General features: G+C 39.8%; 6 protein-coding genes across 10 annotated transcripts; 4 read left to right on the plus strand and 2 right to left on the minus strand.

Moving 5' to 3' along the window:
* The first annotated feature begins 3,114 nt into the window (after positions 1-3,114).
* Positions 3,115-10,875, plus strand: LOC122645385 (delta(7)-sterol-C5(6)-desaturase-like). Its single transcript, XM_043838694.1, has 4 exons — positions 3,115-3,196; positions 3,800-4,063; positions 7,788-8,093; positions 10,533-10,875. Exons 1-4 carry the CDS (start codon positions 3,115-3,117, stop codon positions 10,826-10,828), a joined length of 948 nt encoding a protein of 315 aa, XP_043694629.1. The 3' UTR covers positions 10,829-10,875.
* A 4,271-nt stretch (positions 10,876-15,146) lies between these two features.
* Positions 15,147-18,962, plus strand: LOC122645386 (protein SAR DEFICIENT 1-like). Its single transcript, XM_043838695.1, has 8 exons — positions 15,147-15,238; positions 15,592-15,667; positions 15,826-15,878; positions 16,001-16,503; positions 17,763-17,923; positions 18,058-18,255; positions 18,408-18,510; positions 18,724-18,962. Exons 1-8 carry the CDS (start codon positions 15,150-15,152, stop codon positions 18,960-18,962), a joined length of 1,422 nt encoding a protein of 473 aa, XP_043694630.1. The 5' UTR covers positions 15,147-15,149.
* Positions 18,963-20,900: 1,938 nt separating this feature from the next.
* Positions 20,901-31,117, plus strand: LOC122645970 (chloroplastic group IIA intron splicing facilitator CRS1, chloroplastic). Of its 5 annotated transcripts, none has more exons than XM_043839401.1 (9): positions 20,901-21,825; positions 22,544-23,069; positions 23,604-23,734; positions 26,156-26,506; positions 26,615-26,771; positions 29,559-29,851; positions 30,009-30,068; positions 30,783-30,857; positions 30,949-31,117. In XM_043839401.1, exons 1-9 carry the CDS (start codon positions 20,938-20,940, stop codon positions 30,949-30,951), a joined length of 2,484 nt encoding a protein of 827 aa, XP_043695336.1. In that variant the 5' UTR covers positions 20,901-20,937; the 3' UTR covers positions 30,952-31,117. The 5 variants fall into 5 exon arrangements, with proteins under 5 accessions (XP_043695336.1, XP_043695339.1, XP_043695334.1 ...); XM_043839404.1 differs by having other exon boundaries at positions 22,544-22,617; positions 22,672-23,069; positions 30,783-31,117; XM_043839399.1 differs by having other exon boundaries at positions 30,783-31,117.
* Positions 31,118-45,325: 14,208 nt separating this feature from the next.
* LOC122645387 (uncharacterized mitochondrial protein AtMg00810-like) lies at positions 45,326-46,151 on the plus strand. The gene is made up of 2 exons (XM_043838696.1): positions 45,326-45,940; positions 45,984-46,151. Exons 1-2 carry the CDS (start codon positions 45,326-45,328, stop codon positions 46,149-46,151), a joined length of 783 nt encoding a protein of 260 aa, XP_043694631.1.
* An 874-nt stretch (positions 46,152-47,025) lies between these two features.
* On the minus strand, positions 47,026-48,186 carry LOC122645388 (PR5-like receptor kinase). Its single transcript, XM_043838697.1, has one exon. It carries the CDS (start codon positions 48,184-48,186, stop codon positions 47,041-47,043), a length of 1,146 nt encoding a protein of 381 aa, XP_043694632.1. The 3' UTR covers positions 47,026-47,040.
* Positions 48,187-52,770: 4,584 nt separating this feature from the next.
* Positions 52,771-53,823, minus strand: LOC122645461 (rust resistance kinase Lr10-like). The gene is made up of 2 exons (XM_043838766.1): positions 53,602-53,823; positions 52,771-53,498 (listed from the first exon to the last, which is right to left on the minus strand). Exon 2 carries the CDS (start codon positions 53,477-53,479, stop codon positions 52,781-52,783), a length of 699 nt encoding a protein of 232 aa, XP_043694701.1. The 5' UTR covers positions 53,480-53,498; positions 53,602-53,823; the 3' UTR covers positions 52,771-52,780.
* Between the last annotated feature and the right edge of the window lie 17,062 nt (positions 53,824-70,885).

The raw sequence follows: 70,885 nt of genomic DNA on the forward strand, positions 1-70,885 counted from the left end.
CGTCTTACAACTAAGCTATTGGATCTCGTCTTTACCCGAGCTCACTAGGCTCGTCTTGAGGTCTGAGTGTGAAGGGCTCAGTCTGGTCCGCGAGTGTACATGGCTCGACCTGGTACCCGAGCGTACAGGGCTTGGCCTAGTGCTCGAACGTACAAGGTTCGGCCTGGTACCCGAGTGTACAAGACTCGGCTTGGCGATGCTTTGCGTCATTCGACTCTGGTGGGTCGGTCCTATCACTTAGATGTGGGTGCTCCTTTGTGGACTTACCGACCTTATCTGCTCAACGCCTGTTGACCCTATGTGATTGACGCATGATTCTTTCATGGATCGGGTTCTTCCACCCGACTCCGAACCAGCCACTTGTCACTCTCGGATTGGTGGTCATTTTTACGACTCATCAAAACTAAAAAGAAAGTATCTTCTCCATTTTCTTTTATGTTTTTTTTTTTAATGAAAATCATACAAATAGAATTTTTTAATTAAAATAATATTATATTAGTGAAGGCAAAAAACCAGAAATAGTCCAACCGTACTCCAAATACAAGAAGGGGAACCAAAAAAGAGGAGATACATAACAAAGATCTAGTATTGGAACCAACAGATGTTAAAGCATCAGCCACGCACCATATTCCCCTATCTATAAATATGGCAAAATCTCTTTACCAAAAAAAAAGATGGCAAAATCTAATAAATTGAAAATGAGAAGCTAAAGATCGGCAGTTAGAGATAATAGCAGTGGATGTTACTTGGCATAGTGGCAGATTTTACTCGTAAACATTTTCTCTTTGGGGCCTAACTATCAAAAAAAAAAAAACTCATAAGCATTGGCCAGCTGAAAGAAGGATCGTAAGAGTTCCAGATTTCAGCGTTTAAGAGTAGGGAGAACAGAGATAGATTAGTGAAATAAAAGTTTTTTTTGGGTAATGATTAGTGAAATAATAAAGGTACAAATATTGTCCGTTACCATACATACCAGCCCTTTCGATCAAGTGTTCATTGCCCACCCATGAGAAACCTATGAGAAAATAAAAATCATATCCTAATTTGCTTAAGAATATTTATACAATGGTCCAGCAACAAAGATAACTTTTATAAAATCACAAGATAGAAAAAAATGTCACCGGTCTCAATTTTATTATTTATTTATAAAAACAACAATAAGGGTTGACAGATAAAAGAAGATTGGGAGAATATTTTCTGTCGCAGTGCAGCCTACTCCCAGACACATGGAGGTGAGCACAATGACCACACTGCCCTCCTGCACAGGCTGCGCTGCAGTACAGAGAATAGCGCCCCAAAAAGATTAATACCCACAAGGTCACAACACAAACAAGAACTTTCCAGAAAAAACCTGTTAAAACTGTGGTTGAATATTTAGATGCCAAACAAAATTTCACACCTTCCTTGACCTACTACTCACTATATTACCTACCTAGTTGATTTTGAAGAAACCAACTGCCCACAAATTTGGTACTTATGAGGGTTAAGAGGGACTCGACAAATGGCCATATATAGCAGCAATATCACTTGTGAATAAAGACTGAACAGCATCAATGTTCCAAGCACCGTAAAACATAATGCCATTTACATGAGAATATGAAGGATTAGCTTGATGGGAAACTGAAATCTTAAAATTATGTATAAAAGGTATATCCAGGGATCATGTCATATAGACATATTATACCCATTGCAAACTCTCTAGCATATATACCATTTGTTGAATAATGGTAGAACCTTATCAACAGTATTATTCCAGATAATGGATCTTTTCATTGAAACAAACTATTGTTTGGAAAATATTTCCCTCTTACCCAGTCTTACTCATAGTATACATGGTTTTAGTGCACGGTCTCAGAACGGATATCGATAACACGCAAAATCGATATGATATCAATACGGTATTAGTCTGGATCGGACAAAATTATCCCTGAATTTCCTTAAAAAATGAGTTTTTTTTGACCATTCTACCCCTTCTTCGTACCGTGCTACCGAGACAGTAGCGATACAATATCGATATCAATGACTAGCAAAATCGATACATATCCCCCGATACGATACCAATACTTAGAACCATGTTAGTATATCATGTTGAGTCAAAATATGCAAAGCCAATTCGAGAAGTAGAGCTTTGTTATGAGTAGATAGAAGCCTAAAGCCAAATCTTCCCAAGGATAGAACCTGCCAACTATCAGTACTCCATTTTCTCTTTTTTTCTCCCTTCTCTCTCCAAACTTAGGATTGATGGATCTCGTATACTGTCAGTTCATTTGTTTTAAAAATCAAATCATAATTGATAAACATATTGATAGATTCGGATCAATATCTACTGACCCTAATTCGGATTAATGTCAATTCCTAGAATTTATTTTGGAATTAGAAATGAATAATGCTCTTTGATCTACACTTTTGGTTATTTTTAAAAAAAAAAAAAAAATTCTGTTAGTAAATAACAGAAAATTAATTAAACTTATTTCTTGTAGTAAGAATTACAAGTCTTTTGAATAAAAAACTCTTTAATGTATATTACAAATGTGTGGAACTCTTTGCATCTTCCCTCATCAGCAATGGGATATACGGCATCAGGAAGCTAATAAGGTGGCGTATTGTGTCTTGTAGTATGGAGCAGTTACTTTTTCACTGTCCCTTATTATCCTTTCTCATCCATTGCAAGAACTGCCTTCTTTGGTCCTTGATGATAAATGGCAACTTCCAATTTTTCCGCTTTTGAGAGATACTTTCTCACTTTAAAATGTGTTCTACACTTAGAATTCATTATGAGAATACATATCAAACTTTTGCTTTTAGGCTTTGATCTTGTGTTACTTTTCATCCTTTTGGGTTTCACCGTTCCTGTTTGAGTCGGTCTTTCATTTCGGGTTCTTTCTGTTGTGTCTTTGTGGGTTGTAATCCTTAGGTATATAGGCTTCGGGTTCTTCCCTTTTGTATTTGGGATTTTGGCTAATTTCTGACATTGGGTTGCCATTGGGCTCTTTGTATTTTCGTACCTTTTGCATTGTACCCTTTACCCCGTCAGATATCCAAGAAGGATGTATTAAAATCCTCTGCAGTACTGGTGGGGTGGCGGTGCACACATAGCCTCTGCTGTGTCGTCGGATGCGCACCGACACCCCGTCGGTACTGCAGAGGATGGTCTGGACACCAGTATCAATTGCCGATGATATTGATATCGATATTGGTACGTGTCAACCATATCAATAATAATATTTTTTAATAAAAATGTGGATGTTTGTACCACATCGGTCATGTATGGTACGAACACAATCAATACCGTTGTGAATCGGCCAAAACGGCATATCTGAATCTGATACCATTGCTTAAAATTTTAGACACAGTTTCTGAATCTCTTCAACTATGAGATCTGACCCTTCGATTGGATTTGTAAAATTGTATCATGGTTTTATGTATTCTTTTTAGTTCGGTATCAGAATTGATACCATGATCAATACCGGTCTGTATCTTCATATCAGATGATTTTGCCCTCAAAGATATGATACCATATCCTTTAGGCTTAGGGTATTTCTGAGATTTCTGCAGATGCAGCCGATGCCTTTTGCCTAACCGATACCTTAAAAAAAAACGCAAAAAAAAGGGGGGTCAGTGAGTCAGTCTAACATCACCAATGGTTAAGAGAAGAGAGAGAAGACGGTTCCACCGTTTACGCTGTTTCCCACGTTGCCAGTTGCCTTCCTAGCTTTACTCTTCCCTCGCATTGGAATCTCTTCTCTACTCTGTTAGTATTCTCTCTTATACAGTTCCATTGTCGTTTTCTCCCATAAAGGACTTTTGAATCTCCGGCGACATTTGCCGGAGATTTCTCTTGTGGAAATGGAAGACTACTTGCAGATTTTCGTAGACGAAACCAACTTCTTAAACCGCATTGTACTTGGAAGCTTTCTGCCTGATAATCTTTGGAAGCCTCTTCCTCACTTTGTCCAGACTTGGATTCGGAATTACATTGGCGGAACCTTAGTTTACTTTGTCTCTGGGTTTCTCTGGTGTTTCTACATTTACTACTGGAAGCGAAACGTATATATCCCAAAAGGTACAGAATTGTTCTTCTTTTCCTTTTCCAATTTAGGTTCTCTGTTCTATCCAATCTTTCTAGGTGTTATCAGTCCTCTCTGTGTTTTTTTTTTTACATGGAAGTCGTTGAAGTTTTATTTAGAAAGATTGGTTTCATCAAAGCTGTTTGAATTGAATTGTTGGATATGTATTTCGTGTTATGCTGAATCTGATGATCTTAACATTTCTGTTTTGTTTCCAATTTCTTCGATGAATCTGACATTGATTCACCCCCCCTCTTCTGATTCCTACTTTATCTTTTCCTTCAACTTTTTACTTGTCTTTCTTTCTTTGGGGTGGAAAATTACGCATCGGAAACTCGTTGATCGATAAAAAGATGCAGAAACTCGGGGAAGTTTTTGATTACCTAGAATCTTGTTATCACATTCCCGTTCTTGTATTGCTAGTCTTCTTATTCAGGAGATGGTCATCGACAGCCTACATGTGGCTTTTTGGGAAATCTCAGTATTGTTCTTCCCATTGATTTAAGAGCTTATTTGCTTTCTTCGAATCCCGACATATCATAGAGCATAGATGCCCGAATGAACTTTTGGGCATTCTCAAAGTTAGTTTGCATTTTGCTTTCTTCTAATCCCAACATATCATATAGTATAGATGCCCGAATGAGCTTTCAAACATTCTCAAAAGTAGTTTGCTTTTTTTGCTTTCCACTCAATGCAATGTCATTTGCAGATTTTCTAGTCTTGCCTCAACTTAACTCAGCTCAATTCAATTCAGAATTGTCCCAACTAAATGGGGTCGATTATATGGACCCTTTTTATTTTTCCCCCAATCTGCTCCATTCAAAGCCATACTTGTTTTTAGCCCTAAGCTATGCATGCCTTTCTTCACTTCTCCTATAGTAATTTTGGTCTGCCCTTGTCTCTTTTAGCTCCTTCAATCCGAATTAAATCACTCCTCCGTACTAGAGCATTCAAAGACCTACTTAGCACACGACCATGCCACCTCAAACAACTTTCTCGCAACTTGTCATATATTGGAGCTACTCCTAAATTAGTCTTAATATGTTAATTTCATATTGGAAAAAAGAACTCTGTCCGAGAGTGTGGGCGCTGCTCCCATACACAAAGGTGGGGCGAAATGACCACCCTGCCCCATGAAATATGAAAATGTCACCCCTGTTGATCCCTCCACACACGCTCCCATTGGCCCCCATGTTGGCGTAGGGGCTACGCTCCCAAATAGAGAACGCATTCCCTTATTTTATCTTTTCTAGTTTTACCAATTAACAATCTCAACATCCTCATTTGGGCTACACTAAGTTTGTTTATATGTTGTTTCTTTACTTCCTACCATTTAGCTCCAAACATCATTGTTGGTTGTATAATTGTCCTAAAGAATTTTCCTTTTGATTTTTAAAGGAATATCTATCACACAACACTCCGAATGCACCCCTCCACCTCATACACCCTATTATAATTCTTTGTGCAGCATCATCCTCTATTTCTCCTTCTTTATTTATGATTGAACCTAGGTATCGGAAAGTTTCACCACCCCACTTTCGGTCCTATTGTTACTAAAGTTACACACCATATACTCTGTTTTTGTTCTACTTGTCTTATTTTTTGTTCCGAGATTGATCTCTATATCTTCCAACTTCGCATTAATCCTTGCTTTTGTTTCATCTACCAAAACTATATCATTAGCAAAAAGCATACACCCAGGGATCTGATCTTGAATCTTTCTAGTAAGCTCATCTAAGATTAGTGCAAACAAATACGGGCTTAGAGTTGATCCTTGATGTAATCCAATTGTGATTCGAAATTCACTACCCTATCCGACAGTTCTTATACTAGTCACTACACCATTATACATATCTTTAACTATATCCACATACTTACTCGAAACACTTTTCTTCTCTACTACTGGCCAAACTAACTCTCTAGGAACTTTATCATAAGCTTTTTCTAAGTCAATAAAGACCATATGGAGATCCTTCTTATATTAACTAAATCTTTCCATTAGTCTTCTTAGAAAATAAATAGCTTCCGTGGTTGATCTTCCCACCATAAAACCCAATTGGTTGTCTAAAATATTGTTTTCTTGTCTTAGGTGGGCTTCAATTACTCTCTCACATAATTTTATGATATGGTTTATAAATGTTATTCCTCTATAGTTATTATAACTTTGAATGTCATCTTTATTTTTTATAAATCGGACATAATGCTTTTCCTCTATTCATTTGGTATTTTTGTGCTTATAAATTGTAATCTTCTTAAACAACTTACTTAGCCAATTTATTCCACTAATTCATAAGTTCTTCCTCACCTCAGTGGGAATACCATATGGACCTGTTTATTTATTTTCATCTTTCTTAAAGCTTCCTTTACTTCAAACACCCTGATCTTCTGTATAAATCTAAGATTTGTGGTTTCTTGCTAGTTACTAACCACCTTCTAAAACACTATTACTCATATTGTTTTCATTCAGTAAGTTATAGAAATGGGTTTTCCATTGCTCTTTAATCTCATCATAATTAATACACTATCATAAAAGGTCGTACCCAGTGCACAGGGCTCCCGCGTTTACCAGGGTCTGGGGAGTCATAATTAATACACTATCGTCTTCACTGCTAATGCATTTAGTATAGTTGAAATCTCTATTCTTCTTTTCCCTCATTTTAGTTAGTATATGGATATCTTTTTCCCCTCCTTTGTGCCTGAATTTTTATAGAGATCCTCATATTTCTTAGTCTGTGCTTTCCCTAGTTATCTTTTTAGCTACAGTTTTAGCAGATTTATACCTTTTCAATTCCTCCTCATCCTTAGTCATTGGCCAAGTTTTAAAACTAGATTTATTAGTCTTAGTGGTTGTGTGAACTTCATCATTCGACCACCAAGTTTTCCTAGATGAATGTTGCTTTTCTTTAGATTTGCCTAGAATTTCTTTAGCTACATTTTTAATATAAGTAGCCTTCTCGTTCCACATCATATTAGTGTTTTCATCGAAGTCCCACATTCCTTATGTTACGTATTCATGAGTAAATATCTCCAAGTTTCTCCTTTTAAGTTCCATCATCTTATTCTAGGGCAAATAATCTCACATTTTAGTGAACATCACAGAGTAGTTGTATTTGTTTTCTTTTCTCTCCTTTCAAACTGTATGATCGAAAAAATTAGGCATATGTCATGAATATTTAAGATGTGGAATTTCAATGAACATCGGAGAATAGTTGTGAGAAGTGATGGATGATAACATCTAATGATATTGTCATCTTTCCTTGCCTAAATGATGCACTTCTAATTGCAGACTTACCGAGGTTGTGTTGGATCGATACAAATGGACTATCTAGCTACCATAGGCTTTGGCTGGTACTTTTGTATGTGCAAGTATTTCAGGTTTCTTGATGCAGGCAGTTTTTATTTTAGTGCAAAGTTACAGTAAATTAAGAGGGTTGAACACCTCCGTAATTTGAATATATCAGTTTATTTTGTAACTCTTGCTCAGAATCTAGCATACCATAATTTGCTTATTTTTGCAGCTATAGCGACATTTTACAAGTAATAGCAGATGGTCAAATCACTCTTTGTTTGCTTATCAATTCAAATAACAAGTTTCCTCTTATTCTTCTTATTTGTCTTTTATAAACATTGCTACTGTTTTCGGAGAGTTTAAGAAACAAGGGCTTTAACTTATTACTTAAAAGTTGACATTTTCTTGGTGCTTGAGTACTCTTGTTACAGATGCCATACCTTCAAGAAATGCCATGCTACTGCAAATAATTGTTGCAATGAAGGCCATGCCATGGTATTCTGCTCTTCCAACAGTTTCTGAGTACATGGTTGAAAATGGCTGGACAAGGTGTTTTCCTAGAATAAGTGACATAGGTTGGCTGGCCTACCTTGTCTACTTGGTGGTTTATTTTGCATTTGTTGAGTTTGGGATCTATTGGATGCACAGAGAGTTGCATGATATTAAACCTTTGTACAAATATCTTCATGCAACACATCACATCTACAACAAGCAGAACACGCTTTCTCCTTTTGCTGGTAAGTTCAATTTCCCATTTAATTCATATGTTCTATTATTCTTGCCTGGTTAAAACGAGAAAACCTGAATCTGCTGGTTTATGTTTGCAAATCTCCATTCTAGGTTTTCATGCCCTAATGTGATTGGCTTGACATGAATATACTTAAGAATCAAACTTCTTTACCAAGTGTCAACCTGGAAGGCTAATATTGCAAAAAATCGCATTAAAATTGTTTCTTTTGGGTTTTGTGCCATGATTTCAATAACTATTGAAGGAAATCTAAGTCAACGCACAAATGTAGATTTGCAGATAGGATTTCAGTTGGAGCAAGCCTTAAGCTGTGCTTAGTGTTTGGAATTTTGTTGTTGGTACATGAGCTGTTTCTGATACTCTTGTTTTAATATGTGCTCCTTTGCTCTTCCATAGTTTCATTGGATTTCTGAATAAGTTCAACCCCATGATAATTGATTGAACTTATGTGGTCTTTTTACTCTTGTTTATAGCAATGATGGTACGTTTTCTCCAAACCAGTCTCAAATTTTTTTTTTGTCTTTGTGATCTTGTTGAGCAGCTTACTCAACGAGGGAAGCTCATCTCCATGCATATCCTAAACTTACATGGGATACTTTCTCGTCCTAAAGCTTTTCTTATCTTCATTTTTCTTTTGGATTTTTTTTTTAATTTTAGATACCCTAATTTGATTTTCATGTTTTTCGTAATGGTTTCAAGGCAACCCCCATCCCATACCCTCCCACCCTGGCCACTGCTACAACTGGCAAGTGATCTTACCAGCTGACCTTATCAACTGTAGTTTCTTTTACTTTAAATGACCTATTTTAATGAAAGAATTATAGTCTCCATTGTCACCAGGTTTTTCAATGGTTCTTAACTAATGCTCCTATGGTGGTCTTCATTTAATAGTTTGGAAATAGTTTGTCTGTTTTCCATTATTTCATACATCACCATTTCCTTTTGAGGGAGTTTTTGGTGGGTGAGGGGAGAAAAGACCATATTAGTTCTAATATGTGCTCACTTGGATTGAACACTTTGACTCTGATTCTGGCATCTTGCCCAATAAATATGACGGTTTTGAGTGGTTTTGTTTTGTTTTGTTTTTTTTTTAATAGTAATTTGGATCGGTGACCAGACTGACTTGAAAGCATGTCCTAGGATAGTCCAAATGTCCACTCTGCTACCAATTTAAAAATGCTGGCCTCATTAATGATCCATCTTAGACACAATGAAAGAAAATCAGACATCTTCTAGTGGCTAAAACAGGCTTTAAATCTTTCTGTGGTATAGTTTGCCATCTTTGCAGAAGATGGGCTTCTTAAAATTAGATGTGATCTTGATAACAAGTTAAAGATTGAAATAACATTGTGTATAGGAAGTAACTCACAAAAGCCAATGGTAATTTAGATACCTTGGGTTAATGCATCGTTGTTCTGTATATTTCTTCAACCATAGATATGGATGTAGTAGCTGTGATGCCCATCCATGTTATTTTGCGGGCGTGGCTGCATCACCCTGCACAAGATTGCGGACATGGCTGCATGGTGTTGCAGGTGTGGGTGCATCACCCCGCAAATGGTTGCCGTTGTGGCTGCACTGCCTCGCATATGGTCCCAAGCTTAGTCACATGACATGATTTGAGGCGTGGCTGCATGGTGCTGCGGGCATGCGTGCACTGCCTTGCACATGGTTGCAAACATGGCTGCACTGCCCCGCATATTTTGCAATGCCTCATACAAAAGAGGTAATTTATTCCATATCATTTTTGCTTAATAAAATCATTTTTATTTGAATTAATATCTTGAGCAAAACAATTGATCAAGCCTATTCGAAATTGGTCCTCAATAGCCACATAAACCATTAGGGGATGTTCTCTTGAGGTTATTTATTCCATCACAGTTTTACTTTAAAGAACCTCATGAGCCTTTGGGCCCCACCCTTTACCACTCTTAGTTTGTATTATCCTGTAAGAATACCTACTGGGATAATTTGAAATATTCTTTATTTTAACTCTTTTTTTTGGTAGCCTTCCACAAACCCCCCCCCCCCAAAAAAAATCCCAACCCAGCCTCCCCAACGAGAGCGGGAATCGATCTTGATATGGTCCTCATCATTGCACTAGGTAGGCACCTTTAGGAGTGTGTCTATTGCTGACTATCTGGTGACATTTAAAACATCGCCAAATCATAATTTCTTGCCAGGTGGCAAATATGGGTGGTTCACTGTGATAAAAGACATCACCCCATCTAATTAGTTGAATTTCAGCCTCACTTGAGAATTGGAAGTGCCTCAAACGTGAGTCAAAAGTAACATAAATTAACAAGGATGGCACTAGTTTACATTAATATGAAATGATATTGTTAATTTTAATAAACTTTAAACTGACCTTTTTTAAGTGCTTCACATTCTTGGTTAGAACTAAAATTTGTTGATTGTTTTATTTCAGGTTTGGCATTTCATCCACTGGACGGGATATTACAGGCAGTACCACATGTGATAGCACTCTTCTTGATTCCAACCCATTTCATTACTCACATTGTTCTCTTATTTCTTGAAGCTATATGGACAACAAACATTCATGACTGCATCCATGGCAAAGCATGGTCTGTCATGGGGGCTGGTTACCACACAATTCACCATACTACTTACCGACATAACTATGGCCACTACACAATATGGATGGATTGGATGTTCGGTACTCTTCGTGACCCAATACCAGACTCATCAAAGAAGGTCATGTAATAAACTATACTACCATGGAGTTCTCTTTTTGCCTCTCTTTCTCTCTCATGTAATAGACTTGTCTACCATGGAGCTCTCTTTTAGCCTATCTGTTGTTGTTTAGCATGCTTAGATTGAGGCTCAGCTCTACAGGGTCAGTTACTTTGACCTTTCTTTCTCTTTATTTGGTTGGAATACTTCTGATATCGAATGAGGAATATTCCTTGGATGTAGGTGATACAGGTTGATTTCTGGCAACAGCGTTCCCTTTGGTTTTCATCTCAAGAATTTATAATTGGAGACAGAAGCATCTATCTGTTTGGATGTGTCTTCACTCCTCACTCCCCCCCCCCCTCCCCCCCAACAACAAAAAACAAAAAAAGAAGAAAAATCAATGTTTCAAATGTCAGACTAAGACTATAGATGACTAATGGTTGAGCCGGAATCTTGCTAGTATATTTGATCATGTTTGGGTTGGTCAGATAAGCAATGAAAAACAATGAAGCTGAAGATATTGTACAGCAGGCTTAGTTTGTTGCTTTCTGTGGAAAGAAAACCTGCATTAGTTATTGGACTGAGTTTACCTTCACTTCGTCGTGGGCATGGTACCGTGATGCCCAAGGGGAGGGGTAGTTTCGACCCCAAACAATGGAAGGTGTGAGGGTATCACCAATGGGGAGGGAATTCTTCCTCTCCCACAAGTGAAGGAAAATTTTCGTCCCCTGATGCCGGGCAGTGTTCTTTCCCTTGAATGCTAAGAAAAATTTTAACCGGAATAAATGTTATGAAATCTTTTTTGTTTTTTATGGTATAAATGCAATGAAATTGATGGGCTGGCAGAACGAAAATTGGTTTAACATTAGAAATGGGCTTTAAGAGAACGGAATAGGTATTCGGTATTCCCAGATCAGAATCGAATCGACTATCACTAGGATTGGTCACTTTTTGATTGATTTGAAAAAGAAAAAAAAAGTTCCGAAAGTCTTTTCGAATCCCAAACCCACCCTCCTCCGGTATGAATCATTTTGCGCCCCTTTATTTCTGGGGACAGGACCAAGCTGCCCTTAAGATTTCCCAAAAAAAAACTTTGCAAAAAAGGTGGATGTATTTTTCCTCGCACATGATGGAGAAAAACTTTCTCCTACAAATTTAGTCACAAACAGTCTATTATTGTTTGCGTACTTATGCTTACAGCTGCACCATTGGATTGAGGCGTGTTTGCATCCATATATGGTTGAACTCCTGAAAACATTACAATTCTCTCCATATCTAATCATTTTCGTCGGTAAGCGAGTGATGATTAAAATTGATACATTTTTTATAATAATGGGTGTACCCAATGCACCAGGCTCCTGCCACTACAAAGTATGGGGAAGGTCATAATGACTAAAATTGAGGCATTGTTTGCTATGTCTTTTTGAAATAGATTTTGAATCTAGAAAGTTTTTTTAAATGAGAAAATGGAGAAGAAATGGATTTCAGAATACATTCTAGACCTAGAATTATTTGAAAAGTGCGTACAACAAAACCTTAGACTTGAATTGGTGGTGCATCTATGGGATCATCTACGTGACTAAAAATTATACTTTCATGTTAACTGAATTATTAAGATTTAAAAAACATAATGAATGACATGTTTTTGTAGTTTCAACTATGGGAAAGAAAACACTACCTAGTCGCGGTGCGTGACCTCTGTACTTAGACATCGGGCCGTGCAAAATGATCGCTATATCCTCTTAGAGTTTTGCTTTTCCACGGAAACACAATGGTCATTTCACGTAATCCTGTGTCTAGTTGCACGTGATCAGGTGGTGTTCTTTCTCCCTTCAACAATATATGTTTTTTTTTTTTAATAAATTTTTTTATTGCAAAAGAATATATTAAAGACAATCAACCACATCAAATCAAATAATGAGAAAAAGAATCAATTTGGACTATGGAGTTAACTCTTTAATAGGTTGCATTTATTAAGTTTTCCAAGGTTTAGATGTCATATTGTGAAGTGATGATTATTGACTTCCAATCCGATCCAACAATTAACGCGTCTCTGTCCATGTCCATGCTGAAATTCTTTCATCAGTCATTGAAACCCATTTGGTTTCAAGGAGGATAGTCAGACACTCAGTCAATGGTCAATGGCCCTCCTATGACCGACCTCGATCAATTAATGCCTAAAAACCATACTCTAGTTAATAGATACTACTATAAACTCTGTCTTATCATTCTTCTATTCCAAATAAATTATAAAGGAGGAATTAATTTTCATTTTTTTTTTAAAAATCTCTTTGGACGCGGTTATTGCTATATATCTTGACTTAGTCATCCATGGAAGAAGATCTTTCATGCTGAAGTCTGCAGCACTATTATAATAATTGGTTTATTATTTGAAAATAGATCAATCGAATAAGTACTTCCAGCCAAGTGCGTCTCATGGTGACTTGCATATAACTCAGGGTTGCGTCGAATCGCAAGGGAGGATGCATTTGGCTTTCCAGTTTTGAGAAACAGGTAATCCTCTTTATTGGGATTTTTGTATAGGGGTGAGCTGCTTTATTGAGTTTTTGAGAGATATTTGTATCTTCTCGGGTTGGATAAGGTGGGAATGTTCCCCTTTGTATTCTTTATTCATTGGTTTTGATCGTAATAAAATCCTAGGGACTGGCCAGGGTCCTAGATAAATTCGGATTAAAAAAAAAAAAAAAAAGTACTTCCATCCAAATGTAGTGTCGAGTCGACCCCATTGATCTTATTAAGGCGGCATTTGTAAGGAGAGACTGATATTCATAGAAAAATCCCATCCGAATCAAATCCAGAGGGGTCATAACTTTCACTCTCTCATCCTCATACGTTCCATGGACCCCTCTCTCTGTGTTCTGCGCACAATCCGTAGCAACTTAATTTTTGATCGGCCAAAACTCTAATGGCCTAAAACCTCAAAGATTCTGAGAATCGAAAGTCAAAACGAATTTTGTGGTCAGAGTAATTTTTGGACCGACTCATTATACAAAATCAACTAGATTAATGGCTAAACATAATTCCATTCCCAAAGTGTTCCTCGAGAGTTAAAACAAAAATCACCAAAAGCACTTCGGCAATGTGTTGTTCAATGGTAGCTAAAATCAAGGGATTATTCAATTTTGCAGTTTTTGCACCGGTTTTGATGTTGAGAAGATTTTTTAAGAACTTATGGATTGGTTGGACCAATAGAAGTTCACTCGATTAAATCGAAAGTACATACGAACTAGGGTTCTACAATGATTTATTGATTGAGCCAAAACTTTAGGATCAAAATTACACATTTAAAGGGGTGTACCAATCCATTGAAGTTTTGCGCACGATTTAGGAATTTTGGTTTTTTTTATTTTATTTTAATATTAGTTGGTTTTCTATTCTATTTAAGTTTCATTTTCCTTTATAATCTGATCTTCTTATTTATCGGTAGTTTTAGATGAAGTAAAGATGATCTTGAATTTTATAAAAGAAACAGTTTTGTTTGCTATCTTTCGAACATGGATCATGTTTTTATACAAGTACTGGCCAAGTCTCTCTAGAATCCACTCCTCTCCTCTTGTGGATCCCACAGTGGATTTCATGTGACAAGCCCTAAAAAGCCTTGGATGATACTTGTACAAGGACACACGATCCACGCTCGCCAAATTAATGCTTGGTTTGATCGAAGGTGGACCTTGTCCTTGTAAAAATACCATCCAAGGTCCTCCAAGGCCACTCACATGGAATACATTGTAGGACCCATCATAGAGAGAGTGGATTCTATGTGGGTGGTCCTGGAGGACCTTAGACGGTGCTTGTACAAGGACAGGATCCGATCTCGGTCTGATCCAAGCGGTTCAAAATACCAAACAGATCTGGCTTTTAAGGCTATTTAATAACGATGTCGTGGGAATTGATTTATTGCACTGTGAAAGTATAAAGCTTCTAACGCGTTAGCTCCAAGCCTCCAATGTTTTGACGTTCTGCCACACGCATGGTCCGACCGTCCATGAGAGAGAGAGAGAGAGATGACTTGGTTGGGAGACTGACGTCGCGAAGTTTACATCAGGGAGCTAAGGTCATTGATATCTTCCTGGCGCCTGCTCAGTTGTTTCGTGTTCTCTTCCCAGAAATTTCGGTTTCACTCTATTTTATTTATTTATTTTTTCTAAATTCGCTTCCTTAGAATTTATATTCACTTCGCGTGGTGCAGGGGTTACCCCCAAATCCCAAAAGCTCAAAGCAGTTTTCCAACACTTTCTTTATCATCTCCGTCGTCGTCATCGTCGTCCTTGTCCGCCTAATTAACTCTTATACATACCGTCCCCCTCAGTAGCCGCAGTAAGAAAGAATGGCGGCTAAGAGGCTTCTTGATGAACCCCGTCGTGAACCCAACGAGCCAGATCCCAAAAGGATTAGAACTACACCTTCTTTCGCAGCGTTGGTATCGATCGAATTTTATCGGAAAATTCTATTTGATCCCTTTCTCTTTTCTCCTACTACTACTTTTATTTTTCTTAAAATATATCTTCCCCAACTTTTCTAGATTTTAGTTTTAAGGAAAGTTGATTTTTGTTGTTTCCTACCGATTTCATGCATTATCCTGTACTATTTACTCATTTCTCCTACAAATGATACTCATTCTGTGTTTATTTAATTAATTAATTAATTGTTGGCAATCTAAACAAACCCTTGGCGCTATCTGTTTTTTGGAATCTTAATTTTTTGGAATGACTTAAAACGAAGGATTAATTACTTACTTCGTTTTTTTCTTTCTTCTATTCTCTTAACAGTGTAATTGGAGAAGTTGTGATGCTGAAATCGTTCCACAAATTTATTTCAACCTTGGAGCCATTGCTTCGAAGAGTGGTATGATGAAGAAGAAACCCTCTCGATCAAATCATGTTTTATTATGACTAATTACAGTTTTGGTTTAAAAACTATTGGACTCTGGAACAAACCCTCTCCTCTCAAAGTGTTCTTAACATAATCTTTATCAATCTGTGGCCTTAATTAATTATTATTAGGTGAATGAAGAGGTGGAACGTGTGCTTCGACGCAGTGCTGCTCGTCTCTATAGGTACATATATAGATCAATAATAATACAAATATATATCTCAGAAACGTTTATTTATTACACCATATATTACTTTCACTAATCCATCGATCACTCTTAATTCTGTTTTTTTCTATTTCTTGTAGGGAACCCTCAATGCAAATCAGAGCAGCAATAGAAGCCTCAACCTTAACACTTAGCTTCAGCAAAAAGCTCTCACTCCCAGTGTTCACCGGAAGCAAAATTGAAGATTTTGAAAATAGCCCACTTCAAATCTTTGTTGTGGACACCCAAGGTGGTCGGAGTGTTCCAACCGCTTTACCTTATCCTATCAAAGTAGAGATTGTTGCTATCGATGGTGACTTTGCCTCAAGAGACGCTGACAATTGGAGTAGCGAACAATTTAACAGCAAAATTGTGAGAGAAAGAGAAGGGAAGAGGCCATTGCTCGCTGGAGACGTCATTGTCACTATAAGGGATGGTTTTGCTACGATAGCAGATTTATCATTTACCGATAATTCGAGTTGGATTCGAAGTCGGAGGTTCAGACTTGGGGCAAGAGTAGCTCCGGGGAGTAGTAGTCAACAAGGTGTTAGGATAGGTGAAGCCATGACAGAATCCTTCATGGTTAAAGATCACAGAGGAGAGTGTAAGTTTATCCTATCATTGACTCACATGTTCATGACGTACTACTTTAATTTCAGATTTTTAATCCTTTGGTTTTGTTTGCTTTTCTTACTTATTTTTCTCTTAAAAAATTAATATGAGGTCCTCTGTAAAATAGATCCACCTAATGAATTGCCAACAGTTTGTGAATCTCAATCTCAACTGTTAATGTTAATCCCAGGTGTCGCATGTTCAGGTCCATACCCTAAAAGAAGATGTATGTATCTATTAGGGGTTGCTCTTCCTTATATTCCTAGATATACTAAGACCCTCCTCAAGGCTAGTCAATGTGGGATTAGGAGTCGGATCAGCTTCTCCACTCAAACTTTGGCTAGTTCCTACAAACAACCGCTGGCTTGGTTAGTACTTTGGCTAGTTCCTACGTACAAACAACAGCTGGCTTGGTTAGTTAGAGGCATTGTCAGTTGAGTGCATGTACCTTCAAGAAATCAAGGAATGGTTTCTCTTGGATTGCATTTGTGTCATAAAGGCACCCTTCTCCTCCCTCCCTTTGATAGTAATAGGATTTTGTTGGTTTGTCTTAGTCTTTCTTTCAAACTTAGATTCGATTAGATTAGGATTAACAAAATTAATAATAAAAAACATCTTGGCACCCTAGTCAGGGGGACCCACACTACATTAAGGTCCGTTAACCCATATCCCTAGAGTGCCTTCGGGTCTGGCTTAGATACAAAATGATGCTTTTATTGGGTTACTCTTTCCAACTTATGTGCCTGAGACCATCCCCCAAAGCTAGGTTAAGTAGGATTGGAGAAAGGAAGAAATTTAACTCCGTAATCTATGGACACTTATTTGATGTTACTTTCTGTCAGGCTTCCGACTTGTTAATTAGCTTCATGTTTTTAGCTTTGACTGCAACGTAGTCAGTTCTCTCAGGCCAGGGGCCTTGCCATGGCCCTTAATTTTCCCGTTTGGTTTTGTCTGCTTTAATCCATGATTGAAACCGACGGCATAAAGTCAAAAAAAAAAAAGCATGCAATCAACGAGAAATGATCTGTACTTGTTTCAAGAATTTAATTTGAATCTCATGCAATCAACCAAAATCATTGACTAAACCATCTAAATAAAGACTAAGGAATTTTAACTTTCTTACGCTTTCTAGGATGCTATCTTATGAAAATCTCTCTCTCTCTTTTTCTCTGTCTCTTTCTATTATATATTACAAATAATCGAATTAAGGTTTGAATATTTTGTCTTGTTCTAATCGCCTTATCTCTACAGTGTACAAGAAGCACCATCCACCGTCTCTGCAAGATGAGGTTTGGCGTCTAGAGAAAATTGCGAAAGATGGGGCCTTCCATAGGAAACTAGCTTCAGAGAACATCCACACAGTCCAGGACCTGTTGAAGCTATGGGTCGTCGACAGCGCAAAGCTTAGAAGGGTAATTAATGTATATATTCCTGTTGGAAATTAATTATTAATGTTAATAATGGATATATATATATATATATCTTCATGAATTCGATCGAAGATCATGCCTCTCACAGGACTGCCAATCTCATCTATTGGTTGTAGATATTAGGTGGAGGGATGTCGGACAAGACATGGGAAGCAACAATAAAGCATGCGAAGACGTGTGTGATGGGTACCAAGTTGTATAAATTCCATGGACCCCAACAATATTCCCTTATCTTGAATCCTATATGTCAAGTTGTATGGATCATTGTGGACGGCCAATTCTACACCATTCACGATCTAACTATATTTCAAAAGGTACTATTTTATAAATTAAAACATACGATCTTTCTGTTTTATTTTATACTATTGACTTAGCACATAAAATGTTAATATATATAAACAAACAACGTGAAGATTTATCTCCCTAATTATTTATATTGATTATGTTTCTGTTTCGAGCTCTGCAGGCCCATGTTGAGAAGTTGATTAGAGAAGCCTACATGCAATGGAATTTGTTGGAAGAACTATTGGATGGAGTGGTCAATGAGAATATTGCTTTTCAAGCAACAGGTATATACTCAACTCTCTATATATATCCCTTCTTCTTTTTATCAGCCTTGTACAGGTTTTGAATTAACTCTTACTTCCAATACCCTAGCTAGGGAATCCTGTTCCTGGGTTTTATTAGCTTGAGACATTTTTGGTTGTCTAAGATCTGATTAATTTCCTCATCTAGTTAATATCTTTTAAATTAACATTAATTAACAAAGATTAATTGTACAGGTGATAGGGAGGTGCAATATTTGAATTATCATCAAAATATTGCAAGATTAAATCACGACGACACTCTTATTATGGATACATTCCTCGTAGAGGTTCCTAATGGAGTCATGGAATATGGTGGTGATCGATCACAAAATTTGACACATTTTAACCCCCAAGTTGGAAACACAAATGTTTACAACATATTGGACTACTCATCCGAAGGTGATTCAATGCCACCACAGGCTTACTTCAGTTGAAAGTTAGCAAGCTATATAGTTGTTGTAGGAGATGATTTCATGAAGAGATAGGCCGGGGTTCTTTGAGCAAGTGGGGGTAGCCTACGCCTTCTCACATAGATTTTTCTATTTAAAAAAAAAATTAATGTAACAATGATGTAAAAAGATGTAGGCTACGCCGCTTGCTTAGAGAACCTTTTCCCTTTCAAGTGATTGTATCTTTTGTAAGTCGCCGCCCTCGGAAAAAATTCCTATGGCTTTGGCGCAAACATTATATGATATGCTACTAAGGTAGTCAGTCATGTATGATGTTTCCCTTCCTTTTTTTTTTATTTTTTATTTTATATATTTCTTATATTAGTGTTCTTAATTTGTTTTTTCTTTCATCCATTCGACAAAAAGGTTTGTTGCTTATGTAAATATTCATTTCAAGAAGGTTGAAAGCCACAGAAGTGGAGTGAGTAAAAGCCACGTTTAATCGCATATATATACGTCCTTTTGCATTTCTTATTTCCCAAGTGTTCAAATTTAATTAAGGTTACTTGACCTTTGATAATTAACAAGGCTAGACCATATACGTACCAGACATTATGAATCGACAGAAAAGTTTGTTCTTCATTTTTTGTCACTTGGAAATAATGATATCTGATCATGAAAATAAAATATTGGAATCTAAAATTCAAGGAAATTCAATTGTTCATATGAATTGACTAAAGGTAATGGCAATGGGGTGGGTTAGAACGGGTATCCGGGTCACCTTGTTCTGCCCCTAATAGATCAAGTATGTTATGACCTTATTGGCAATATAGTATTTGATAAACCTAGGGTACTCGATCGCCTCAATTATAGTGTAAAATTAGGGTGTTTTATATGGAGTTGCAATGTTTTAAACAAGTCAGGCAATGTTATAAACCTAAAGGAATCCCCTCCCCTTAACTTAAGATATTGGGGGAGGGTTTCCCACAACGTTGCCCGTTTAAAACAAAATCTGCATGCTACACCAATGAGGGTCTGAAAAATCATATCATTCATAGAAAGTTCACATGGGGTCACATGGTCAGAATAACAGAGAGTATCTTATCGTTGTAAAATATATAAACTATCTTTTTTTTAAGGTTTGACAAAAATGTTAGACAATTTCTCTACTCCAAGTTGCTATCTTTACGGTTTGAGTTTCCATTAAAAATTGGTTTTTGATCCTAAAGGAAAACACGGGCTATAGATAAGCCCATACAAATAGTTTACTTTTATAATGAGGTATTGGGGTCATGATTTATTTCAATTCTACATGGATATGATTACTAAATAGTCAGTATTCAAATGTCAACTGAAGAAACGGTTTAGACCAATCATAATAATTTTTTATGGTTGAAATTTATAGTATGCGAGTTATCAAAGGGCTTATTGCGATGTTATGGTCCTAATCATGATTACCAGACTAGCTTAATAAAGGTCTGCCTAATGTCATACATATAACTTTCTTGTAAATACTCTAATACACCTCACTTAATTCTAGCTGTTGTTAACTTCAAATCCGATCAAGTTTGCACTAATATTTCTATGTTTCTATTCATCTTTATCAAACAAAATCACTATAGGTTATGAATATAAGATTTTATTGTGGTTCAAGCCCAGAAATAAATCGATCTAACCTACATTTACCCAATATTGAAAACCAAAATTCTTCGAAATCACACTAGACCAAAACCGAAGTTCCTTAAAACACAGTTTGATTTTGGACTTTGATTCCCAGACCGAAACCGAGCCGATCCGATTGTTTGACTTCCCTTTCACATGTTGGACCGGGTCTATGGAAGACTGGTTAAACGAAGCCGAATATTTTTTGTGGTGTGAAAGTGCGAAACTGTGAATATGAGCGACCGGGTGAAGTGTGATTGTATAGTGTACTTAGCAACCGAAGCAAGTAAAATACATTAGCAGTGTCAGCAGACTGAGCAGCTCTCTCTGTCTGTTCTGCAAAATCTTCAAAGCTTCAATGCCCACTGCCATTTTTCTTTCTGCTTCCCACACGCCCCATTTCTTTAATTGCTCAAATCCAAGTTTATCATCAACTGTTACTAACATTACCATCTCCACCTCTTCCAACACCCAGTGCCGAAATCCTCCCAGAAACTTCAATTCCAATTATCCTTCCAAATCTCTCAGGGTTCTTCCATGTGAAGCAAAAACCCCTTTAACGAGCAACAGCAGCATCAACAACAACAGTAGTGACATTCAATCCCCAAATCCCAAATTTTCAATTCTATCAGAGACTTTGTCCCGTGCCAATGGCCCCGTTAAGATGCCCGCTGCCCCTTGGATGAAAGGCCCTCTGCTCCTTCCCCCCAGTGAAGTCCTAGACTTCTCCAAAAGCAAGGAGAAGAGTAGCTCCAAAGGCGGAGTTGATGAAAAGAGCGATTCGTGTTTGACTGAGAAGGTTAAAGGAGGAAGAGGGAGGCAAGCAATGCGTGATATAGTTCGAAGCATTACCAATCTTAAAGCTATCAGCGATTCAGAGGTACCACATAATCGACCAGATGATAGAGAATTTGAATTTCGGGTTCCGCTCGAACGGGTTGGCGGAGATGGGAATTTTAAATTGGATGGGAAAATGCCATGGGCCAGGGGTGAGAGGATTGTCATTCCGAGACCGAAGAAGGACAAGGTGGTAACTGCGGCTAAGTCGACTCTTCCTCCTGTGCTTCTCAAAAGGTTGAGAATTGATGCTGCGACAACGACGAAATGGGTGAAGGTTAAGAAAGCAGGGGTGACTCAAGCTGTGGTGGATGAAATTAAGATGATTTGGAGGAATAATGAACTTGCCATGCTCAAGTTCGATATTCCCTTATGCCTTAATATGGATAGGGCCCGGGAGATTGTCGAGGTTTGTATCTATTTGATTTTCATTGACTTCTGCATTTCCTACACAGATTTTGCTCTCTAATGAACTGTTATTTCTCCACTTTGAATTAAAGCTCTATTTTTGATTGTGTACTTAACTCATTTGGACCTAAGGCTCCATTTGTTCTTGGGGAGGATTATTTCCGGAAAATCAACTTTTTAGTTACCATAATTTGGCATCAGAGGTTGAGGAAAATAATCTGATTAGTGTCCTCCATGGTGGCAACTGTATGATTTACCAAGATAACGATAACTATTTCCCCCTTTTTCTTGAAAATAACCTCCCAATATAATTCAAATAGAAGTTGTTTACCAAATTTTTTTTTTGGGGTATTGAATTTCGGTAAAATAATTTCTGTTCTTTTTATTTCAACTCCCTTTTGTTTTTGTAATGATTCCTGGACAATATTTTCTGTTAAAGCAAATGGAGCCTTATTGTGAAATAACATAAGATGGAGAAGAGAAACTTGTACTGATGTTTATAATGCAAAGTGTGAAAGCCTGTATTTTCTTGGTAAAGCAGAAGAAAGAAGTTGAAACCAATTTGAATATATCATGTAATATCTCTGTTGACTTGATAAACTATTCCTGTTAACTCCTGGACCAGAGATTATTTGTTTCATTTTGTATTTGCATGTGGTTCTTATTATTACAACTGTGGTGTGGGTCTAAGTCTTACCCATGTAATTGTTTTTAAACAGACTAAGACCAGGGGTTTGGTTGTTTGGTGTAAGAAAGATATCCTTGTTGTTTATAGAGGATGCAATCATCCATCATCGTCGACAGCTTTTCAAATGGTATATTCAAGTTTTCTGAGCAGTGAAGAAATATCCACCTTGAAAATCACTCCTGGGAAGTCAAAAGATCAGATGACTACATTTCAAGTGAGATCTGTTGAGATTGCAAAAATTGAAAGTATGACAGTGAAGGGCAGAGTACTTGATTCTCTTCCTTATTCTGTGGAAGGAAATGAGGCTATGCAATCAATAAGTGGGACTCTATATGAAAGGGAAGCTGACAGACTTCTGGATGGTTTAGGGCCTCGTTTTATTGATTGGTGGAGACCAAAACCATTGCCTATTGATGCAGATTTGCTTCCAGAAGTGGTTGATAACTTTAAGCCTCCGTTTAGGCTGTCTCCTCCTAATGAGAAGCCAAAGCTCACTGATGATGAACTGACATACTTGAGGAAGCTTGCTCGACCTTTACCTACACATTTTGCTCTTGGTAATTATCTTTCCTCACTATAGCTTTGTATACTTGCTATGAGAATAATTTTTCTGTGCTTGCTGCAAGTATTCTACTTGTTTTGGACTTTGAACGTGCACCTTATATAATGGGACTGTCTAAATGACACTTCTATAGGTGTATATAGAACTTTCCATCTACTTTTGATTGTTCTTTGTCTTAATTCCTAAAAGTTCTTTAAGTGAAGGTAAAATAGGGTTTTTGAAAATAATTTGAAAGTGACTTATCATTATTTCATTTATCAAAAGCTGTCATTGTTTTGCACATTTTTCGAGTACAAATGTGAAGTGATAAGTTTTTCCCTCATTGAAAAAGAAGTTTATACTAAAAGGGCAAAAAAAAAAAAAAAAGAATTTACAAATTGTTTGACACCCTAAGAGGTGTCAACAAGAAAATCCCTTACATAATATACAAAGTGACTAATTCAGGCTATTTTCTCTCTATTATGTATGTGTGTGATAATATCTATGGCATCTCTTGGTTGGGTTCTTATGCGCTCTTCCTTTACTGTAGGAAGAAATAAAAATCTTCAAGGCTTGGCTGCTGCCATCTTAAAGTTGTGGGAAAAGAGTCTTATTGCGAAGATCGCAGTGAAATGGGGAGTTCCAAATGCGAACAATGAAGAAATGGCATGGGAGCTTAAGGCAAGTTTGGTAACATTGAACCTTTCTACTGGTGTGGTATTTATAGTAACATAGAACTGAGATCTCTCCCTTAGGCATGTAGTTCTTTAATCCAGCCTCCTCGTTATACAGAGTGGCACCATTTTTATAACTATTAACTAAAGTAGGTTATATTAATTATTATTATTATAGAAATATTGAAAACATTTGCATGCTGTAACTTCATGCTGCTGCGATATGAGCATTGCTACTTTACCTTTTGAAATTAATATAACTTATTAAGAGACGACCCAACAAGAACTCAATGGGCAGTAGAGGAAAGAAGAAATAAAGATGGTCTAGTACATAAATAATAAATTTGCAGGCACAAAAAATATGGTGTGGGTACATTGAGATATAATTTGGGATGGGCATAGAAGCTATGCTGATATATTTGGCATGGTATAGGGTAAAAGATATGGTTATGTCATATTTTTTATGCAAATTAACATTTTCTACAGGTAATTCCCTTGAAAACTTTGAAACTCTGTATAAATTAAGACTTTCTACAGATATTTGGCATTGCAATGTTTTATTTTTATTTTTTTTTGGGGGTGGGGATGGGGAGGGGGGTTATGGGGAAGTTATCAGAAACGTCCAATTTGATGGATATAACAGTTTCTTATTGGCAGATGTTGTCTGTCTATTGATTTTGTTCTACTTCTCTGTTTTTCCCTGTTAGTTTTGTCTGTCTTCTTAATGTAAGGGAAATTTAAAAGAATTCATAAATCTAGGCTTGGCATCTTGTCTTATGGAAGTTAAATTACTCTTGGTAATATAAATTCTATTCTTTATTTCGCTGACAAGCAACCATCACACAACCAGCCAATAAATCCATCATTCATTAAAAACCACCATTTATCACTACAAAATCAAAATCAATCAATATTTTTCCATTTTCTGACCAATGAGTTCCCATCTACCCCTATGATTGCTAATTTTAAGTTCTTGATTTAAGAACATAGATGCCTCTGTGAAGCAACCTTACCTCAGTCTAACCGCAGCACTCATATCAGGCGAGAGATTAAATATGCCCTTAAACAGTCAATAAGAAGTTTCCTTAATTACTGTCTTTGCAACTCTCCAGGCTATCTCAACTTTATTCATTAAAAAAATGTTTTCCGTAAATAGTCTATGAGAAGAAACCTGTGCCCAGCCTAACCCTTCTGACTTTGATCCTTGTTCAATTTCCTCTTCCAACTTTTTCTCTCTCTGTTTTTTAATAGTGATTCCAAATAATCTCCTTTCCTTTTCTATATCCACAAGCTTAATTTCTTGTTAGGTTGAGTCGTTGCAACCATTCAGGTGGTGTTGACAAGAGTGAGACCCAGCTGTTTTAGCAGGACACAACAGCCAAAAACGGCTTGCTGTTCACGGGTGATTGTTGATTGAGGTGGCCAGCCATATTTTAGCTGTTTCCCATCCCTTTTCCAAGAGGGTGCTGACCACCTGCACATCCAAGCATGTGCAACCCGAGCTAAGAGCCTAAGACGCGAGTTGCAACCAGCAAAAGTGAGAAAGCACCGGCCCACCTCACATCCAAACACACTCTTAATCCTAGTTGAGAATTCCAGATAATCTATTTACGTCAGGAGGATACAAAAAAGTGGATGTAAAGTTGGCCTCACTGTACACAGTTTTTCATATTACTATGTAAAAAACACTGTTTATTAACATCCCTATGAATGTAAATGGTACTCTTCTTGATCAATAGTCAATGCATTAGAAAATATTCATTCTAATATAAGATGTAATGACAATATATTTATGCCATTGGTGATCCATTAGTGGTGTAAAATTTTAGCTCTGCCTTAGCCATGTTTCCACTGTGAGAAGTTTAGAGCTTGCTAAGTTTATAAAAGAGTTCTGGGTGTTGACACTTTTACCTGGGCTTGAACTTTGTCCTCATTGTTTACCTAATAACCAAGTGCTATCCTTGATTACCCAGCAACCAATGCCGTCTCTGCCCTTCTGAAGAGGAAAAGAAAATAAAAAATTATGACAAGATATGGATGTACTTTCATTTGCATTTTGGGTACTAATTACTTACTGATTTAATGTATCTTTCCTCTTAAGGGTGGTCTTTTTTTTCTGAAACCAAAACTCATCTTTCTTCATCAAGCATTTCTTATTTCCAAGTTTTGCTCATACTATCAGGGTATTATCCTAAAGTAATTGATAAATCATCATCTTCATGACGATTGTTTTTCTTTTTCACCTTTAATGGTGCAGATGAGGTTATTGATTTTGAAACTATCATGATGCTTCCCTTCTTTAATTTGGAGTCTTAGCTCATTTTCCAAATATCAACGTTTTTTTTTTTGGAGGGGAGGGGGTGGTGGGGGTGGGGGTTGATGGGTTGTGAAGTTGTATGTTGTTAACATACAAATATTATTTTGACAGCGTCTTACAGGAGGAGTTCTGATCTTAAGGAATAAATTCTTTATCATAATTTATAGAGGCAAGGACTTCCTTTCTTGCAAAGTAGCAAATTTGATTTCATGCAGAGAAGCAGAACTCAGAAGATTCCAGCTGCAGGAAGAAGATGCACGTCAGAAAGCATTTGAATCTTTTTATGTTACCAATGATGCACTATCAAATGGTAGCACAGTAGGAACATTTTCAGAATTTCAATATATTCAAAAAAAATGTGTGCACCTGGACAATGGGAGTGGGGTTCTTGAAGTCCAAATTGAAGCTGAAAAAGAGAAATTAAAAAAGGAGCTTAGAAAGCAAGAACGCAGGCTTTATATAGTAAGCTTCATTTTTGTATTCTTGTTTGATTATGAGCTTCTGTCTCTCTGAGAACTGAAAATGAAGCTGCTTGCTATATTCATTTGGTCTTTATTTTCATTTATGCAGCTTAAATCAAAGATAGAGACATCAGAGAAGCACTTAACTAAGCTAAATTTAGCATGGAAACCTTCTGAACTGGTTGTGGACAGGGAAATGGTAACTGAAGAAGAGAGACAATGCTTCCGGAAGATAGGCCTGAAAATGAATAGATACTTGGTACTTGGTAAGATGATTTCTATTAGCTATAGTCCTTTGTTTCTTTTTTTTGTTTTTCCGATTCAGATGAAGAATTTGATTATCCACTCTAGGTTTTCAAGCACATAGATATACTGGGTTAAAAGGAGCTGTTGCTTGGTGCAATGGTACAAGTTCAGGCTGACAACATGACAAGGTTTCAAAATCTGAGGGCAGCCAATTCAGGGAAAAAAATGCTGAAGTTTAGGAGTGACTCCAAACCAATCCCCACACCCTTGGAAGGGACCCGGAAAATTGGGACTTGCACTGGGTTACATCCCTTTAGATATACATGATGAAAAATGCCCTGTATAATGTGGATATATTCCCTATCTTTCCTCAAACATTACCTCTCTCCAAGGTTCATCTTTTTGTCCTTATGACGCTCCTTGGTCTTCCTTATCTTTCCACTTGGGTTAGGCACTCTGCGAAACCAAATATAGGAAGTCCGGAGAAAGGACTCTGTGGGCTAATTGACTAATTCAAAATTTTAACCAATAGATTTTGAGCCTGGAAGCAAACATCCAGTTGTTTGTTTTGGTAATGGACCAGAATTGTGCTTCTTTAAGTATAACCGAAGCATCCTTCAGGTCATTTTATCACATTGTTTTACTATATATATATATATATATATATAAATAAATTCTTGATCACATTATTTTTCTTGATTTTTTCTATCATGTTTCGTCATCTGCAGTGTCTCTTGGTTTAGGTGATTTCTCATTCTTCCTATTTGAGATGCTGTTACTATTTAATATTTTTTTGTTGATGAATAACTAATATTTTACTAGCATGACGAAACCCATTTCTCGAAAGACAAACATTCATGATGGTGAATAGACAAAAATAACAGTAAGAGAACCAAAACACCGCCCCAGTTGAGGGAGACGACAGTACACATCGCTTAAGTTTGTAATGGATAGTCCAAATGTACATTGAATCCCCTGAGGGCCCTGCTTTCGCTAGCTCATCCACTATTTGAATGCTTGATGTAGGTATCCAACTGAATCATTCAGCAAGCATGTGAATGCATCCTATTAAGTGCAGCAAACACCTACCTCTTTTTCTAATAGCCAGCTTCCAGCTCACAATCACCATTGACTCCATCATTTGCATATGATCTGATCTAGATACGTTCCTAGGCAAACAGTACAGCCATAGGAACCAAAAGAACCAGGCCCATTCCTCTTAAAATGGGCCAAGGTTCACTTAAGTCACTTAAGTTACTTAATGGGCCTAGCCAGCTATTGGGCTGGGTGTTTTCTGTTTCACCCGAGAACCAGAATCGTGGAGATCTTTGTTAAGTTATTTATTTTTCATTGTAATCTTAGATGCCGAACCTGGTCTTTAGTGGGAGAGCGCAGCAGCTACATGGACCCCTTCCTTTCTGTTGTTGCCAGCACTTTCCTCTGCTAGAGATTGTAACAATCCGAACAATCCCACTACGTCAGAACCCTTTTGTGGGCCCCTACTCGAGTAAGCTGATCGTAGAGCACTCTCTCCCAGTGGTTGAGCTGATCTAAGGCTATTAGGAAGTTTCTATTTTGGTTTAATAGTTTAGATTCAAAGTAACTTGCTGTGCAAGTCCTATTCTTTCTTTGTGAAGGACTTTATTTATTATTTCTTTTCTAAGTGTTGGCAATTACCATTATTTATATAAGGTACCTTAGAGTCTTCCCCCACGATTTTGAAGATGAATAGAACTTGGTTTTTATGCCATATTGCTGTGTGAAACAGTGGAGTGAGGTGAGATACCTTAGGTTAGTGAGAGACTGACCAAGGCCATAGGTGAGAGCCCTTGGTCATATCCCCCCCCTTTTTTTTTCTGTTTCTTCTTCATCTTCTTCTCCTCCGTCTGTTCACTTTAGTTTCTAATTTTGTTTCTCTGACAGTGAATGTTATTTGGTGGCACCAAAGCTACTGTAGAGGTGAGTAATTACTTCTGAATGTTCCCTAAACATTCTGTGGTATATTGAAGTTTGGAAGACAACATCCTCCCCTGGGCATCTCTGTTCTGGGTTTTTCTGGGCAGCAACATTTAGCGGTGATTTCCTTCTCATCCAACCAGTAACTTGGGTTCAGCTTTTGGATTGTTCAACTTTTATGGACAATCCTAACTCTATTATTCCTTTCCCACCAAATACTCGGTACTCCTTTCAACAAAATATAGGGCCAACAACAATCTTTCTCTTTGACTGAGTTAAGGACACTATACTCTTAGAAAATCAACAATGTGAAGTGGGAACAAACTGACTATACCGAGTAGCTCACGAAAGTAAGTCCATACCATACTAGCAGACACAATCGATGAAAAGATGAGCCATTGATTCATCAAATGTGAAGTGGGAACAAACTGACTATACCGAGTAGCTCACGAAAGTAAGTCCATACCATACTAGCAGACACAATCGATGAAAAGATGAGCCATTGATTCATCACATAGCAAGCACATTTGGCACACATTGTAAAGCTCTTCTCTTTAGAAGCATATCACAAGTGTCCACCTTCTGAAGATATACCTCCCGATCTCCCATGGTAGAACCTTATAATTGGGTGAAAGAGAAATTTTCGAAATTATTTTAAAGGGAAAATATTTTTTTGGGGGTGGGTGGGTGGGGGGGGATGCAGCTCTGCCATTTCTTGGCGGCTGAATCATTGATGCTATCACTATGTAATGCTGCTCAATGTTATGAAAATTGTTTGGTTTTCTTTATATTTTCAAGTCATGTATGTACCTGGCATTTCTTGATAATGTGGAGAATATGTCCCTTTCCAGGGAGACGTGGGGTCTTTGATGGTGTAATAGGGGGCCTGCATCAGCATTGGAAGCACAGAGAAATTGTCAAAGTAGTTACATTGCAAAGACAGCTTTCTCAGGTTATGGATACTGCAAGACTACTTGAGATTGAGAGTGATGGGATATTGGTTTCAGTTGAGAAGTTGAGAAAGGGTTTTGCTATAATTCTTTATCGTGGGAAAAACTATAGGCGCCCACTGAAGTTAAAGCCAGAAAATCTCCTGACAAAAAGAGCAGCATTAGATCGATCACTGGAAATGCAGAGAATAGGTGTAAGTAATGTCTTTTAGTTTTCTCACTTATGTATTCAGCTGTTCCAATATTCTTCTTTTGTAGGGAAATGATATTTTCCCCTCTCTAAAGAAGTTGAGATTTGGTTGCCAAAACCATACTAAATCCTTTTTTCCCCTCCCTTTTTTTTGGTTGCAGTCACTGAAGTTTTTTGCATATCAGAGACAGAGGATGATATCAGATTTGAAACTTAAACTGGTAATCCTCTTAGACATTTCCTTTTACATACATTAGAAGAAAAATAAAACCAGGCTGGGGTATATGATGCAAATATGCAATATCAGTTCAAGCTTCCATCTAGATTTGCAGACACATGATTTTGTTGTCTCTCACAAAGAGTCTGCTAGCATAAACCCACCGTTGTTCACAACACGGAGAAGAAAATGAAAAACAAAAAACTGCATCAGTTTGCGGTTCTTAAATTCCAAGAAGAGTTATGTCATTAGGCATTCATGGAAACTGGGTACCACTGTGGGTTCATGATATCATTTTCATCCCAGATGCATGGACCATGATCAAACCTGAAATGGTCCTGCATATTCTGTGTATACTGGAATAGAAACAGTGCAGGTGATACCATTTACTTTTTAACATGCCAAATTTGGTCTAGAAACTATTTTTTTCGTTGATGCCTGATAATTTCCTGACAGAATCATTTATTCTTTTGTTTTTTTTCCTCCCCCCTCCCCCTTAAAAAAGATTGCAGAGGGATTTACAAAAAAGAGGGGAGGAAATAGCTCGAAGAAAATCTAGAAATCATGATTTCTAGAGAAACAGTATATGTTATCACTCCATCAGTCCTCTTCATGTTAATTCCTTCATCTGATGAAAGGAATATGGATGGATGACGAGAAGAATTTGCAAGGCAATCATATTTGTTTCAATAGATATGCTTTGCAATCAGTTGAACAGTCTTTAAGTAAATCGACAAATAGGAGGACGACGAGCAACGGCCCAAAATTTGCATTCTGTTGGGAAACTGCAGGTATATATATTTCTTTACTGTGAGGTCCATGAAGTAGATATGGGGTTTGTGTTAAGATATCCTAAAGATTCTCCTACTTCCAGTAAACCAAATTGAGTTCATAAAACGTATGGAGTATGAGTAATTGTTGTCAGAGAAGTGATGACAATGGCTGCATCTAGTAGAATTCCTGGACAAATCCAACTTGCTACTGCAGCCTTGTGGGAAACGGATGCAAAACAGAATGTACTTCTAGGGTGAAAAGAAAATTTCTGGTTTTCTTCTTTTTTGTTAGGAATATTTATGAGGACTCAGTACCTTCTATTGTGCTGTACAACAACAACTCAGCTTTATCCCAAATAAATGGGGTTGGCTACATGGATCCTTGCCCCCCAATCAGCTGTATTGGAGGTCATACTTGATACAAGGCCTAAGCTATGCATGTCTTTCTTTACTACTTCTCCTAGGGTCATTTTAGGTATGCCCCTGACTCTTCTAATTCCTTCAATCTAAATCAAATCACTCCTTCGTACTGGAGCATTCAATGGCCTCTGTTGAACATGGCCACGCCACGTCAAACGACTTTCTCATAGCTTATCATGTATCAAAGTGACTCCCAAATCAGCTCTTATATGATCATTCGTTGTTTTATCCTTCCTAGTTTTGTAACACATCCATCTCAACATCCTCATCTCCGCTATACCGAGTTTATCTACATGATGCTTTTTAACTGCCCGACATTCCACACCATGCATCATAGCCAGTCCTATGATTGTCTTATAAAATTTTCCTAAGTTTTAAAGGAATTCGTCAATCACACAACACTCTGGATGTTGATCACCCAACACTCCTAATGTGCTCTACAATTTATGATGTAGATAAGTCAGTTAGGGCTTATTTTAGTGGAAATAAGCTTTGGGTTGAGTTATATATGTGTTGGGCTTTTGATCCCATGGGTTTATTTTGTAATTGGCCAATTTAATGGGCCTAAAATATGGGTAGAAAAAAGGAAAATGGGATTTACTTCCTTAGTTTAGTTAGAGTCCTATTTTGAGTTTGTTTTATTTTTATTTTATTTTATTTTTTTTAACCCGAATATTCTCTGGGACCCGGGCTGGCCCCTAAGCTTTTATTAATACTCAAAAAAATTAGTAGTGAATACAAGGGGGGGGGGGGGGACATGTTTGCCTTACCCCAACCCTGCACAAAAAGAAAGCTCTCACTCTCATGAGACAAACTCACTCCCTTACAATTCCCCCAAGACTCACTGCCTAATCGTTGGGATTCCCAGGGAATCCTCCCAAATGATGCGATTGAGGCCCTCAAGGAGGACTAAGTCTGGTCCGATCCTGATGTTGGTGTCAGAAGTGCACGCATAGTTAGCAAGCCAATCTGCCGCTCTATTCCCTTCTCTGTACATGAAAGCAATCTCAGCCTGCAGCTCATCCATTAGCCTTTCTATCTTATTGTACCAGTACCAAAGTTTCCACACATTGCATTTTCTCATGAGCACACATTGCACAGTAAAGGCCGAGTCCGAATTTACAGCTACTCCTCTGAGGCCCAACTCCTCACAAAGCTTGAGCCCATCCCTCAAAGCCCTAAATTCTGCGATGGAGTTCGTACAATCTCCATAGGAGTTAGCGAATGCCGCAAGGACCTTTCCTTCACTATCCCTTATGACTCCCCCTCCTCCCCCTATACCAGGATTCCCCTTGCACGCCCCATCGATATTGAGCTTGAAACCATTCGAATTAGGGCGCCAAGCTACCGCCCTAGGGGGCTTTACCTCAACAGTTGCTGTTGAATCTTAAAAATTTGGAGGAGCAGTTGTTCACTCATTGAGGGCTAATTAGGGAATGACCCATAGATGGGAATCTCACTCACCCAATTTTTGATCGTCTCAACAATCACCGAGGTAGGCCGACGTTTCTCATTGTGTCTTCTCCAGTTCCTCTCCTTCCATAATTCCCAGATGATGAAAGAGGGAATTAGGCCTAAAATTACTCCGCTTAAGTTCCTCCCCCCTGCCTGCTCATACCAAAAGAGAATCTTGCTGCGAACAGTTTGAAAGTGAATAACAGGGAAACCAAAAATTCTTTCAAAAGCTCTCCATACCTTAGAAGCCGTTTTCCCTTCCACCAAACAGTGCGAGGCAGATTCCGTTTTAGGCTCACCACAACATTGACATTTAGACACCAACGGAATCCCCAACGTTTGCAAGGCATCATCAGTGGGAATGCCTCTTGTTAGGATTTGCCAGGAAAAGAAACCAATTTTGGTTGGTAGAGACCGGTTCCAACACCACTTTGCGAATGGTTTTAAAGTGGTTCTCTCCCTAATCACATCTCAAACGGCTTTTGTAGAGAAAATACCATCGCTTGCAGGCGCCCAAACCAGCTTGTCCTCCTTGTGCGAGAGGTTAAGCTTGCGTGAAAGAATGTCATCCAACACCACATTAGAGTCAATCCATATAGCAATGTTGTGCTTCCAAGACCCATCAGTATTAATGAAATCTTTTACGTGATCTTCTAAATTCAGATTGATGCCCCCACCATCCACATAGTCAATTAGAGGCCCCTAGCCCGACCAATTATCCAGCCAGAAAAGCGGCTCCCCCTTCTCAATTAGCCATCGAGAATTAGAGATCAGAAGCTCCTTGTCAAGCAGCGCTCTCCTCCAAGATATTGAACCTGCATTTTTGGGTGTGACCAAAGTAAGGTGCATATGTTTTAGAAATTTGGCATTGAAAAAGTCTCTCCATAGAGACCGTCCCATCATAGTTCTCCATACCGCCTTCAATCTCAATGCTCTGCCAATGTCCTCAATGCGTCGAATCCCTAGGCCCCCCTCTGCTTCAGGTCTCGTGATATTCTTCTAGCTCACCCAATGGTGACGTCTTCCCCATTCAGATTGTCCCCATAAAAAATAGCACATATTGTATTGAATTTCCGAATCACCACTTTGGGGGGATCCAGGGTGGAAATAATGTGAATCGACATAGAAGATAGGACATGCTTCAATAAAATCACCCTACCTCCTACAGAAAGAACCTTGCTCTTCCAACCTGCAATTTTCAGGCGTACCTTAGCCAAAAAGTCATCGAAGAAGGATCTGCGGAGCCTCCCAGAGTAAAGAGGTGCGCCTAGGTATGTAAGTGGAAGCCCTTTCTTCTTGAAGCCTGTGATTCTTTCCACCATACGGCAAGTCACATCAGTGGTCTTGTTGCCTGTCACAAAGTAGCTTTTTTGCTTATTTACCAGTTGCCCAGAAGCCTTTTCATATCTACTTATCAAGCGTATTATGTGTTTCACTGAATGCTTTAGACATCTCGAGAATATGATGGTGTCATCAGCAAAAAGACTATGTGAGATCCCAGGGCATCCCCGCGGCAGGCTAAAATACTCAGCTCTCCCTTCAAGGAAAAGCGTGCGAAGCCCTCTACTCAACACTTCCTCAGCAATTATAAATAAGGCTGGAGATAGCGGATCCCCCTATCGAACTCCTCTAGAAGACTTAAAGAAACCTGTAGGTCCTCCATTCAAAACAACTGAAAACCAACAATTTCCATCGTTTTCTTTATAAGGTTGATCCACTGCCCTGAGAAGCCAAATTTTTCCATCACCTTATACAAGAAGCTCCATTCAAGCTGATTATACGCCTTGGCCATGTCCAGCTTAAGAATCAGATTCCCTCCCTTGGTTTTTCTGTTAATGTCTTGAGCCACTTCTTGAACCAAAGCAATATTATCATGAATGCAACGGTCCTGGACAAAACCTCCTTGCTCCTCCGAGATGATGAGAGGCGTGAAGAAAGAATCTTAGCAATGATCTTATAAGAAAAATTACACAAACTGATGGGTCGAAAATCTGATATTACTTCCGGGTTGTCCTTCTTAGGGATAAGGACCAGATGTGCAGAAGTGAAGCTTCTAGGTAGGCACCCTCCTGCGAAAAATTCTTTGACTGCATCCCAGACCTCCACCCCTACAATGTCCCAGCAGGAGGTGAAGAAGTGCCTTGAAAAACCATCTGGACCCGGTGCACTGTCCACCGCCAAATCAAAAACAGCTCTCTTCACCTCTTTTAAGGATGGGGTTCTCACCAAACAACAATTATCCTCTTCAGAAATAACACGGGGATGGTGCCTAGCAGATCATCATCAGCCTGAGAGCCCTGTGAAGAGAAAATATCAGAGAAATATTTTATCGCTTCCTCTGACACCCCTGCTTCCCCCATGACCCAATAGCCATGCTCATTTTTAATGCGCTCGACACCTTTTTTGCTTCTCCTAGCCTTTACCAAATTATGGAAAAATCTAGTATTTCTATCACCCTCTTTCAGCCATTTCACCCTGGATTTCTGGCGCCAGAAAATCTCCTCCTGCAACAGAACCTCTTGGAGGTTCCTCTTGGCTTCAGCCAAGCTTCCTCCATTCGCCTCACTTGGATCCTGGTCAAAAGTAATCTCTGCACTGCTAACCCTGTCCTCCGCATTCCGCACATTCTGATGAATGTTCCCAAACGTGTTTCTGTTCCACACATGAAGATGAGCCCTGAGAAGCTTTAATTTAGCAAAGAGCTTGAATAGGGGTGAGCCCACCACCGCAGTGGTGGACCAACATTGCTTGACCGTACTCAGAAAGTCAGGGTGGGAGACCCACATTTGTTGGAACTTAAAAGTCGACACCCTCGAAGCAGTCTCGGTTGCACATTCAAGAAGAATTGGTGAGTGATCGGAGCAGGCTCTATTGAGGTGCTCCACCCGAGACATCTGGAAAGATATGGCCCACAGATTATTAAGAAAACGATCCAGCCTAGCCAAAATTTTGGCACTTCCCTCATGATTATGAGTTTGTTTTATTTATTATTTCACTTTCTTAGTCAATTTAGGTTACCTTATTAGTTAAGGATAGAGTTAGCCTTTCATTTTTAGTGTCCAAGTCTATTGTTGAGTCTTCTATATAAGTTTGTAAGGGAGGCCAGCATGGAACACGAATTTGATTAATGTAATATTGGTTTTACCCTTTGTTAAAATCCTGAGATAGGTTGGGTGAGTTGCCCATTCCCCATCCCCTTCCATTGGTTATTGAATCCAAACCATAATTTTGTTCAAATCGAGTTCAAGAGTACTACAAGCTGCTGGGATTTCTTTCAACTGATTGTCACATGAAGATTATTACGTCAAGATCATTACTGCTTCAACACGTTACAAATTTGTGGTTTTTTTATTTGTTACTTCAACCAAGGAAATTGTTCCCTCATTTGAGTTTCCATTGTTCTATTGTTTCCCTTATTCTTACTTCCCATTGTTCTCTTGGTTCCCGCATATGATTTTTGTTTCCATTGATCTCTTTCTTGTTCTTTTGAGATTTTCTTTTTAATCCTGCTTGGGATTAGACCTATCCTGGTCTAGTCTTCATTAATTTATTTAAATCTTCTCATATGAAAATTGTTTGCCTCCATGTATTGAAACTAACGAATTCAGTGTTAAACCAAAAAAATACTTACGAATTCTGTTCTTTGTGAATTCTTTATCCTATGGCTAGGTTCTGATACATTGTACGGTTTATTTTATTAATTTCATATATCTGATTCTGCAGATGATCATCAACATAGATTTCTATGAAAGGAGCCAGTGATTATTTTGAGCATTAACTTTTTTTTGATGGTTTCAAGTTCAGAGAGAGAGTCTTGGTTGCTGTTGCTAAAAAAAGAGGGGAAGGGGCGGGAAGACCACAATATTAGTTTACCTCAGATGTATTATTAGTCCATAAGCATGTTTCCAAGCTTTTGAATTTGAGGGTTGTATGTGTTCTCACTTCTCACCCTCAAAATGTAAATTGGAGAGCAGGAGAACCACCCATATCACTAGGGTTAGGTCGCTAGGGTTAAACCAGAATTTGGATTATGTGGGTTGTTTACAGTATACATCATTTCGGTGCTCTCTCCCCCTTCCACTCTGACAATCTTGGTGGAGGTATTAGCAGAATATTCCAAACTAAGCAGCTTCATCATCCATTCTGAATTCAAACGTATTTGTAGCTTCACATAGACCTTTTACCAAAGTCCCGGATTGAGTACACCAAAAAAAAAAAAAAAAGAAGAAAGTGAAAGTTGCTGTTTTAATGCATGTAGACACTACTGATCAATTTTTCTTCTTGTGGCATTACCATGTAACTTCTGACTATGGTGGGGAAACTTTCTGGAGATTTTGAACGAGAAGTTAGGTAAGGTTTGGGTGGGATGTACAGGGAAGTTATGCTTCCTTCCAACATTGCCACACCTTTACTCATTGATTTTCTATTCAAGGATCAGTCTGTACCCACCGTAACCTGACCAAAGTAATCTTCCTCCTCACAATTTCTTCATCCACATTAGTTATAAGCCCTTGCAGTCCTAATGTGAAGAATATATTTCACTACAATTGATGAACTCCCACATCGATGTTCTCCCTTCAACCAGTACTATCTGGGTATATATAAACATCAGATTCATGGTAAACTTTCCAAAAATTGTTACAGAAGAGGATAGCTATCAGTCTCCCTACAAGAGGACAAGGATAGCAAATGCATTCACGGGAAATTTAACCATATTGTAGTTAGAGTATTAGATAAGCCGCCAGGTGTACAGTTAGACAAATGATGGCATTACTGTAAATAGTGTGACATGCAAGGGTTGTAATATAACTCATTATTCATTAATAAATAAATCATCTACTCTGAGGGTTACTCTCATTTGAAGAGAGAACTCACAAACTCATCGTCTCAACTCTATTTCTCTTATGGTATTAGAGCAAGAATAGAGCTGACCTCTCACTTGCAGCCATCAATGGCGTCTTCTTTAGTATTGTTTCCCTACCCAAGCACTCTCAATTTTGCCAATTTCGTCACTCAAACTCACATAGACAAATTTCTTGCTTTGGGAGACACAAATGCTGTCTCTGATCGAAAGTCAGGATTTGCTCGAATTCTTTAATGGCGAATCCACACCACCGTCTCGTGAATCAACAGATCCAGAGGGGAAAATGATCGTGAATCCAGACCATCAGTCTTGGATTCGAACAGATCGTCTTGTCAAAGCCTGGATCACTGAAACCCTCTCCGAAGAGGTTCTTGGAATCGCAGTTGGAATCAAGACTGCAGTTGAGTTATGGAGCGCTCTTGTTGTAGCATTTTCTCAGGCATCGGAGGCACGGGAGTTTGAATTACTCTCCAAGCTTCATTTCCTCAAGAAAGATAACTCCACATCACTCTCGGCATTCTTGATCGAGTTCAAGAACATCTGCGACCAGCTGAGCTCGATTGGAAAACCAGTTGAGGATCAACGAAAGGTTTTCTTGCTGCTGACAAATCTTGGTGCATCTTATGAGAACTTCGCTACTACTATGCTGAAGCCGCCTGTTCCTACCTATCAGGAGCTTGTTCCTTTGCTCCACAGTCATGAACTCCAGAATCGTGGTAACTTGGTTTCCTCTGAGTCTTCTGGATCTCATACTGCGTTTCTTGGAGCAAAGACTCCTCGATCTGATGGTCGATTTAATCGTGGAAGAGGACGGTGCCACCCTGGATCTTTCACATCTCGAGGCCGTGGATTCATACAGAACTCGAGAACTCAAACCACGGATGACAAAGAAAATCACAGTGATAAGTCTTCCAATTCTTCTCTGTAGAACAACAAAGGTTCCTTCAACAGATCTTCCATTAAGTGTCAAATCTGTCACAAGCATGGTCACGGTGCTTTGAAATGCTATAATCTCTTTGATAATAGCTACCAACCAGAAGACATTCCACAGGCTCTCAATGCTCTTCATCTCAAGGATTCTCAGGACTCAGAATGGTTCCCTGATGCAGGGGCTACTGCACATGTCACGGCTACATCAGGTATACTTCATTCTCTCAATCCATACAATGGTTCTAGTTTTGTTATGGTAGGAAATGGCAATCGACTTCCCATTACACATGTTGGACATGGCAGTATCACAACCGGCACTACTAAATTGCCTCTTAGGAATGTTCTTTTGGTACCAAATATTAAGAAAAATCTGCTTTCTGTCTCTCAATTAACCAGAGATTATCCGTGTTCTTTTGAGTTTGATGCAAATGGTTTTGTGATTAAGGATCTTCCATCCAAGAAGATTTTGGCATCGGGGAATAACAATGGGGGTTTATACACCTTTGCCGCTCCATCAGGAGTACAGCCACACAATGATCAGGAGCTGTTGGCATTTTTCTCTTCCCGATTTCAGTCTGCAACTGAGGATGTTTGGCATCAAAGGTTAGGCCATCCCTATGGCCGTATAGTACATTTTCTGCTCAATAAGGGTTTAATCTCTGTAACCCAAAAATCAAAGACCTTGTGCTCCAGCTGTGAGCTTAGTAAAAGCAGAAAATTGCCCTTTGATACTTCTTTTACTAGATGTACTGCTCCGTTAGAGCGTATTCATTGTGATTTGTGGGGTAAAGCCCCGGTTGATAGTGTGCAACATTTTCGATTTTATGTAATATTCATAGATGATTTCTCTCACTACACCTGGTTGTATCCTCTTAAGAGGAAGTCTGATTTTTTTGCAAAATTTTTGGAATTCCAATCTATGGTTGAGAGGCAATTCACCACCAAAATAAAGACATTTCAATGTGATGGTGGTGGTGAATTTTCAGACAAGGACTTTATAGCTCATTTGTGCAGCGTATTCATTGTGACTTTATGCTATCCCACCTCCCTCAAACCCCGGAATTATCTGTAGCGTTGTCTATGCTCCTTCCCCATCTATCAGGCTTTTCTCTGTCAAATCAAGCCTCTACTTCTCAGCCTCCTTTGCTCCATATGGGTGGCCCCCCCTTAGATAAAGCCATTTCAAACCACAACCCGACCCAAATCCTGAACCAAAACAACCCTTCTCTCATGGCTGTGGATGATCGTGTGCTCCCCTCTAAAAGGCTGAGAAGTAGTGAAGGTGATTTGAGGACTTCTGAGACTACAAGTGATGTTTCTTTTTTAATGAGTACCCCCGTGGAGGCTGGAGGGATCCAGCTCCACGGGAGACAATGAAGCTTATTGGGTGGAATTGTCAAGGGCGGGAGACCTCGACAATTCGCTCTCTTCATAATCTCCTCAAAGCGAGAGAACCTCGATATTCTTTTTATCATGGAGACAAAAAGCAAGAAGGCAGCTATTGAAAAATTGCTAGAAAAAGGAATTTTCAGAATTTTTCTACAGTGGACCCTATTGGGACTTCGGTGGATCGGCTCTCTTGTGGAAGGATACGGTTACCTTGTCGTGCTTATCGTAGAAACAAATTTTATTGATGCGAGGTGACTTCGTGGACTCTCCGGCTTTCTATCTTACTGTGTTTATGGGGATCCATTCGACATAGAAGGAGAGTTGTGTGGGATAGGATTCTCGCTCTAAATCATCAAGGGAGTAGGTGGCTTTGCTATGGAGACTTCAACTCTTATCTTTCTTGGCATGAAAAAGAGGGAGGAGCAAGAAGTACTTCCCACGATGGAGAGATTTTCGGATTTTCTTTCAAGTTGTGATTTTTTAGACTTGGGCTTCAATGGCTCGGTTTTTACTTGGAATAACAGAGAAAGGGTGCTGCAAACATAAGGATTAGGCTTGACCGTGCTCTCAGAATGCGGCTTGGAGGCAAGTGTTTGATAATGCCTCGATTTTTGTGAAGCCAGTGTGCTCGATCACCGCCCCATTTTGGTGGACACGAAGGAGGTATAGTTCGTGGGAAGAGACCTTTAGGTTTGAATCGATGTGGACTCTTCACGAGGATGTAAGAATGCTGCCTCTAGAGCTTGGTCGATTCCGCCTCAGTCCTCGCTCAAATGCACTGTGAAGATAGCTCATTGCAAAGAAGTTTATAAGAAGTGGAATCTCAAGTTTTCGGAATATTTATGAAAGTATTAAATCCATAAAAGATGAACTTTCTCACATTCAAGGCTGCCGAGTTCTCTTTATTCCCAAGAGAGAGAATCGAGTTACAAAAACTTCTTGATGTTCAGTTACAGAGGGAAGAGGAAATGTGGCGTCAAAAATCCAGGTTGGATTGGCTTAAAGGAGGAGACAAGAATACTTCTTTTTTTCATGTTACTACCCTAAGGAGAAGACACAGTAATAGGATTTTGAAGTTGAAAGCACCCTCGGGTGAGTGGTCTTCCTCCCCTACTGAAGTTTCTAACATCCTTTGTAACCATTTCCAAGATTTGTACTCTTCTGAGCCTATAAATAATAATGCCTTGACTTCGGTTTTGGATGCGGTGCAACCAGTGGTGACAGATGAGTTAAACTTTACTTTATGTTCTGCTCCTAGAGAAGAGGAAATCCGTGCTGCTTTGTTTAGGATGGCCCCCTTAAAATCTCCGGGTCCGGATGGCTTACCCCCCGTTTTCTTTCAAAAATATTGGGAGATGGTGAAGGTTGACTTGGTTGCTCTAGTGGAGGAGTTTTTTAGTACGGGTCGATTCCTAGGGATCTCAATAAGACCTTTATCTGTCTTATCCCTAAGGTTAATGCTCCCGATAGTTGAACAATTCCGGCCTATAAGCTTGTGCAATATTGCTTTTAAAATCATCACTAAGCTCATTCTTGATCGTCCGAGTGGGGCCTTAGATCGATTATTTCACCTTTAATCTGCCTTTATTCCTAATAGGCTCATTTCGATAATGTCCTGGTGGCGCATGAGTTGTTCCATTATATTAAGAAGCGTAAAAGGGTAAGGAGAAATTCCTAGCTCTCAAGTTAGATATGCGCAAGGCCTATGATGACTAGAGTGGAGATTCATTGAAGGTATGCTCCTCAAACCGGGGTTTAGAAATGAGTGGGTGCGATTAGTTATGACTTGTATTACTTGAGTTTCCTATAATCTTCTTGTTAATGGTTGCATCAAAGGAGCTATTTCCCTTCTAGGGAATCCGTCGGGGATCCTATCTCGCCGCTATCTTTATCCTGTGCTCTCAGGCTTTGTCTGCTGTCATTAAGAAAGCGGAGGTGGAAGGTAATATCAAAGGGGTGAGGGTTCGACATAGAAGTGAACCCATTACTCATCTCCTGTTCACGATGATTGTCTCGCTATTTTCAAGAGTTAATTTGCAAGAAGTTAACTCGTTGAAGGATTGTTTGGATTTATATTGTAATGCTACGGGGCAAGCTATAAATCTTAAAAATCCATCTCACCTTTAGCCCGAACACCCATGATAGAATCAAAAGATGGTTCTCCGAATTCTCAAAGTGAAGAATGGAGATGGGCCAGAAAGTATTTGGGGTTACCTACTCATTTTGGTGTAGCTAAGAAAGATGTTTTTAATGACATTAAGGAGAGAACTCTTAGTAAGCTCCAAGGGTGGAAAGGTAAGTTGTTATCTCATGCGGGGAAGGAGGTGTTGATCAAATCATTTTGCTCCTATGGCTAATTATGCTAGTTCTCATTTCAAGCTCCCTGTTTTCTTTCATGATTCAATTAGAAAAGCTCCGCAAATTTCTATTGGGGTGATTCGGAAGAGAAGAAGAGAGTTCATTGGATGTCTTAGGGGCGTTTGTGCAAACCTAAATCTAGAGGGGTTTGGGTTTCAAAGACTCCAAATTTCAAAATCGGGCTCTCCTAGCGAAGGTTGCTTGGCGTTTATGGTCTTCTCCGGACTCTCATTGGGCTAAGTTCCGAAATCCATTTACTTTCCACAGTGTGATTTTTGGATGCTAGGGTGGGAAATCGCCCTCTTGGGGTTGGAGGAGTTTACTTGTTGGTCGTGAAGTCCTTTTTGGAAGGGTTGATTTGGAGAGTTGGGAATGGTGAGAAGATTCGGATTTGGAAGGATAGGTGGGTTCCAAGTTTACCCAATGGAAGGCCTCAATCTCTCGGAGCCGGAGGGGTGCAGCCTCATGGTGGTGGGAGATCTAATTGATCAGGATAATAGAAGTTGGAATGTCAATCCGCATTCTCTTTTGCTTTCGATGTGGCTCGCTATTCTTAAAATTCCTCTAAGTCTTAATCCTCGAGAAGATAAGCGATCGAGTGCTTCTAGAGATGGCGTTTCTGTCAAGTCGCCTTATAAGCTTCTTATTAAGAAGGAGGAGGAAGAGGCCTCGCTAGAGCATCTAGTTCCGGATATCGCTTTGGGAGCACACTCCTCGAGGAGGTATGGAATCGGATTTGGTCTTTGCGGACTCTCCCAAAAATAAAAACTTTTCTTTGGAGGATTTGTAATGAAGCTATTGCTTCGGTGATGGCCTTAAAGCCCAGCGGATAAATATTGATCCGAGTGTTCTAGGTGTGGAGCTCATTCGAATCGGGTGACCATATTTTGTTTGATTGCCCCTTTGCTCGTAGTGTTTGGTTTGGGAGCCCACTACAATTTCACCGTCTGTTGATGGTCCGTGCTTGAAGGATTGGATTCAAAGCTGGAATATCCGGTTTAAGCAAGACAAAAAGTTTGCTACAGAGTCTCTATCAAGAGCGTCTTTTATCTCGTTGGTATCTTTGGCGCGCCCGTAATGATAGTGTTCAATGGCAAGGTTTGGACTCCTTTGGATGTTCTTCATATCACTTAAATGGCTTATCGGGAGTTTTTCAATGTCGCCTTAAAGCCGAATGCTCTTTCGTAAACGGGAGTTATTGACTCTATGCCTGGTTCGAGTTTAGTGGTTCTCAATGGTCCCCCTCCAAAGTGGGTGTTGTGAAGGTGGACTGTGATGCGGCTTTCATTAAGGATACCGCTAAGGGAGGTCTAGGAGTGATCTTTAGAGACCACACAGCGTTGTCTTAAGGGCGCGCTCCATCCCCATTATGCTTAGTTCGGTGATTCATGGAGAGATCATGGCTATTCGTAGTGCCCTATTGCGGCTCTAGATCCGGGCTACAACAACTTGGTGGTAGTTTCGGATAGTAGGGATGCCATCCTATTTATCGAAGGCGTATATCTCCTAGTTGGGAGATGGAGGGTTTAGTAGATGATGTTGTTAACTTGAAATCCTCTTTCTCATCTATTTCTTTCTCTTTTGTTCCTAGGGCTATGAATATTGTTTCGGATGCCCTAGCCGGGGAACCCTGTCACTTGGGTGCGTGACGATTGGCCAAATTCTATTCGGTGGCTTCAGGACCTCTGTGGGAATGAAGTCACTGGTTGTACTCCCCTTTTCCATCAATAAACTTCCCCTTTACCAAAAAAAAAAAAAGGTATTATAAACTCTATATCTTGTCCAAATACTCCAGAGCAAAATAGTGTGGCAGAGAGAAAGCATAGGCATATTGTAGAGTTGGGCCTTGCCATGTTATATGCTGCCTCTATCCCTCATCGGTACTGGGTAGAGGCTTTTTCGTCTGCTGTCTTTTTCATTAATAGACCACCTTCAAAAGTTCTGGATATGGATTCTCCTCTCCACATGCTGTTTCAGAAGTCTCCTGCCTATACTATGCTAAGGGTTTTTGGGTCATTATGCTATCCATATCTACGTGGTTCCACTGCTAACAAGTTTTCCCCGAGGTCATTACCATGTGTATTCTTGGGGTATAGTGATAAACACAAAGGATACCGCTGTCTCCATCGTGCAATTGGTCGTGTATATATATCTCGGCATGTTGTTTTTGATGAAGGTGTTTTTCCCTTCCAACAGCCCAGTCCAACACCAAATTTGACACCGTCTACATCGTGTGGGACTTTTGAAAGATGGCTCAGCCCATCCACAGAGGGTACCGTGTGTAACCCATGTACTGCTTCCTGGTTCTCTGAACCACCATTGGATTCTCCTGAGCCTGTTTTGGTGCAGCCCACACATGTAATCCACCAGCCCATATCTGGTCCTTCCACGCCTGGACATGGTACTTCTTCCTCACATGGGCCTGCTGATGATTCACCCATGTGTGGGCCTACTACAGATCCACGGTTTGGTGATTCTTCTCTTGGGCCTGCTACTAATAATAGATCTGACACTACTATTGGGCCTGCTTCTCATAATGGGTCTGCTACTACTGTTGGGCCTGCTTCTCATATTGAACCAGCCTCTACTGTTGGGACTACTGTTGGTGCTGTTGTACCCCATTCTATGGTTACAAGGGGCCGTGCTGGTATTCGCAAACCAAACCCCAAATATGCTCTGTCGGTGATACCCATTCCAACTGAGCCCACAACAGTGAAGGCTGCCTTGCGACATCCTGGTTGGACTGCTGCCATGCAAGAAGAAATGCAAGCATTAGCACAAAATCAAACATGGACTTTGGTTCCTCGCGAACCCACCATGAACATTGTTGGGTGTAAGTGGATTTTCAAATCCAAATTAAAGGCGGATAGTACTTTGGAAAGGTTGAAGGCCCGTTTAGTCGCCAAGGGCTTCACACAACAAGAAGGTGTGGATTTCATTGAGACTTTCAGCCCGGTCATTAAACTAGGCTCTATTCGCTTAGTGTTGTCAGTTGCTACAGTCCGTGGGTGGCCAATCCGGCAATTGGACGTCTAGAACGCTTTACATGGTTATCTCTCGATGCCGGTATACATGAGTCAGCCACCTGGCTTTGTTGATGCATCTCAGCCCAATGCTGTGTGCCGTCTAAATCGTGCCTTGTATGGTCTATGCCAGGCACCCCGAGCATGGTTTGATCGCTTTAGCATGTTTCTACTAGAGTGTGGGTTCGTGTGCAGCACGTATGATTCTTCCATGTTTGTCTATCGTTCTCAAGGTCGTGTTATGATACTACTACTTTACGTGGATGATATTGTTACATTGGGGACTACGTTCGCTATGAAGGACCTTGGTCCACTTCACTATTTCCTGGGTATAGAGGTGACTTCCACTCCTCAGGGGTTGTTCTTGTCTCAGGCTAAGTATGCCACAGATATACTACACCGTGCACATATTGTTGACATCAAGCCAACGTGCACACCCATGGCCATTCGGCCCGATCTAGCCTCAACCGACCCATTTAAAGATGTCACTTTGTATCGCAGTCTTGTTGGTGCACTTCAATACTTAACTATGACTAGACCAAATCTCTCTTATGCCGTGAATTCGGTATGCCAGCACATGCATGCACCTACTATGGCTCATTTTGGCATGGTCAAGCGCATTCTTCGTTATGTTCGTGGAACTTTGGATCAGGGTCTTCGCATTGTTCGCAATAGTTCTTTAGACCTTTATGCTTTTTCTGATTTAGATTGGGCGGGCTGTCCAATTACAAGGCGGTCCACAACAGGTTTTTGTACCTTCCTTGGGTCCAAATTGTATCTCTTGGAGTGCCAAGAAACAGCCCACCATAGCCCGCTCTAGTACTGAAGCTGAATATTGGGCTATGGCTTCTACTACTGCGGAGCTACTTGGTTGACATTTCTTCTCAAGGACATTGGCATTCCCCAACCACATCCAGCCACATTATATTGCGATAATCTTAGTGCACTCCATATGACTATCAATCCGGTTCTCCATGCTTGCACGAAGCACATTGAGGTGGATTATCACTACGTACGTGAGAGGGTGGCTCTTGGGTCTCTTGTCACGAAATTTATTCCCTCCCATCGACAATTGGCTGATGTGTTCACTAAACCTCTTCCACGACAAGCCATGGCGCGTGTGTGTATCAAACTGGGCCTTTGTTCCCGGCTCAGTTTGCGGGGGGATGTTAGAGTATTAGATAAGCCGCCAGGTGTATAGTTAGACAGTTAGACAAATGATGGCATTACTGTAAATAGTGTGATATGCAAGGGTTGTAATATAACTCATTATTCATTAATTTATAAATCATCTACTCTTAGGGTTACTCTCATTTGAAGACAGAACTCACAAATTCATCGTCTCAACTCTGTTTCTCTTAGTAGTCAGATGGAATACCACTAATTGGAGATGTAGGTGGAGCGTGGAGGTGAAGGTGGAGGTCCAATAAAATCATTTCCAGTCTTGCTCGAATTAGTCATCATAGCACATGTGCCTTTTTCAGAAGCCAACCTTAGCAGAATATATATTAACGCCATTTGGATATGCAACCGTGTACAAACAGGTTAGTGTATCCACCTAGATATACCAACCTGGATCGATCATTTGTGATCGACTGTCTTTATACCCAATGTTCCATTATAAACAAATAGATAGAATTTCCCACATTAGACATACACGTTATATTGGGATACGAAAAATGTCATCTACAAAACATATATATATATATATATATAATAAAAACAATGTATTTAAGGTGCTGACCAAGTAAAAATCACTTAGTTTTATCTTGGAGGAGAAGATAAGAAAGGGTTGGGGGGAATTGGCAAAGACTCAAGGTTTCCTTCTAACATTTCCACTACTCTGCTCATTGATGGACGGTTCACTGGATCCACCTGTATGGACCATAAACCAACGAAAACCATCTTCCTGGCTATTTCTTCTTCCTCTTCTCTCATAACCATGTCTAATAGTAAATGCTCACCTTGCCCAATACGCTTATAGATCCAATGCGGAAAATAAATCTCACTAGTGTGATCAACTCCCGCATCGATGTTCTTTCGTCCTCCAACCATTTCTAGTACCATCATTCCATAGCTATAGACATCTGACTTGTGTGAAACTCCTCCAAAGTTTCGAGACAACACTTCCGGTGCAATATATCCTAGCGTTCCTCTAGCATCTGCCATTGAAATGATACTATCTTTTCTAGGACATAGTTTAGCAAGACCAAAGTCGGATATTTTTGGACAAAAGTCTTCGTCTAAAAGAATGTTATGAGGTTTTATGTCAAAATGCACAATACGAGTATTACAACCACGATGTAAATACTCTAATCCTTGAGCGATGCCGACTGCAATTTGATATAGTCTTTCCCAACCGAGCCGATGACATGTTTTCATTAATTTCCTGTTGAAGATGAACTTCTCAAGCGATCCATTGGGCATGAACTCATAGATAAGTGCTCTTTTGGAGCCATCAAAACAAAAACCCAAAAGAGTCACAATGTTGATATGGGAGGTCCTACTAATGCTTGCAACTTCATTAATAAACTCTTCTCCATTACCTTTAGAGGCATTTAGGACTTTCACTGCAACCAAACGACCATCGGGTAGCTTCCCTTTGAATACACCTCCGTAACCACCTTGCCCCAATTTTTCTTTAAACGAATTCATCATTTTCTTGACATCTGAATAACTATATCTTTTGGGTGCCAAGGATCCAAAACTCCTAAGAAAAGCCTCAAGATTTTGAGTGTTTCTTGTTCTCTTCTTCCAAAATGTCATTAATCCATTTGAGGATAATTTTCTTCTCAAGCAGTACAGAAGAATTGCCACTAATGTAACAGTGGATATAAAGCTTGATACAATAGCTGTAAGCCAAAAGAAAGAGAGAGAGAGAGAGAGAGAGAGAGAGATAATCAAAGTCATATATGGTAGGAATGGTGATAATATATAAATCACAAAAGAGCTTATCCCGTGCATGTATAGAGACAAAGCATTCTATAATTCCACAATTGACTTCATCCTGTATTATTTATTTAGTTATTGAAATTCAAGTTGTATTGAAGCATATTGGGAATACAGGTTGAAGGGATTGTATTTGACGTCAAATACGGGCAGTGTAATTGAGAGGATAAAAATCCAGTCTTTACAACCTTGGTAAGAGCAGTATTTAGTGATAAATTGAGACAAGGAAAGAAGGGTTTGTAAAACCCACTCATCAGCAAATGCAAATAATACCTATTTTAATTTGCGTTTTTGCCTTGTCCTTGTAGTAACTCTTGTTTGCTGCAACCAAAATAAATAAAAAATATGCCACTAGTTTAGGCATCATTGATGATTGGAGTTATATAATCATAATAAGCAAAAACTGCAGTCTTAAGTCGACAACCAAAATCCCCATGATTTATATCATGATGAAAAAAAGAATCAAAAACTACCATTCAGGAAAAGAAATAACTTTCTACAGTTCGTTCTACAGTACCATTTTGAAGATCTTGATCACCGTGATTCGTGGCCGTACAAAACGAAACGACCTTTGTTCTGTATCTGTTCGAGACAGGGTGTACCTTCACACCCTTTACAGTCATGGGGAAGTTCCCATTGAAGACGAAACCCGTCAGACAACCGATTCAAGAGGCCGGGATCCTTCCCAGAAAAATCCACGGGAAACTCAATCATTTTGCAGGCAGAAGAAGATGGAGATGGAGTTTTCCAGAAATCGACGGCACCGGATGAGTAGTGAAGATCATGTTCTCCGCAGCGTCTGACACCCCGCAATTCGTAACCGGTATCATTTTCTGTTTCGGAGATACTAAGATTGGCCTTGCATATTCCAAAGTAAAGAAAGGGGCTTTTCGGTTGGAAGGTAAGATTCCCGGAAATGGATGGGAAGGTGAAATCGTAGAGTTCATCGCAGCTGTTCCGTCCTATGAGTTTCGAGAAATTTCGGTCATGAATGAAAATCATCTTTTTCTTGTAGTCGATGCTTTTAACCTCCAAACTGTCCTTCTCTGGATCTTCTGTAGTAGAATTGATAAGTTTTGGTATTGCGCTTGAGTTGTGAAAACAATGGATAACGCCTAGCCCACATTCTTCATTTGGGGGTTTGGAGAAGGGATAACTGATGTTCAATTCCCCACAGCTGGAGCGGAAGAAGGGAGCACAATGTTGGATCAAAGAGTTTTCTACTTCATCAACTGATGATCCGAGTGAAAGCTGTGACCCAATTAGTAAGAAGAAGAAAAAGAAGAAGAAAGGAGAAGAAGCAAGAAGAATAAACCTCGAGGCATGCATATGGGAAAACAATATTAATGAAGGAGAACCCATCGATCCTACATAGTACTACTACTACTACTACCGCTTAATTTACAATCGATTGAAAACCAAGATCATCATCAGCGTGATCATCCCACAAACTACGTATGTAATCCTGTTATGTTGTTGGTTACTACTAGTCCAATATTCTAACCATCGCCACTGCCAAGATGAAGGAAGGACCACTTGACGCGCCATGAATGATCAATCGTCCCAGCAGAGCAGAAGTTTCCTCCACACCTTTCCAGTTGACCACCAAGACTTAAGACTCTCGAGTCTTCTCTCTCTCTCTCTCTCTCTCGCTCCAATAATATCTCATCCACTTGGACTTGGCTAACGTCACATTGAAAAGTCATCAGCAGTCTTGGGCTTCTTGTCTGAAACGTCTCGCCTGCCTGAGGTGGGACATTTTCTTGATGAAAAACAGTAGGTAGATTGTCCAAAGGCAATTGGTGACTGGTTGACCAACTTCTTGCTAACTCTGGAACTCGTTAGGGCTGTGTCAGTCCCCCTTACATTCGGAAAATTTTTTGCTACTACACCTGTAGCGCAAGAAGGCAGTCAAGGAAATGGAATAATTACTTCTCCTTTGAGTTCATAAATATCCTCCTAGGTTTTATTATTTCTAAAATATCCTTTAAAATTCTATTTCCTTGGCTGCCAGCCTTGTATGTTCTTTAAATTCCAGAGGGGGCAGAAGGAATCGACCTCCCGAACCAACACCCTTGAAGCCAAAGTCACGAGGGGATACGGTATCTTGGTCCCATGGGTAATAAATCCATCATCCGGATCCACCTCATCCTCCAGGCGCCCTTCTCAAACCCTTGTAGCAATCAAGCCATCGATAGTTGAAGCATCCATCTGAAGTGTCTCGACCCTCGCCTAGTAGCTCCATCCCCTCGGTTGGACAGAAGGGCTTCATTGGGGACCTCATCGACAAATAGCCCCCCCTTTGCCCGAGCAGTCTCAACCGGCTTCTCAACCCCTTTGCTCCTTTGGGTCTACGTCTCGACCTCCTTTCCTTTCTTGATCGGTTTCTCGACCTCTTTCACCTTATGAACAGCGTCGCTAGGTGCGACCTTGGCCCATTTTGAAGAATCGGTACCCCTAGGAGATAAAGGCGCCTCATTCCTCTTAGAACTTTCAGGGATTGTGTAGACGTTGAATTTTGTCACCCCCAATGATGACGACAGAAGGACACAGACAAACATATGTATCTTTCTCAAGAACTTTTGTTGTTGCACCCAAGCCATATTACGTTTACATCCCTAAAAATAATTCAAAACATTCTTTTACCAATTGCTGAAGGAGGGAGGTACTGCCGAACTTCCTCGACCGCGGTAACAAATTTTTTTTATGAGTTGTGAAGGATGAAGAAACTTGGAAACCCAAAAAAATGGCAAAAAAGGACCCAAAACCCACTAAAAACAAATCCTTTTTTTGAGTGTGGCACACGAAGGATTGTGTGATGCAATGGAAACACCTCTGCAACGCCATGGAAACCCCGCGGTTTCGTACTTGTGGTGTTGTGGAGTACGGAGCCAGAGAACTTGTTCCTATATATAAATATGATGGTGCTTAGGTTTAAGATGCCTAAAAAATTCTTTACAAAAAATGAAGAGAATTTCCCTTCACCACACTATCCTAGGGTTTACAATCCCTAATAGGATTTTAGTATTTTCTTCAAAATACCCCTCCCAAACATTTGAAGCCCTACGATGAATGGACTTGGCTAAAGGAAAACTTGATCCAAAAATTAAGAAACAGAAAAGAGAAAAATTACAAGGCCTTATCGAGCTTCTTAGGAATCATCTTTTCTAATAGATGTTTGAGGCTGGGCGATCCAATTCGAGTTATATTTTCCTTTAGGCTATCTTTGGATGTCAATAAATGAAAAGAAATAACATAATCAAACAGAAATTATGATGAAACAATATATCATTGATATATATGTGTATCTTTCTCCTCAAATTCAAATTTTTTTGAATTTTTTATTTTCTTTTTTTGGCATCTAAACGGAGTCTTAGGGTAAAGGTTGGGCACACCGCTAAGGAGGTGGGATCCCATTCTCATACGAGAACGTACGAGAATGGGAGTCAGCCGCCCTGATGGCATCAAGCATGAGTGGGTACCACATGGTATCCTAGCTCCACCACCAAGGTTCCCAACATGTTTTATTCTCTCTCCTCTCTCTTTGAAAAAGAACACTTTGTCCTCCTGTGTTTCAGACCTGACCTGTGATTGGTGTATGATGTTAGCTTTGCCAAAAACGGGTGGCATTACCCAAACCCGGATCGCTCGGGTAGATGTAAGGCGGTCATTGCAGCGTGCCCTGTTTGTGCGTCGCTTAGGCCGCTACGGCAGCGTGCTGTAGAGGAACGGAATTCACCCAAACCCTCTCTCCCTTTCTCTTATATGAGTCCAAAGTGGTACCACCCACATGGGAGGATTAGCCCAATTGTAGAAAACAAGGTTTGTACTCTTGGTGGCTTGACGATACTGTCGGTTTGGTAGTGCAAGGTGGAAATGTATGAAATGGAGAAGTGGCACTTCTGGTAGCTTGAGGAATTTAAGTGACATATCGATCCAAAGATCCCCAAACGCCTATATAAGATGAGTTTAGAGCTTTGAATGTGTTTGAACCGAAAGGTGTGGTCTTAATGAAATAAGGAGAAAAATCTTCTTCGGCTTTCTCATGGATGGAATGAGCAGCTGCTATTAGATGAGGAGGTACCAAACAAAACTAGAGATCCCAAATAGTGGAGATCTAGAAAGGGTTGATTTTCAAAAGCATTAATGCAATATTGCATTTAGGGTGTGGAAATAACTTCATCTACCTGACTGACCAAATAGTACCGCTGTATTTGGTATGGATTGACTGACCAATACCAAAAATTCAAGGACTAATTGAATAGTTAATTAAACCAAAGAAACAGGTTAGTGCAGCAAAGTGCATCTATATGATGCTATTCATGAAGCATTAATTAGGAAGGGTATATGGCTGCATGGTTGCATTATCCGTATGAGAAAACCACGTACTCTGTCCCTTGCTGCAGCTAAATTTTGAGAGTGATTCTATCCGTTAATGTTTTTCCCGCCATCATAAAGAAATAGAAAGAATTTCCCCAATGAAAAATACACCTTAATACTTTTGGGAAACTAAGAATAAAGAATGTCTCATATTCAAGAAATATAATAAAAACAATTAAGATATTGATGTGGTAAAAGAATCAGCTAGTTGTTGTCTTGGAGGAGAAGATAAGTAAGGCTTGGGAGGAATTGGCAAAGATTCAAGGTTTCCTTCTAACATATCCACCACTTTGCTGATTGATGGTCGATTTGTTGGATCCATCTGTATGCACCATAAACCCACTAAGACCATCTTTCTGGCTATTACTTCTTCCTCTTCCTTTGTAACCATGTCTAACTGTAGCTGTTCACCTTCTCCAATATGCTCATATATCCAATGTGGAAAATAAATCTCGCTAGTGTGATCAACTCCTACATCGATGTTCCTTCGTCCTCCCACCATTTCTAGTATCATCATTCCATAGCTATAGACATCTGACTTGTGTGAAACCCCTCCAAAGTTTTGAGAGAACACTTCGGGTGCAATATATCCTATTGTCCCTCTAGCATCTGCCATAGAAATGATACTATCTTTTCTAGGACATAATTTAGCAAGACCAAAATCAGATATCTTTGGACAAAAGTCATCGTCCAAAAGAATATTATGAGGTTTAATATCAAAATGTAGAATTCGAGTGTTACAACCACGATGTAAATACTCTAATCCCTGAGCGATACCAACTGCAATTTGATGTAGTCTGTCCCAACCGAGGTGAGGGCATGTTTTCATTGATTTCTTGTTGTGGATGAACTTCTCAAGAGATCCATTGGACATGAACTCATAGATAAGTGCTCTTTTGGATCCATCAAAACAAAAACCCAATAAAGTGACAATATGAACATGGGAAGTCCTACTAATGCTTGCAACTTCATTAATAAAGTCTTCTCCATTATTACCTTTAGAGGCATTTAGGACTTTCACTGCAACCAAACGACCATCTGGTAGCTTCCCTTTGAACACACCACCGAAACCACCTTGGCCCAATTTTTCTTGAAACGAATTTGTTATTTTCTTGATGTCTGAATAACTATATCTTTTGGGGGCCAGGGATCCGTAATTCCTTAGAAAAGCCTCAAGGTTTTGAATTTCTCTTGTTTTTTTCTTCCAAAATGATAACAATCCATTTGGTGATGATTTCCTTCTCAAGTGGCACACAAGAATTGCCACTAATGTAACCACGAACATAAAGCTTGAGACAATAGCTGTAAGGCACCAAAAGAAAGAAAGAAAATGATAATCAAAATTGTATACGGCAGGAATGATGATAATATACACATCATAAAAGTGCAAATCCCATGCCTGCATAGAGACTAAGCATTTAATAGTTTCATAATTGGCTCCAATCTGAAGCTAATTAAGAGGGGGGGGGGGGGGGGAAGCTAATTGTATAAGGTGCATATGGGGTATACAACACACCTTATTGTCTGGGAATAATACATTCTTCTTTCTTTTTTTGTAAATACAGAAGGACTTAATAATTCTTAGAGCTATAATAACGAGTTCAACCATTAAATTTCAAAAAACACTAAATGCAGATCAAGTATTACCTATTGCAAGCTTACTTTCCAGATTTAGAGTACTCCCTGCCATAAAATCATGAGAACCAACAGATTGTTAGTCTAATAATAAATTCATAAAATCTGAAAGCGGACTTCTTTCTGAAAATCTGAATCTCATCAGGGATCAAAAAAAGGAAAAAGAAAAGGAAAATATGAGAAGTGTCTCCTGAAGAATTTTTCTAAAGTTTTAATTGCAAAAACTGGACTGATTAATGGTAGAATTGTGGCAAGATTCTAGTCATATTGACTGGCTTTTCTTTTATTTGTAAATAACGAAGTCCTAATAAATAAAAAAAGAAGCAGAAGAAAAGGAATTCTATGTACTTCACTACCCTGTTCTGTATCTATCTTTGATGGAATAAGAGTACCAGAACTCTTCATGAGAAGTCTCCGCCCCAGATTTAAACCCACTTTGATCAACATTCCCTACTCACCTTAAGTATTCCAATGCTTTATCCCCTTCCCCCCATCTCCCCAGAAAAAAAAAAACAAAAAAACAAAAAAAGCATTCTTTCCCGACTTACCTGCCGCAGTGCATATTTGGCGACTGGGTCCATTGGGGCAAAAGCACCAGAACTCTTTGTTTTCAAATCCACAGCGGCCACCGCTTGCTTGGCATTTACCGCAATTACTACTACTACTACTACTACTACTACTACTTTTACTTTGATTCCATTCCAACAGAAACCCTCTCCTTAATAATTCCGAGTAGTTCTTTTTCCCTTGTAAAAAATCCACAATACTCGTACCATTCATATCTACGGGCGCACTCACTCTCGACTTGCATAATGTCTGATCAAGAGAATAATTGGTGTACACCAAATCCAAATGCTGCTCGAATATGGCGAACGAGTGATTCCCAGTGCCCTTACTCGAACAAGTGACTGGGAAAGAATACGGGGAGGAAATCGATCTTGTGCAATTGTAGAAGAAGTAGAGATTGACGGATGTACGGTCGACGCTGTAAGGAGTGCCATCGAGGGTAAGATTATGCAGGGGAACGTGGCAATCGTACTTCAATGCCTCCGCGTTGACCACACGAAAGGAGTTATTAGCGTAGAAGATGTCCCTGATTTCAGTGGTTTGGTATTCGTGGAGGTCGTCCGTAATCAGGAGGCCTGGTTTTTGGCCAACGCAGGTTACCTCGAAACCTTGGCGGCCGCAGTAGCTTTTTTGGATGATAGGAATCCATAAAGGGTAACTTATATTGGGTCCGTAACCGCAGCTCCCTAGCATGCAAGCTTCGAATTGCGGGTCCAGTGATTTGGTTTCTACGGAGGTGATAAAGAGAAGAAGAAGGAGAAGTATGTTGTTGTTGATCAATACATGAAAGGGATCCCTGAACGAGTAACTCATCTTGGGATCCCTCCCTGAAAGAAATGATAAGATCCAGGGAGGAACCCAAGGGGCTGGGGGGTGTGGGGGAGGAGAGTGTAAAAAAACAGGGGAAGTGAGAGAAGGATGAGAGGAGTATTAAATATGGAAGCTCATCAATCAAAGCTTCCTTTCAAAAGAATCATCTTTCTCTCTTATAGATATTTTATTTTATTATTTTACATTTTTTTTTGGAGACCATTTAATTGAAATCATCTTTTGTTTTTTCAATGGATGAGTCGTCCTAGTCCAACTTAGAGTGCTCAGATCAGGGAAGGAACAGCGGGGCACCACGGCACTACCCCACTTAATTATAAAAAGACAGACGAACTGGAAAAGGGGCAGACATGCGTTTAATAATCATATTAAGAATATAATGAAGTTAGGTAGTTGGTTATTATTATAAAAATTTTCATCTTCATTTTAATTTGATTTCCTTTGCAACCAGACTAGTGACTAATTAATCTAAGGAAATCTATTGATATTGAATATATTTACATACATCTAATATGGTCTTTGTTGGACCAACAATTTCTAGGGCAATGATTCACAACGATGACTTGACTTATCGCGACCTGTACGTGTGTGGTTAGTATTATTTCTTCCTCACTTTAAATGTACAGGACTTGGACTTTCATGGTGAGTGCTTTAGAGATTCGTTGATTTACCGTTTTACCAGATTTAAAGATGTTTCAAACTTCACAGTTTTTAATTACAAAAAATAAATAAATAAATAAATTGACAGATTTTCACTTACTTTGGTCCTCTGTGGTTTGGAAGATTTGGAGAGCACACATAACATTTCGGCAGGGCATTAATTTGTGTAGCTTTTACTCTTACACTTCCCTGTTTCTTCAGGGTTGGCATTACGTACCTCATTCTTTAGATCTGCGTTTTGGTTGCTCTATTATTGCTACGGATGGTGCTTGGAATACCTCCACGTGGAGGGAGGTCGAGGTTTGATCATCATGTTTTATGAGGGTTCGTTCATTGCTTCAAAGTATAAGGTATGGATTTGCTTTTCTGCATCGGTTATGGAAGTTAATTAGTTCAAATTCGACTCTCTTCCAACTGTGGCGGGAACTGGAGGATCCAGTCCAACCAAAATAGGGATGTTTGGATTATTTCACTGATAGGCCTTTTATTTTAGCTGGGCTGGATCTGGAGGAAAGCTAAGTCTATTAGCTAAGGCTATTCATGATGGAAGAGTGCAACCCTTGTCACAGAAATAATTTGCCTTACTATTAAAAAAAAAAAAGGAAAATCAATGAAAAAACTCCAAGGTTTTTTCTTTTTCTTTTTTGATAAGTGGTTCACAAGGGGAGTTAGATTATAATCTCTAATCACTTTAAGAAAAATGGCTACAACGGCGTTTTTTAGCATCACCATAGTTTAAGAAAACATTATTGTAGCCTTTAGCGGTGTTTATCAAATACATCGTCAAATCTATCGTCGGAAATATACCACGGCGTTTTTACCTTGTACTCGTCTATGTATATTTTCGATGGTGTTTGTTACCAAACGCTGTTATATATTACCTTTTTTACAGCGTTTGTTATTGTTATATATTATTCTATTGGATTTGTCCAAATGATACCTCTAGTGTATTTAGAACATATAACTTTCTTTTGCTTGTCTCTTGTTTTATTCTTAAAATTTTTTCAAATAAGAGAAAGAAAGTTTTCAAAATAATTTGAAAGTAATTCACAATTATATAATTTTTTAAAAGTTATTATTAGCACACTTTTTTTTTTATTTTATTTACTTTTAAAAAATAAGTGAGAGCAAAAAATAAATAAATAAGGTTATAAAAAAAAAAAATTGACACTTTAAAACGTGTCAATAAGAAAATCCCTATAAATAGATATATTATATTTATTTTTGATAAGAAAATAGGGTACGTCATACAGAATCTATAACCGGACTTTATTTGTCCTTGAATAGAATGCATTTTATTTTTGTTGAGGGGCACATGATGTAATTTCACATTTACATGTTTTATTTTTTATTTTTTCGTTTTTCTTCCTCCTGATTCCCGGCCGCGCAAAAACCCTTGCCTGTGTTTGTTTCAGAAATCGACCCTTCCCAACTCGCCTCCCCTGTCTCCATCCATAGCTGCTCCCTCCGAGGAATGGTGACAAGGATGGCCGGTAGGGGCAGGGTAGGAAGGTGAAGAGGATCGATTGGCAGTCCGAAGGTGCTGTGAGGTCGTTGGAGATGGAGAGTAATGGGGGTTGCTGCAACAGAAGGGTTGTGAGGGATTGTGTCAATTATTGTTCAGAAATTGGGGTTCTCAAGAAAGGGATCTGAGAAGAGTCTATTCAGCCCTCTATTTCTCTCTTTTAAGATCGAAGCAATTTCGAGATTGGGTTTGCGTTAACAAATTGCTTCTGCAATTGGGTCGAAAAAGTGAGATCTTGAAACGTCTTCCTTCCACCTGCCTAATTGGTTTACTAATTTGAAGAGCTTACAACCATTGTTTCTTTCACACAATCAGGAGAGATTCCTAGGAGGATCGGAATATTAACTTTGCTACAAGCGATATAAGGTTGTATGCCTTATTGATAGATGGTGAACTTGCAGCGGCAATTCTTCTCGGGAAAGCACCACCCTGTAAGAGAGCACCCACTCTACAATGAGCACTGTAAAATCTTCTCTGATTTTTTGAGAATTCTTCGAAGCAATCGCACGGTTGTCAGTGTATTGGAATAGCGTGAAAATCTTTGTTTGGGTGTAGAAGTGGTTGGCTGTTTCGGCGAGGGAGGGCAGGGGAGCCGGATCCGATGACCGAGACCTCTGCAGATGGAGAAGATGGGGAGAAGAAGAGAGGAGAGGAAGGTTGAGAGTAAAATTACAAAAATGCACTATATTTTAAGAGGTTGATAAGTGGAATGGAATGGGCAAATATGTCCGGTTACAACTGTTGGTTACAAACAGCTTTACCCAAGAAAATATACATATGTACATAAATGTAGTTAAAAGGACCAAAAAAATACACCCACAATTTTAGAAAATATGGCCGATCTATTCACATATTTCATGGCTACCAAAACAAAAATTATGGCTAAGGCAGTAAAGCCACAACCACAAGAAAGGAGAGAACTTACTCGATAGCTGGTAGAAGCAAATGGGTTGGGATGAAGACCAGTTATTGCCACAACTCCCACCAGATCCCCTGCAAGATACACAGCTGTTGATCACATCCGCAGTCCATTCCACCTCAAACCCTTGGTTTATCGCATCGGTGATAGTGGGACCCGATGCTGCTGTGCCCAGGCCCGGCTCTGTTGTTCCAAGGACTGTAACCACCACGCTTGTTTGGCATGTCTCGATTGGATCTGATCCCACTCCTCCCCTTGTGATGTTGAAGTAGACCGCACCAGTTGGAACGCCATATCCATTATTGCAAGTAACTATGGAAGGAGTTGCAGTTCCGAATGGCACGTATGAGGAGGAGCAACCATAGAACAAGGTCAAGTTGACATCATTGTTTGTGTAATTGAAGAGATTGAAATCGATGGTGGTGTTTTGTTGCTGCCCACAGATTCCATTACTGAAATCCATTCGAGCGATCCTCAAAGTCCTTGCCGACCAACTATCGATACTCAAAACCCGGTAAGTTGTACGATTCATCTCTATGGTCGCTGAGTTAGTATCGGTAGAACACTTGAGCTCCATACCGGGAACGCCACAGTATGCTGGTCGAGAGCTTCCCCAGAAAGGATATCCAACTCCCTTAATGTCTCCACAGTCAAACGTGCCTTTGCAGTCTGAGTATCCATCTTCTTCACCCCAACACACAGATATAGGAACGATGATGATGAAGACGAGGTAGATGACGAAGAAGAACTGAAGATGATCAGAGGGAAGGATTGTTTTGGATTTCATTTTGAGAAGAAATTGATTCTTTAGAGCGAAGGATTGAACTAACCAGGTACTGATCCTAGAAGACATTATTGGAACCAAAGAAAGGCCGGAATTACGGACTAGTAGTACTTAGCTTATTACATGAATGACTTCCTCAAATACAAACTTGTGTGGACTTTTTAGCCGATAAAGAAGAATAAAGGTCCAATTTGAAGATTTTAAAAAAAATAAAGGGAAAATATCACGTACCTCCCCTGAGGTATGACTTATGTACACTTTCACCTGTGAGGTTTGGGAAATTCCACGTACCTCCCCTGCTTTCTAAACTAAGTAACAAAAACACCCACTCTGTTAATTGTTGACATTAAAAGTTAGGATTTTGATTTAAATGGCCAAATTGCCCTCATCTTCTTCCCCAAATCGTTTCTCCAAAACATGAAACCCTAAACCCATTTTAGGGTTTCAAAACCCCACTGCCGCCTTTAGCAGCTACCAAACCAGAGGGCCGGCAGCCAAATAATGTTGATCTCAGGTAGCATTTCACTAGGATTTCGTCTAAAGATGAAACGAAATCCAATCTTGGGGCTTACTGTGCCCATCTGCTTCTCTTCTTCTTTTACACCACCACCACCCACCATTGCCGCAGCCACCACCACTACCAGCCTAAGTCTCTCTTTCCTCCTATAGTCCTTTCCTTCCATCTTTAGGAGCTCAGAGCAAAGTAACCCCTCAAAAGCGTGCTAAATAACGCAAAGCTAGCGCCATTTTCTGGAGAAAGAGAAGAAAGAAGCGAGACCAGAGAGGGGGTTCGTAACTCAATTCTTAATTTCTCACTTCCCACCCTCTTCACTCCCTTCTCGGTGTTCTGGAGTCTCGTTAACTTAATTTGGTAAGGGCTGTTTTCAGTTAGAAGAAGAAGAATCAACAAGAGGCAGCTAGTTCTGTTTTTAGAGAACCCTAAAAGGTTTTTTTCCCTGATTCACAGTAGCCGATCAGTTATACTGGCATCTCAGGCCAGGATTTTAATCGCTGGACATTAGAGGTCATTCACCGGAGTTGTGGAGGATATGGCTGCTATGGTTAACCGCAATTTATAGGTTTCCACCTGCAATTTTGAAACCCTAAACCCATTCCGGTTCCTCTCACTTTCGTTGGCAATAGATCTGAGACTTCGAAGGCATCTCATCTGATGGCTGGCGTCTTTGAAGGGAATAGGGAAGAGGGTTGTGCAAACTGGAGGGTGGCCATGTGCATAAGTCTGTGCTTTTTTAAAACGCCACGACGGCAAAACCAGAGGGCCGGAAGTTTGGATGTTATTGGCGAAGGATTGCCGTGCTCTGGCGACTGCGATGCCGGCATCAGATGCTCCCCTGCAGATTCCAAAATTGGCTGGCTTCAACCAATTTCTGCAAAATCTTCACTCCAACATGTCCAGAAAGGAGAGTGCGCCAAAGAAATATTCAATTCTCAAGCTTTTGTTTTACAGATTAATGGTCCCACCTTGACCTTCATTTAAATCCCCTCTCTCTCTTCCTTGTTCTCTTTGTTGCCCTGCGGTTTTTTTTCCCCCTCCTTCCTCCACTTCTACTCACAAAACTACAAGGAAAATTGGGTCTTCTTTAAACAAAGCAGAGAAAGCATTACATGGGATTCGTCTGCCAGTTCTTGCAGTGCTAGAAGAGGGTTCATGCCGTGCCGGCCAGCCCTAACTTTGTGCTTCGGATGTACCAGATGTACCCAAACATGAAATGCACCATGTGAGTTTGGTGATGCAGATCTGCCAATTTCAAGGAAAGCTTCCCTTCATTGGTTCCTTATTTCACTTTTTAGGATTGAAGGGTTTCAAACCCTAAACAATTTGGGGAAGAAGATGAGGGCAATTTGGCCATTTAAATCAAAATTCTAACTTTTAACGTCTACAATTAACAGAGTGGGTATTTTTGTTACTTAGTTTGCAAAGCAGAGGAGGTACGTAGAATTTCCCAAACCTCACGGATGAAAGTGTACATAAGTCATACCTCAGGGGAGGTACGTGATATTTTCCCAAAAATCAATTTAAAATATAAGAAGGAACCATAAAAATAAAATAAAACCCACAAGCACCCCAAGGGGAGGTGTTATTTGGACTATTATATCCAACAACAACTCCTCCTTGAGATTTGAATTCTGAACAGTCTAAATAGATTGGCTGCTCCCAAATTTGACTAAGTCAAGTTTTGATTTGTATAAGGACCAACAGCCTTGTACAATTACTACACTTTATTTATTATCACTATCGCTTAGACTGAGAATGGATCATCTCCACGTACCAACAGGTGAACGTACATCTTAGAGCCAATGATATTTTAATTTTTTTTTTTTATGAAATGATAATTTAATTTTGTTTCTATAAAAATCCCTCCTCCCCTTGTAAATGGTAAAAAGAGGATAGATGATTTGCTCTCACATGTACGTTCATCACTGTTGGTACGTGCTAAGGAACCGAGCTCGTTTAGACTTTGATTGATTAGGTGTACTTTGGACTTGATGAGTCGTAAAATCCCCAACCAACCAGAGGTTGCCACGTGGATATGCGAACTGAGCCGAGCTGTGTAAGGCCGTGCTGAACTGGTCACCCGGAGAAAGGCGTCACCTCATTCCCCCGCTTGGCCGAGCACCGTGACCGAACATTTAACCCGCCAAGAATCGGGCAGAGCACCGGATATGAGGCACTGAATTGGACACCGACAAGGAGGGGAATCTCCCCCGTCTCCAACTTGGCCGGGCTCCATTGCCTAGCCTCAGGCATGCCGAGCCCTGAGCCGAGTCCTCGCAAATCGGCCATGGGCTGGGCTCAGCCGAGCTCCCCCACCACATATGCCGAGCACGAGGCCTAGCCCTGAGGACACGGCCATCCGAAGACGAGGCCGAGCCCTGAGGACACTGCGTTCTGAGGCCGAGGCCTCACCGGAAGCAGTAACATCAACTTCCCTAGAATCACGGGGCCACACCAGCACGCCCCGACAATCACGGGATGCGAATCGGGTCGCGATCCCGCAATAGAATCAAGTTACACTCTCACAAGGACTCTTACCTCTTTAGGAGTCCGACTCCGAAAATAACTCTCCACTCCGCTCCGCGTGGAAGAGCCCTACCAATAGAGAACTCTTACCACACAAGGACTCCTCCAACCGCCTCATCTCATCCTATAAATACCCAGGTATGGAGCTCAAACGCTCATCTTACTTTCACTACGCTATTACGCTGTTGCATGGGAGACCTGACTTGAGCGTCGGAGAGTCCTAGGCCGGAGCCACACCGGCTCTCTTGTGCTCACTCGATTTTTGCAGGCTCATTCGTGGGCAAATCGGGCATCGGAGGTTTTCATCCGCAACAGGACTAACATTATAATAATTGATATGTTGATAGTAAAAATGATGATGATGATAATAATGGTAATGATATTAAAAGGAAAATATTTTTTAATAAGAAATATGGAAAGAAACATCACACAATTTTAAATCTGATTTCTTTTTTTTTTTTTTTTTTATTTAATCATTCCATCATCCCAGTACAAGGAATGTACTCCATCACACCCTCAATTACTACCACTTGGCAATTCTCGGGGGAAGACCTAAATGTGGTGGATATATTGTCCACATCATCATATAATCAGAACTAAAATATCAAATTATCTATCTCCTACAATGTTTTCATGGGTTCTTGAAAAATCTAAGAAAATGAATTCAATAAAATTATTTTTTAAAAAAAACATATATAATGGGGCATATCACATACGACTGAATTAAGCCACTAGGTGGAACAGCAAGGCCACTTCTAACACGACAATGGTTAGAGTACTAATCATATATCATCAGTCCACCTGATCAAAAAACTTGCAAGTTATGCTAAAAAGAATCTGATTTATTTTGGACCAACCAAAATAAGCTCAAGCCTACATCAACATTGGACCTAAGGTCCTAAGCTAGAGTCTGAACTGGTCTCTGATGTAAAAGAGATATCGGATGAGTTCTTGAGCCGGTTGGACTTGCAGAAGTCACCCAGACTGATTGGAGGTATTATGCAATATAGGGCGAATTATATATCAAATCGAAGATTTCGTCAAGCTCTTTTGGTTCTTGTGTGTTTTCACACGTTTCGAAGGCGAAACTGGCCCCCCGAAGTTTTGAGTCTCGAATTTTTGTTTTCTTCTTCTATAAACAAGCCTCTCTATATAAGGGTTTCGAATGTTCATTTGTAATCGATTTTTATCTTGACTAGAAGAAGCTTCTGTTTTTTCCTCTACTTGTGGATTCAAGGTTCGTCGGCGTTAGATCGAGATCTCACCTCCCAGTTTCCTACTGCGTCAATCTCTCAGCACTAAAACCAAGCATGAGTACTATTAAGTTCAAATTCTATCCTTAATATCGACTATATACCTGCCTAGAGCTGTCAAGCTCTAATAGATCGAATCGTATGAATACTAGGCGAGAAGGATCGGAACCCTATAGGAAAATTACAAGTTAAACCAAATCATATTGAAGTATCTAACTCAAAAACTTGTGTTAAACTTTAAATCTTCAAAAGAAGTCTCTATAGACTCTAGGCAGAATAATGTTGAACTATCCAATCTAAAAACTTAAGCTATTGGGTGGACAGGTCCAACTAGCTGGTATATGAAGTCAACTAAAATCCTAAAATCATTCGGTTAATTTTTATTTTTTAAAAAAAAAATAGTGAACAAATCATAAGCCGGCCCAAGAGTCAATAGAGATTTTATTACTAATCCTAGTACATGTTGAAACCTATTAATTAGCGGTTGGATACATTGTCTAAGGTGTCAAACTATAATCTACAAAGGTTTCCCTAATCCATGATGAACGAGAAATTTCTTCACTGATGATCATCGTTGGGCTTTGATGAATACATAAAGAAACAATGAAGGATATATCGAACCTCCAAAATATGAGAGAGAATAATAATGGCCATAGAAATGTGGATGAACGGTGGGGTGAAGAAAAAACTCTCTCTTGAAAGAATCTCAACTGTGTCTAGGTGGGGTACGTAAGAGAAGCAAAAGATATGAAAGAGTCTCCTACTCCTGGTGGTCCTAGTAATCACAAATTTATGCACATACATACATATTAATTAGAAAATAACCAAAGAAAAGATATGGGTCATGGGTACCACGTTTAGGACGGGAGGCAAAAGCAATGAAGGCCCATACCGCTAATAGTAGTAGTAGTGGAGGTGCAATACCAAGTACAAAATAAAATTCATTGGTGAAAAAAAAAAAAAAAAAAAAACCACACCTCAGTTCAGATCCCCTAGTTAGCTTACAAAATCAGAAGAAAAAAAAAAAAGTTTTCTACACTTATTATAGGATTCTTTTCCTACAAGTATAAGATATGGTCACATAGAGATTATTATTTGGATTAATCCCATGTCAAATTTAAGAGTCTAGTTAATTCAATCAAATACCTTCTCATATATTAATATACATTTCATATATGTGCGTCTATAGTACTTTAACAACAACTTTACACTTTCTCATAGTCTTAAATTTTCAAAGTTATATTTTGTCATGCAAAGACAACTACTAGCGAGTTGCTTGGTAAAGATATCACTAATCTAATGTGCCCACCTTAAATATCAATCATTTTAAAGCTAATGATTAGGTGAACATAATAATAGAATGTTTTCCCATGATTAAGAAATATAACACTACTTACCATAAAAAAAGAAATATAACACTAAAAAAACAGTAAAAATAATACAATAAATTAAATTATAGCATAGTGGTAGTTATCCAAATAAATTATGGGGATGTAAGAAATAGATTATGCGTGGGCTTTAATCAACAGCCGGTTGATTGGAATGAATTGGTATCTGCCTTATTGATTCCAATCCTACGGTTGAGAGAAACAAAGTAGTTCCTACCATTTAAAACAGAGAATAGAGAAGTAATGTATTGAGGAAACGAACCTCGGGGGCAAGTGGGGCTTCCATACACTCCACCGGAGCCAAAGCAGAGAAACTCGTCGGACGTCGCATTATACCCACAACGCCCATAGGAATCCTCGCATTCAACACAGCTTCTCTCTATTCCCCAATTCAATTGAAACCCAGATTGTACGGCGCCGGCATAACCAGTGCTCAGTCCCGTCACCGTCAGATTACCTGAGGTTGTTGTTATTTACCGGCACCACCACGCTGACCTCACAATTGAGATACCAATCGAACCCACCCAGATTATCTCCCTCCATGAACACGTAAGACTGTTTGGAGAGGTTGTCCGAGGGTAGGAAGTGCAATTGAAGAAGAAAGTGAGGTTGAGATCCAAGTGAGTATAGGCTAGATTGGGAATGGATGAGAGGGAAACATTTTGAGTTGGCCTTGGACATGCTTGATTGACAACATCGGTGTCCACGGCGGTGAAGGTTTCAGAGGAGTAGTTGATGTTTGTGACATAGTAATATTTGTTGGAGATTTTGATGCGGGGTTTATTAGATTTGTTTGTAATTCAATTGTATTTTCATCCTTGAATATTCTGTGTACAATAGGGTATATATAAACTCTTACAATAAATGGAAGGTGATCAATGGTGGGGATGAGGTTGCCATACAAGGCTGGATTCATATCAGTGACATATGGTGGATTACCAATTATGTCTCTTGAGAGATATCACATGTGATAAATGAGCCATACACAGTTATGAAAGGTTGGTGAGATAGGTGCCATGGCTGTCCAGGATTGGAGTTACCAAAACTGGAGGATCACAATCTGTTGATGCAATCTTTGATATATGACATGTGATCAATGGAGAGAAGATTCTCTGCTGTCCAATGGGAGAAAAGATTTTCTACTGTCCAATACACCTCCTCAAGGTGGAGGTCCGATGGGTCGGATCTTCAACTTGTCACGAAGAAATGCAAACCGGTTTGAGCTTAGGCCTTTCGTCATAATATCGGCGACCTGATCCACGGTAGAGATGAAGCGTACTTGGAGTTCCTTTTTGGCGACCTTGTCGCGAACAAAGTGAAAATCAATTTCCACATGTTTTGTACGCGCATGAAATATCAGATTTGCGGACAGATATGTGGCTCCAATGTTGTCGCACCATAGCACTAGTGGCTGAGTGAGGGGAATACACAGTTCCCCGAATAGGGATTGCAACCATGTGAGTTCGGCACAAGCATCGGCCAATACCTTGTATTCCGATTTAGTGGATGAACGGGCCACAGTCTTTTGCTTCTTGGAGGTCCATGAAATGAGGTTTGGGCCCATATAAATGGCATACCCACCCGTGGATTTACGATCAGTATCATCACCCGCCCAATTGGCATCAGTAAAAGCCTGAAGATCTTGTGAGCTGGAGCGGGTAATAGAGAGCCCATAATGCTTGGTGTGTTGGAGATACCTTAATATGCACTTGACCATGGACCAGTGATCATCACTTGGAGCATGCATGTACTGACAGGCTCGATTCACAGAGTAAGTAATATTCGGGCGGGTCAATGTAGCGTATTGTAACGCTCCACCAATGGATTTGTATTTGGTGGGATCATTGAACAAGGCACCCCCTGTGGAGGATGCTTTTACTGAGGTGACTATGGGAGTGAGGACCGGTTTACAATCACTCATCCCGGCCTTTTGGAGAAGATCCTTGATGTATCTGGTTTGAGAGAGAATAACCCCAGTGTTTGTATATATGGCTTCAACTCCCAAAAAGAAGCTTAGGCTGCCTAGATCAGTGATGGAGAATTCAGATGCGAGGCCATCCAATAGTCTACTGACATGAGAAGGGTCCTTACCGGTGACCAAGATGTCGTCCACATAAACAAGGACCTAAGTAATCATCGACCCCTGTTTATAAATGAATAATGAAGTGTCTGTCTGAGATAGGGTGAAGCCGAAGGAGATCAAGAACTGAGATAACCATTGAAACCAGGCACACGGTGCTTGCTTAACCCCATATAAGGACTTATGAAGTCGACAGACATGATTAGGCCGAGACTGGTCCTCAAACCCCTATGGTTGTGTCATATATACTTCTTCATCAAGGATGCCATGAAGGAAGGCATTTTTTATGTCTAGTTGGCGAACAAACCATCCATTGGAGATGGCAAATGAAAGAACTGTCCGAATGGTTGTGGGTTTGATGACAGGACTGAATGTCTCATCATAATCAACCCCATGTTGTTGATGAAAACCCCCAATCGTGCCTTGTAACGCTCGAGAGAGCCATCCGCTTTTCGGTTAATCCTGTATATCCACTTACAGCCAGTCAAATTCATGTTAGGAGTACGTGCAACAAGTGACCACGTGTTATTATGTAATAATGCATTAAATTCCTCGGAAATGGCAGAGCACCAGTTTGGGTCACGACTGGCGTGGGTGTAGGTGGTGGGTTCAGCTGGTATAGAGGGTGATAAACTGGCCTGAAGGGAGGAGGGTTGTGGTTCAGTGAGGGCATAAATGTCCGTTAATAGCCGGGTACGACGGCTGGTGGGAGGTGTAGGTGTTGGGGAGAGAGTGGGAGTCGTGGGTGGGGTGGTGAAGTTGTAACAGCGGTGGGCGTTAATGGTGGGGCTATGGAGGTAGTGGATGGGCGATTAATTGGGTTTGGGGGTTCAGGTATGGGGGGTGGGGGAACGGCCAGTGGGGGTAAAGGGGTTGGTTGTAATGGGAAAGATACCCATGGGGTGGTGAATAGTGTGGGATTTTGTGGAGGGCATTGGGGTTGGTTGTTGCGAAAAGAAAAAACATTCTCGTCAAATCGCACATGACGGACAATGTAAATCCTATTGGTCTCAATGTTCAAGCATCGATAGCCAGAGTAAGGTGGGCTATAGCCCAAGAAAACACATGGAGCGGAGCGAAATTCCATCTTGTGATTGTTGTATGGGCGAAGGAACAAAAAACATAGACAACCAAAAGTTTTGAGAAATGAGTAGTCCGAAGGGCGGTTGTATAGGATTTCTAGAGGAGACTTATCATTAGTAACTGTGGAGGGCATCCTATTAATGAGGTAAACAACAGTCTCAAAAGCATAGTCTCAAAAAGCATGTGGAACAGAACCATGAGCAAGCAAGGTGAGGCCTGTTTAAGCAATGTGACGGTTGTGGTGTTCGACCGCACCTTGTTGCTCATGGGTATGAGGGCATGACAGCCGATGTTGAATGCCAAGAGAGGCAAAGAAGGGAGCAAGAGGACGATACTCACCCCCCCAATCGGTTTGAACTGATTTTATTTTGCATGAAAATTGACGTTCCACAAGTAATTGAAATTGTTTAAAAATTGGGAAAATGTCCAATTTGGCCTTGAGTGGAAAAAACCAAATAAACTTACTATAATCGTCCACAAATAACACAAAATAACGATGCCCTAAAGTAGAGAGTGTGGGGGAGGGACCCCATACATGACTAAAAATTAATTGTAAAGGAGAAGTGCTTCTAGAATGAGTTTCCTGTAAAGGAAGACGATAGGACTTGCCCAGTTGGTAGGTTGGGCACAAATATGGTGACTTTGGAATCTTGGTGTCACGCATAATAAGCTGTAGAATCTGGTCATGTGGGTGACCCAAATGATGATGCCAAAGAGCGTAGGACGATTGAATAGCAAACCTAGCAAAAGGAGACAGCAACGTAGAAAACTGAATGGAGTAGAGACCATGTTTACTCGGCCCCGAAAGAAGAATGCGCCTGGACTTCCGATCCTTCACACAAAAATAAAATGCATGAAATTCAAAAAATACATCATTATCATGTGCGAATTTCTGAACTGAAAGTAATGAGTTTGTAAGACTTGGGACATGTAACACATTAGATAAAGAGAGAGAATGGGAAGGGGATGAAATAATGGACTGACCAATATGTGAGATGGGTAAGAATTTACCATTGCCAACCATGAGTTCATTGTTACCTTTGTAAGGTTCATAGGAAGAGAATGCCTGAAGATCCGGTGTAGCATGATGACTAGCCCCTGTGTCGTCTATCCATTGAGGACGGGGGGATGGGTTATGAGGTGGGTTATAGGATTGAGTTATATAATGGGCATGAGGGGTGGGTGGTTGAGTGGATGGAGAAGGGTAATAAGTGGTAGGGGTATGATTTGAGCGGTAGTATGACTGGTTATGGATTGGGGTGGGTAGGAGGGGTTTGGAATTCTATCATTGATTTTGATTCTTATAATAACACGTGTCAGCTTGGTGATTTGTGAGGCTGCAAATAGTGCATGGACTATGAGCGAAAGCATTGGATCGGCCAAACCCACTTGGCCGTGTGGGGGGACCACGACCACCAACACCACCATGGCCACGCCCCCTTGTGTTACCACGGCCAACAGATGAAGGTTGCTGGCCACGACTTTGTTGAGCAACATTAGCTGTCGCAGTGGCAGCCAGATCAATAATGGCTTGTCTAGAAGCCTGTAGATGTTCCTGGCTTAGGAGAAGACTCATCAATTCCGAATAGGGAATGGGGTCAGGACGCCCCATTAGTGTGGGAACCATAACCTGAAAATCCGAGCGTAGAGCTCTAAAAATGTGAATGTTGAAGTTTTTTTAGGTTTGTCTGTTGCGGCAAGCTCATCAGATAGTGCCTTGGCACGTTGAAGAAATTGGGTGATAGTTTCATCAGGTTTTTTATAGAGATTCTGCAGCGCCACATTGAGAGATAAGAGGCGTGTGGTGGAGGCGGAACTGTAGGCATTATGGAGGGCATCTCACAGATCTTTACTTGTTTCACAGCCAACAGCAAGAGGGAGGGCTTCTTCAGAAAGAGAGGAAATTAGTATGCTCATTATTGTTGCATCTTGTTCCTTCCAAGTTTCCGCAAGAGCTGAGTCAGAAGGATAAGGTTTAGTACCATTGACATAACCATAATATCTGTGGCCTTTGAGAAACGGCAGTACTTGAGTCTTCCAATACACATAGTTACGAGAAGTGAGCTTGAGAGAGAGAACATGATGAATATTAGAAGATGGAGTGAGAGGGGAGGTGGTCTTGTCGGTGGTGAAATCACCCATAATGATAATTGAGGCTTATGGTGGTGGAGCAAGCAAGGGACGAATTTTAGGGGTGGAGGAGGGATCGAATTTTTTTGAGTGCTCGATGGAGCATTTGGCTCATGATACCATATTATATTTGTTTGTAATTCAATTGTATTTTCATCCTTGAATATTCTATGTACAATAGGGTATATATAAACTCTTACAATAAATGGAAGGTGATCAATGGTGGGGATGAAATTGCCATACAAGGTTGGATTCATATCAGTGGCATATGGTGGATTACCAATTATGTCTCTTGAGAGATATCACATGTGATAAATGAGCCATGCACAGTTATGGAAGGTTGGTGAGGTAGGTGACATGGTTGTCCAGGATTGGAGTTACCAAA

The sequence above is a fragment of the Telopea speciosissima genome, chromosome 11 (assembly GCF_018873765.1).
Source record: "Telopea speciosissima isolate NSW1024214 ecotype Mountain lineage chromosome 11, Tspe_v1, whole genome shotgun sequence".
In the NCBI taxonomy this organism is placed as follows: domain Eukaryota; kingdom Viridiplantae; phylum Streptophyta; class Magnoliopsida; order Proteales; family Proteaceae; genus Telopea; species Telopea speciosissima.

Excerpts from the sequence above, each read along its gene's own strand:
- LOC122645388 (XM_043838697.1), bottom strand. The coding sequence starts at position 48,186 with ATGACTTTGATTATCTCTCTCTCTCTCTCTCTCTCTCTCTCTTTCTTT.
- LOC122645461 (XM_043838766.1), bottom strand. The coding sequence starts at position 53,479 with ATGTCCAATGGATCTCTTGAGAAGTTCATCCACAACAAGAAATCAATG.
- LOC122645386 (XM_043838695.1), top strand. The coding sequence starts at position 15,150 with ATGGCGGCTAAGAGGCTTCTTGATGAACCCCGTCGTGAACCCAACGAG. Across the intron at positions 15,668-15,825 it reads AGCCATTGCTTCGAAGAGTG|GTGAATGAAGAGGTGGAACG; the intron begins GTATGATGAAGA and ends AATTATTATTAG. Across the intron at positions 18,511-18,723 it reads TATTGCTTTTCAAGCAACAG|GTGATAGGGAGGTGCAATAT; the intron begins GTATATACTCAA and ends TTAATTGTACAG.
- LOC122645385 (XM_043838694.1), top strand. The coding sequence starts at position 3,115 with ATGCGCACCGACACCCCGTCGGTACTGCAGAGGATGGTCTGGACACCA. Across the intron at positions 3,197-3,799 it reads TGATATTGATATCGATATTG|GACTTTTGAATCTCCGGCGA; the intron begins GTACGTGTCAAC and ends TCTCCCATAAAG. Across the intron at positions 8,094-10,532 it reads CACGCTTTCTCCTTTTGCTG|GTTTGGCATTTCATCCACTG; the intron begins GTAAGTTCAATT and ends GTTTTATTTCAG.
- LOC122645970 (XM_043839399.1), top strand. The coding sequence starts at position 20,938 with ATGCCCACTGCCATTTTTCTTTCTGCTTCCCACACGCCCCATTTCTTT. Across the intron at positions 23,070-23,603 it reads ACCTACACATTTTGCTCTTG|GAAGAAATAAAAATCTTCAA; the intron begins GTAATTATCTTT and ends CCTTTACTGTAG. Across the intron at positions 30,069-30,782 it reads CAGATTTGAAACTTAAACTG|TCTTTAAGTAAATCGACAAA; the intron begins GTAATCCTCTTA and ends TCAGTTGAACAG.
- LOC122645387 (XM_043838696.1), top strand. The coding sequence starts at position 45,326 with ATGAGTCAGCCACCTGGCTTTGTTGATGCATCTCAGCCCAATGCTGTG. Across the intron at positions 45,941-45,983 it reads TGGATCAGGGTCTTCGCATT|ATTGGGCGGGCTGTCCAATT; the intron begins GTTCGCAATAGT and ends TTTCTGATTTAG.